The sequence below is a fragment of the Harpegnathos saltator genome, unplaced genomic scaffold (genome assembly GCF_003227715.2).
Source record: "Harpegnathos saltator strain DR-91 unplaced genomic scaffold, Hsal_v8.6 scaffold38, whole genome shotgun sequence".
NCBI lineage: Eukaryota > Metazoa > Arthropoda > Insecta > Hymenoptera > Formicidae > Harpegnathos > Harpegnathos saltator.
In genome coordinates this window covers 1,912,009-1,983,411 of record NW_020230183.1, presented here as the reverse complement: position 1 = coordinate 1,983,411, position 71,403 = coordinate 1,912,009, and the positions used below count along the sequence as shown (strand labels likewise).

The 71,403-nt window shown below is 56.0% G+C and overlaps 1 protein-coding gene across 1 annotated transcript; it reads right to left on the bottom strand.

Annotated features, from left to right (window-relative positions):
• Positions 1–32,494: 32,494 nt before the first annotated feature.
• LOC105190052 (uncharacterized) lies at positions 32,495–60,326 on the bottom strand. Its single transcript, XM_025300724.1, has 2 exons — positions 58,889–60,326; positions 32,495–32,739 (listed from the first exon to the last, which is right to left on the bottom strand). Exons 1-2 carry the CDS (start codon positions 59,717–59,719, stop codon positions 32,497–32,499), a joined length of 1,074 nt encoding a protein of 357 aa, XP_025156509.1. The 5' UTR covers positions 59,720–60,326; the 3' UTR covers positions 32,495–32,496.
• Between the last annotated feature and the right edge of the window lie 11,077 nt (positions 60,327–71,403).

The window sequence follows — 71,403 nt, the reverse complement described above, 5'->3', positions numbered from 1 at the left end:
CGATGTTTTCCTTCTCCCTCTCACCTATGAGGGAGCCGTTTTCTATGACGTTTCTGGCACGAGAGAACAAACTTTCCGACACCTTTTTCTCCTACCTCGCCGAGCGCGCATCTTCCAAATAATCGAAAAGTCATAAAAACGTGCTCGCCCCCCTCCCCCCCCTTCCGCTCGCGTTTTTCATCATTCGTACATATCGGACACTATATTAGTTTTCGATGCTAACGTAGCGAGACGCGAAGGAACGCCACCGATACATCTCAGTCCGACAGGGTTTTGCGTGTCTCTCTCTCTCTCTCTCTCTCTCTCTCGAGGCCGGCGAAGTGGAGGAGAAGGAGGAGGAGGAGGAGGCAGTAGCAGCAGTCTAGGCACTCTCGGGGACCGTGTAAATAAATCGCGCCGCGGTCAGTCCCTCGGGGCTTACCACCGTGGTCGTTGTCGTCCTCCCCCTCTCCTCCTCCTCCTCCTCCTCCTCCTCCTCCTGCTCTCCGCCACCCCCGTCGGCCGCGTACGCGCGTTTTCCAACGCGTTCACGCCGCGTGCACTCGCTCGACGTGCCGGAAAGACAGAAGGCTCTCTGTTGCCGATGCGCGCGAGATTCTACAACGCGCTCTCGCGGTGTAGAATCGCGCGAGTTCCCGCTAGCCGGTAGAAAGTCTCTCGCCTCGCCCGCGGAGGCTGCTCGAATACGCAACAGGGTGGCTCGCTGGCGACGCGACGTCTCACGGCAAGCTCTCGCCGAGACTCGCGGATGCGACACGCGATCGTCGCAGCTCGGAAAAGTCGCAGCCGGGGAAAAGTTGCTGCCGCGAGGCGATCGGCCGGCCGACAATGTCCGTTCACCGCGCTGTGGACGTCTCCGTCGTCCGGGCTGTCTTGCGCGTCTGCGCAAGATCTTCCCCGGGGACCTCGGGACTCGCGCATTCCCATCGAGCGTACAATCGGCCGCTTGTTGTCCGCTCGGCGGGGAGCGAGCGAGAGCGCGCTCCGCGTCGCGAAGAGAGGCGCTCGCGCGGCTGCGGGAAAGCACGGCGAGAGGAATAAGAGGGAGGGAGGGAGAGAGAGAGAGAGAGAGAGAGCCGAGGTAAGACAACGCCCGATAACGCGCGATTTACGATCTTCGCCACGCGCTTGCGGCCACCCGACGACGCGAGCTGGCCGGGAATGAGGACGAGCGCGCGCGATTTTCACCCGTTACGAAACTCTGCGCGACGACGACACGACGACGGTGAGACTATCGCCGTCTCCTCCCCCGACACGTTGAGAATCTCGCGAGGAGACCCGGCTGGTAGACTCGTCGTCTCCGGTAAAAGCGCGCGCACGCAGCTTCGGAAAGGGACAGGGAAAGTACGCGAGCGGCGTCGGATGATCTTTCGTTCGCGAGCACCTTTCTAATTGCGACCCGCTCAGAATCCGTGAGCGCCGCGCGATTAGCGGATTTCGAGGCGTTTTCCTTCGCGCCGCCTCTTGCCGCGGCGAGAGAGGTTCGTTGCACCCGCGACGGAAGGACGCGACGCATGCACGCACAACGCTCTGTCGTGTTCTGTGCGAGTGCTCGACATCGGCCTCTCTCACGTCGTCGTGAATCCTAAAGCCGCGCGCGCGTGCGAGAGAGAGAGAGAGAGAGAGAGAGAGATCAGCAGGGCGGCGATCGGTCGGAAATTGTAGCTGTAATCCTGACGACGAGGAGAATCCTCGGAGTCTCCGCGGGGAACAGCAACGCGGAGGGTTCAAAGATAAAAACGGAACGGAACATCAGGCCCTTGGGCGAGAATGTTGAGGACTGACGATAAACGGGTTGCTTTCAGAGAAAAATCTCTCCCCCCCCCCACCTCACCGTGAACGACGTTTAACGTCGTCGGGAAACCGGGAAGAGCTCGCAGGAGGCAAGCGATGTTAAAACCCTTTGATTTTTGATGAAAAACAATTTACACGGTAAATTGAACAAACGATCCGGCCAGGAGATCGCCAAGACCTTGAGAATTCAGCGAAACAAACATCCCGACGAGGCGGCTCGCGATCTCGCCGCGGCATATACCGGGTGGCATTCGCCGAAGCGCGAGCTTTCTCTCCGAATCGCGCGCGCGCGCGCGCGCGACTTTCGCGCCGCGGATTCCGCGTTTTCGAAGAGGCCGCTGCCGCCGCCGCCGCGGCAACAAGGACGCGAGGTGCCGGGGCAAGGATACACGAGCGACGCGTACGTGTGCGTGCGTGCGTGCGTGCGTGCGTGCGTGTCCGCCGGCGGACGATGACGAGAATAGTTGGCGCGATAGCGCGGCGATCGGGCCACCTGCGCGCTGCTGTGTCTCACGCACACGCACGCACGCACGCACGCACGCACGCACGCACGTCGTGCGTGGCGGCGGCAGAGCGGCCGGAGGAAGGGCGTGAGCACACGCGCTCCGCGAGTGCTCGCGAGCGCGCCGGGGCCGGGAACTCTCGCGCGCGCGGCACACCTGTTGAGCATTCCTTCACGAATGCACGCGCGTGTTGAGCCCACCGCCGCGCGCGATCGCGGCTCTCTACGTGCGTCACATACGCGCGTGCGCGCGCGCGCACGCGGCCCACAGGTGCGCTCATTAATTCCATTACGTCGGCCGGCGAGCACGAGCGCGCGAGCGCTTTAACCCTTGTGTGTGTGTGTGTGTGTGTGTGTGTGTTCTCCTCGGCTCTCCTCGGCGTGAGCCAAAAAGAAATTTTCCTCTACGTAACCTTTTACAGCCAATTGTTAATTGGCGCTCTGCGCTTCACGACTTTGTTTCCGTGTATGCTTCGCAAAGTCCGCGGCAAGCAGGTCATGAGATACAGAGTGTCATCGATTGGATTTGAAAGATATAAAATATGTGGAGTTGAGTATCTTTCTCGAATCATGTCGAGCCGACACTGATGGAGGAATATAGTTGAATTAACTATAATCAGTCTCTCACTATATTTTATAGTACATTTCCGGCGTCAAGCATATTTTTATAGTTGCGTAGTTTATGGTGGAACAAACACAAATATATAGTCGATGATTGTCTGAAATAATTGTTTAGTTACTTTTACCACGTATACGGTAACTTGTCATTCACAAATATAGTGAGATTTAATATTCATATAGTCACATCTGTCATCATTTAGTAAATATTCTGGTAATATTGATTATATAAAAAGAGTTACTTTACCTACCATTTTATATTTGTATCCATACAATAATTTTAGTTTAACTTACTACAATTTTTAGTAAAAATATATGGTTGGTTATGCTATGCCTATCATTATAGTTCCAAATATCATACTTTTCTCTCAGTGGAGGAGGACGTTAGGGTTAATTTTTAGAGAACCGGCATTTTTGCTTTAAAATTTGCAATTTTTTTCGCGGAAAATTTATATACGTAGGCAGTCTGAAAAGTTCTCGACCTGACACGTACATGCCGTTAGAAACTGTCAAACTATAATTGTACTGGAAAGTGGCACCCCTGTGGATATGAACCCATGTAAAATTTTATTCGATCTGCCAAATCATCCGGGTAGTAGCATCAGTTGAAAAAGCTTTATACAAGATGGGTGCCGCATTTGCTAACAATTGATCAAAAACGCATTCGAATGCGTATTTCTCAAGCGTGTTTGGATCGTTTTAAGCTTAAAATAACATGGATTTCAAGCGTCGTTTCAATAACTGTTGATGAAACTTGGATCCATCACTATACACCAGAGCGAAAAGAACCTTCCGGAATCACACTTTAATGATGCTATTGAATTATTGGAAAAACGTTGGAATAAATGTATTGAAGTTTCAGCCGATTATATTGAAAAATAAAACATATTTCACGGCAAAAAAATTTTCTTTCGTTGTTAGGCCGACAACTTTTCAAACTACCCTCGTGCATATATATATATATATATAACCATCATGTCGCGTAGAGTTTTTGAGTTCGTTAGTGGCTCCTGTAGGAGCCACCCCGGTCCTCTAAAGGTTGAAGCGGGAGCGGAAAGGTCGCGCGTTGGAAAATGATAACGAGCGGCCGATGCGACGCGACGCGGCGCGGCGCGGCGCGTACGTTGATCCGAAACACGCGACGCGCGCGGTTATTCGCGTGTCGAGTGATACGACGCGCATTCCTATCCCGTAATTCTTGCAATGAGAACGCGGTTGCACCATGACATGTCGTTACGTGACTGCGCGAGCGGGGAGAATCGCGAGCACGACGATGTAACGATTAACAACGCGGTGTCGCGACGAGGAAAAAGCCTCGCCGGGGAGTCATCATCGGGCCGTCGCGATGAAAAGGAGAGGAGCTCGCTCTCTTCGTGTGCTCTTTCGATCCGCCATGACAGATGTGACTCGTGTCGCTCTCGCGGCATCGAGTGACATTGATGATGAGCGAGAAGAAAAGCGAGAATCGAGAGGAAAAATCTCACGGACATTTGCATTCTTACAGACAGAGACCGCGCGGCGTGAATTGTCAACGAGTGAACCGGGCGATTCTGCAATAAGGGGGCAAGGGAGTGGGAGAAAAGGGACGGAGAAATGGAAAGTAAAAAAGGAGAAAGAAAGATCACCGACGCTTCATGATTTATCAGCGCAAGCGGGCAAAAATGCGATACAGCACGCTTTGCTCTCTCGTGCGCGCGCGCGCTCAATTATAGCGCCGCGAGGGCCGTGCCGCTGATAATTAATTGAGATATCGGCGGCAGATAAAGCCGTCCGTTTGAATTGATAATGCCGTCGCGCGCAACGGTCGTCCGCACGAGAAATATGGTTATTTATTTGACACGCGATCGCCGACGTTCATCGGACACCACGCATTGTGTGCGCTGCGAGAGCGCGAGCGCATTTGATGGCGCGAGTTGTCGGCCGGTCGTCTTTACGATCGCTCGGCTATCATCGGTCTAATCGGCGGCTCCGCCGATTTTACAGAGCGAGTTGTGATGAAAGGAGCGAGGCGATAGTCCCCCCTCACGTTGGCGTCGCTAAGATGAACGAAAACGAAAATGGAAAAAATACGAAAATTGTATTCGAGGTGCAGAGAGAGAAGATGGGATATGATTTGTTGTAACAATTATTCTTTCTCTCTCTCTCTCTCACACACACACACACACACTGGTGTTATTTATGATTCGACTCCATATAAGATGACAATCGCGAAGGAAAGGAAATCGTCTCCGATCTTCTAATTTGTTTCGTGCTGCAGGGGCCAAGCGGAACTTTTTCTCATTTCCTTTTTCTTTTTTTCTTTTTTTTTCGTTTTTTGTTTTTTCCATGGCCGTCATTAGCCGAGAACGCGTGCACGAGTGCGTACGCGTATGTTAATATTCGTGCAATGGCCTTAATGCGCGCTGTATGGCGCACGGCGTCTCCGCTCGGCAACCTTGAATCACTTTTAACAATAAAGTCATGCAGGGACGAGCGTGAATCTCCTGTCTCGTTAGGCTCGAAACAGACTCGGTGTCGATGTGAATTTTAATCGGCGGAAGCACTGCGAGCGGCGCAGGTGCGGCGGCGGCCACCCTGCCGACCTCTACGGCCTCTACCTCGAGTATCTCGCGGCGATGAGCGACATCTTTCACGCCAGAAGAGCTTCTGCGCGCAGAGAGCTGCTCGACGCAGTCGACTTATTTATCCCCCAGTTTCGCCGATGAAAAATCAGACGCGCTCTCGTCGCGGGTACTTCTCTCCGATCGGCGAGAAACGGACGCTCGGTCGAGTCGCGGGCTGCCCGAGTAACGAGTGGATCGTCGACCGCAGCGGTTCCTCAGCGACGCTGAGTTTCGTCAGTCTCGTTAATTAACGAGCGGCTGATCAGCAATAATGAGATATTTAGAAAGTACTCGGTAGACCGACGTAACGCTAATGACGCCGGCGCTCTTGCAATTATCCCTAACGAGCGCCGAGACGCGTACGTCGAGACGGCCGGCGAAGACGTGTTGCGACACGTTTTCCGCTCCGGCCGTTTTCGCCGCCGCGCTTTCCGCGAGCGGACGCAAATCGTGGGAACAATCGCGCACGATCGAGTCGTCCGATTCTCGCCGAACGCCAAACGCCGCGACCTCCCTTCGGCGTCGATCGCGGCCGCGCGCGAAGAATCGCGCTCGTCTCCGGGAGACACCCCCCCCCCCCCGGGTTGCCCTGCGCCCCGCTATCGGAGGGTAACGTCATCGTCGCTAATTACAGACGCGCGCATGGCGCGAAAAGCCGGAGGCGACCGGGAGATAAATTGACTCTGCGCGTCAAGATCTCTCTCTCTCTCTCTCTCTCTCTCGCGAGAGAGAGAGAGAGAGAGCGTGCGTGCGTGCGTGCGTCTCTCCCTCTCTCCCCCTGCCACTTCTCTCTCACTCTGCTCGCGAAAAATCGCGCGTTCGGCTAATGGGTCCGAGAAGCCGACCGGAATTGCTTAGCACTTAATCATCTCGCGCGCGCGCTGAGGTCGACAAAGACCAATAGAGAGAACCGTCCTTATATAATTATCGCGAGCAATTGACGTCATTGATTCCGCCACGGTGCCTGGTGCTGCCTGCTTCTCGCGTGGTGGTGTATAACGAGGCGGGTTCGCCTTTTCTCTCTGCCCCTCCTCCCTTTCTCTCTCTCTCTCTCTCTCTCTCTCTCTCTCTCTCTCTCTCGCGCGCGCGGGAGCGCGCACGCATGTTCACACACACACACACACACATACGCACACTCGTTCACTCGCTCACTCTCTCTTCCTCTTCCCCGACTTGTTACCACGAAAATAATTGGCGGTGGCCTCGATGGGAGACCTCTGCCCCCTCCCCCTCCCACCCTCTGCGATGCCATCGGCTTCGCTTCACAGAGCGTCCGTCATCCGAATTTTTTCTTGCAATCTCTCCATCGGCGACAAGTTTTCTGCGCCGCGCGCGTGTGCGTGTGCGACTTGACCTCTCTCGATCTCTCGCCGCTCGATTGAGCAGACGGAACGCTGGACGGATCGAGCGCGGCGATGACAGAGTGGCGCGCACTGATCGCGTCGGTCGCGAGAGACTGCCGTTGCGCGTGTTCGCACTTGCTCTCGCACCGAAAGGGGCGAGAAAGAAGAGGGGAGGAGGGGCGAAGCGTCGAGACGAGGCTGGGCACGCTATTGTACCGTTTTCGAGGGTTGCGGCGGGTGAAAGTGCGAGGACGCGAGCGAGGGGAAGAGTGATACGACACCGCGCGTCGGGATATAACACAATTGCGGTGAAAAATGCTACAAATGCTATAAATCGCGCGCGCCGGCCGTGTATCGCTCCTCGCTCAAGCCTCGGCGAACTCTTGCGAGTTAATCGCGGCGCTTGATAAAAATACACGTTCGCGACGTCTCGTTCGGAGAAATCCGCGGCGGTAGGTGGCTGCGCACGACACGGCGTACAGTTGTATGTATGTGTGTGGTGGCGCCGCGCGAGGCGATCCGGATTTAAGTACATCCTTCCCCGACTTTCGAATACGTACGCGCGAACAATTTCCCTTCCGGCGAAACCTCCGCGAAACGAACGCGCGCCAAGTCCGTTCGCTCGGCGCTCGCCTTCTTATCTCATTACGTCGCGCGCCGCTCTTATCTAGTTATCGCGTGACACTTTCCCGCAATCTCGCGCGCGCGCGCGCGTGTCGGAAGGAGAGGAGAACGCGATCGCGTTTGCCGTAGCCAGCTGCGGGGACCACCCTGTGCAGCGACGCCGCGACCGCTTCCGGCGACGGAGATCCGAGATTCCCCTTCCCCTCCTCCTCCTCCTCCCTTCTTTNTTGGGAAACAGCAGAGAGAAATTAAATTTATGAGGCGTACGCCTCATACACGATACACACACGCGCGCGCGCGAGGGGCTGCGAGGCCTCCGAAGCAGGCGCGGTCGCGCCGCGATGATTCGCCACCGTTGCTGCACGGTATCGAAGGATTAATAAAGTGCGCTCGGGTTTATTGCGCGGCTGGCTTCGATTCCGCGCTGTTTGACGGGGGCACGCCGGGTGGTGCTAGCTGGTGGTAGTGATGGTGATGGTGGTGGTGTTAGTAGTAGTAGTACGTCGGTGGTGCGGCAGCGGCGGCCGCTCTGCTGCATTTCCCGGCTGCGTGTTCCGTGAGAACGGTCCGCGTCGATCGTTCCATCGGGCCGCGACGATACCAGCGAGCGTTCGCGAAACGTTCGCGTGAGAGAGAGAGAGAGAGAGAGAGAGAGAGAGAGAGAGAGAGAGAGAGAGAGAGAGAGAGAGAGAGAGAGAGAGAGAGAGAGAGACGAGAGAGAGAGAGAGAGGAAGATGGAGAGGCAGGGGGACAAAGAGGGACAGAGAGAAAGCGCTCGGCGGCGCGCACGCACACTCGCTCGCTTGTGCGCGCGCGCTCGAGCGCGAAGTCCCGGCGCGCGGTACAGCGCGCGCAATACGGCCGCGTTGCAGGTAGCCGTCGTGCCGGAGGATCGGTTCTGGTAAGGAACGCATGACGGTCCGATGCCCCGATGCGGTAATTATCCCGGGAGCAGAGAGGAGTCGTGCGAGAGCCTGGCCCTTGCCTGGCCTGGCGTGGCTTGGCTTGGCTTGGCTTGGCTTGGCTTGGCTCTCGGCTCGGCTCGGCTCGGCTCGACTCGACTCGCGACTCCACTTGGGCCAGCAGCGCTCGTCCAGTCAGCACTGGCCGGTCTGCCCAGGTGCTCGAGTGCACCTAATTACGAGCAAGAACACTAAACTGCAATTAACAAGCCTGCTCGGCCGTGCCATTTTGTCTTATTGCCCCTCGCCGCGGCGAGCGTAGCGCAGCTACGTTCGTTCTTTTTAGTAGGTCCCAGCGCGGACGTGCCTGCGCGCAGCCTTCGTGTTCCTTCGCGGTGCGCGCACCGACCCCCGCTGCTGCCTTGGATCAGCGGCAACCGGCAGGAAATCAAGCGGCCGTCGATGCGTCGGAAACTTCGCGCGGCCGGATCCGTACGTGACGGGAATTTATGGCGCTAGTACGCTTCGCGTACACTCGGGCGACTCGCCTTCTCTCATCCCCGCGGATTACCCTGCTGGGAGGAAAGAGAGAGAGGGAGGGAGGGAGACTGTCTTGGCGGGGAATGAAATAGGCGCTCGTTAATTTATAATCGCCGTTGCATTACCGGGTGTACGAGTCGAGAGCAGAAAGTAACACTTCCGGACACGGTTTATACCTTGTTCGTGTGTGTGTGTGTATCGTCCTTCTCGTCTCGCTCTCGCGGGATACTCCACTCGAGGGATAAAAATTGACTAGGGGGCGGGACAACGATGGGTGATGCGAGAGCGCACCCGTTTCGAATACTTTCCTCTTTCCTGGGTCTTTGAGAAAAGGCTTGGCTTTGTCATCTCCCTTCTTTCTTTCTCCGAATACCTCGAAACAGCCGAGAGAGAGAGAGAGAGAGAGAGAGAGAGAGAGAGAGAGAGAGAGAGAGAGAGCGTCGGCAGGAGAGTATCGTTCCCGTTAAATCCGACGAGCTTGATCGAATCTATCGCCACGCTTCCTCAAATGAAAAGAGCTGCGATTCGAAGCGGCTCGTTGAAAGAACCGCGCGCACTCGATCAGAGTTCGTGCGTCAGCCGAGTTCGCGCGAAACCGTAGCTCGCGGTGATCGCGCGGGGGGGGGGGGCGGGGGGCCTTCCAGGAACCGAGGTTCTAATATCCCGGCGGGTGTACTAGACTGCGGGTGTAGCACACACGATCGTTTCCGCTTCCACGGTAAAAGGTAAATCGCGATACGGCCATTGTTCGCGCCGGCCAGCGTCGGCCGAGGAAAGGAGAACAACTCGGATAAGATATGAGCAACGCGCGCGCGCGCGAGATGCAGGTGCGAACGATGCCGGCGCGGCGCGCGCGCTTGCGTTTCCTAAACATCTTACTCTATCGGGCCCCGATCGAGTAGCGCGAAGCCACATTAATTTCCGCCCACGGAGGCGAAAGGTCATCCGAGGTCGGCCACGCAATAAGGTGCTCATTAAAAGCGTTTCTCCGCTCGTTACCCCGACAATCGCATTGTACTCTCGATACTCGCGCTCGCCTCTAATCCTTCCATCACGCCCGAATCATAACTCGATTCGCAAATGACAGCCGCGCGAGATCGTTTCTCCGCGCGAGGCGCAACACCGCGCAGACTTTACGGAGCTACCAGCGGAGGATCGATTGCCAATCCCCGGCGCGAAACAACACTCTCCGTTCGCTTCTCGCTCGCGCATTATTACCGGCCCGAAGAGGCTAATTCTGCCTATAACGCGCGCATTGCGCGCGGCGCTTTCGGCGCGGTCGCGAATTGTCGCTGTTTGGACTCGCCGATGTCGAGGAATGATTAATTCGACAAGCCAACGACGCGACGGATCGAAGTACGATTTTTGTTGCCTGGCTCCTCTTCGAAACAGATCCTCATCCGCGCTCTTTCTCTCCTGCTCTCTCTCTCTCTCTCTCTCTCTCTCTCTCTCTCTCTCTCGCTCCCTCCCTCCCTTTCTCTTTCTTTCGGCCGAACAACGAACGTCACCTTGAATTTTCGACGACGCTTCCGACAAGCGCGCTTGTCACGCGTCGTGAGATGTCCGGCTGATTGATCGATAGTGAAAACAACACGAGCGATGCCTTTTTTTTGCCCTTCCCGCCGCCGAAGACATGGTCTACGCTCGCAGACGGCGAAGACGCGAGGAGGTCGGCGTGGAGGTTACGTTCGTCGCGATGGAGCGTCGGCCGGACTAATTACCGGACGTTGTGCCACTTACTTCATCGAGGACCGAAATCGTAATAGCCCCGAGAACGATCTCTCTGTCTCTCTGTCTCTCTCTCTCTCTCTCTCTTTCTCTCTCTCGCTATCTCTCTCTCTCTCTGTCTCTCGCGGTCGTTATACGATAATCATCACGGTAGCCGGATAGGTACGCGTGTCTTCGCCGCTGGGCCGAATGGCCGGCACTTTCCTGAATGAAGCGTGAAACGATTACGCGACTACCAGCGTCGCGACAATGCACGACCGGCAGCCGGGAATAATGATCTACCGCCGCGAGACGCGTACGATTACGCTCGGGACTACTTTCGGTCGTCCTCAAAGCGCTGGCTAATGCCGCGGCTTTATGACGAAATCACTTACGATCGCCGAGGTGGCGCGGGTCGTTGAGTCGAGTGGACGGGCCTCACGGGAGAACCCGGAACGCGCTTTGTTGCTTCGAGAAGCAACAGTGAAGTTTCCGCCTCCTCCTCCTCCTCCTCCTCCTCCTCCTTCTTGTTTTTCAAGTCAAACAAGAGAGCCAGAGAGAGAGAGAGAGAGAGAGAGAGAGAGAGAGAGAAAATGTGTGCGCGTGTGTGCATGAGTGAGCAGATACCAAGGCCGCATTTCCACGTTCTTCACATCGAGCGCTCGAAGCTTCGTATCCGTTCGATGCGTGTCACCGCGAGGGCAAGAAACGAGAAATTATTATATCGGAGAGGCGCGAGGGAGCACGCTGGCCGAGGACTCGCGGGGATACGCAGTCAGCATGGTCGTGTTCGCGTCGCATCGAGCGACGATCGACGCGCTCGGTCCACGGGCGGCAATTTAGCCGCGCGGCCATTACTCTCGGCGCGCGTCCCTTCGGCGAACGGGACAGAGTCTAATTGCGTCGAGTTGTAGAAAAAAAATTCGGCGTCGCTCGTTAAGCGTCATCCCCGCGGCCCGAGGCCTCTTCTCTCATCCCCCAACCGCGCTCCCCTCTCCCTGTCACCCCCCGCGCGAGTCAGCTCGAGCGGATCGCTCGCGCTGACTTCTTCGTCAGAAAGACGCGTTCCCATCCAGGCATCTCGGCGAAATGTTTTCTCCACCTTCTCTCTCGCGCCATCGACGATCGATCGGCCTAGCGAGGTAGAACTTGAGAAGTCGAGATTCGATTCGCGATCCCTCACGCATCGCGTCACCCTCTCTCGGTTACTTTGCTCGGATCTATCGCGCGGTATAATACACGTCTTTCAGACAATCGCCGCGGGAGCACTTTCCGTTGAACAGTAGCTAATTACGGCCTGCATAACGCGTACGTTCTCTATTAGCATATACGCCCATTCACGCATACGCGCGGTGGACGAATGCTCACGTGAAATCCGCTAGACCGTGCAGCTACGCCACTAATTTATTCTAATACGCAGGCTGCCTCGCGAGAACGTCTGGAGGCTAGGCGCGCGTTGATGAAAAGTTCGCGAGATACTTATCGGCTAGCCGCTCGCAGTGTCGCAAGAACGTTCCGTCGCACGGAACGTAATGCCACCCGTTACCCCGTGGCTTTCCGTTTTGAGCGCCGACTAATTCGCGAGTTGCCGACTCTCCGAGTTGATTTTCACACTGATCCTGCGAATCCCGTCGAACTTGACCGGCCAGCTCCGCGTATTCCGCCGTCCTTCACCGCTGTCCTTTTCTCTTGGAAAGAGAGAGAGAGAGAGAGAGAGAGAGAGAGACTTGTTAAAGAATCGTTCAATATTCGACCGACTCAATTCCGACACGGAATAAACACATTAATTATGTAATTTAACAAACTCCAGAGAGAATATATGCGGTAAGTAAATATTAAATAATTAATATTGCAAATAATGAGAGATCCGTGGGTAAATTGTTCGACAAACGCCTTCTGTTCTCGCGATCAGATTCAACTGCCTGTTGATGATTAAGTTTTTCCCCCTCCCTCCCTCCCTCCCCCACCCTCCTTCTCTCTGCATCTCCGTTTTAACAATCTCTTCGTCCTCGCTGAGAGACCGCGCGAGGGGCCGCTCCGTGGAAAAATAAAATCCGACGCCAATAAAGGGGCCAGAAGAGAAAGATCGTAAAGACGTGGGGAAGGCGTAGGGCGCGAATTCGCCTTCCGCACGAAGACGCCGTTTCGCGTGAACAATCCGCGCGAGGAGTCCTCTCCACGACTTGGGGAACCCGCGCGGATATATCGCCTCGCAGGCGGCCTCGCGTGCCGACCGGATCCCATGAGCGAGGAGGCCGCTCTCGGTGTGCTGCGCGCGTAATAGATATACCGCGAAAGGTCGCGGAGCGTGCGTGCGTGCGTGCGTGCCTTTTCCGACGAATCTGTCCGCGCTAACGAATAGGAGTACCACGCCCTGCGTGGTCGGAGTGTACACGGAGGTACACCTGCGCCGCAGCAGCTCGTTAAAGACAAACGCCGATTCTGGCCCCGCGGGGCCCTCCACCTTCCTACGTAGGCGGCCGCGATGGATATGGATATCGGGTCCGTTGCAACGCTCGCGCGCACGCCCGTACGATCCCCCGATGATCCTGCTGCCTTCGTCCTGCGGGGAAACGCGGACTTCCTCGACTTTGTCGGACGCGTGTCTCTCTGACCCGAACTCAAGCGAGTCTCAAACTCGATCTTGCCTCTCGGAAATCGTCAACATCGACGTTCGACCACCGGCGGGTCCCGCCGGCCAGCTCAGCTTGTCGTCACAGAAGCGACGAGAGCGAGGAAGGATCGTGTTCCGACGCCATTTATCCCGATTAATTTCCTGGACGGCCGCGAAAGATTCCATTCTAAGGTCGGAGGAGAACCTCCGTCCGTGGGTTTTCGCGCTTCCGATGACGCTCCGCTGAACAGGCCGATACGAGCGTCGCCCAAACGCGAAACATTCCCGCTCAGCCGAGTCTAACCTAGATAGGGAGCGAGAGAGAAAGAGAGAGATAGAGAGTGGATCCAGGTGGAAACTAGCCTGGGATAGTTAGTGGAAAGAAAGAAAGAGACGTCCGACTATCCGAGCGCAGGAGTTACGTTACTCTTCGCTCTCCTCCGAGCGTCCGGCCGCTTTTTACCCGGATGGTGATATATTACGACAGGCTGAGCGCGCTGAATGATAATGGGCGTTGAACCTGCATAGAGGTTAACGACAACGAGAGCCGCTATTATTGTTCTCTATAGAGCGCGCGCGCGCGCGCGCTCTCGCGAACGCGAACGCGAACGCGGATGCGGCGCCTTCGTTTGCTCGGGTGAAAACAACGCGGAAAGCCGCGCTGAGTTGCAGCGGAGGGGGATTGTTAGCGAAGTGGACGAAGAAGAAGAAGAAGAAGAAGAAGAAGAAGAAGAAGAAGAAGAAGAGGACGAAAACGAAGAAGAGAAGGAGGAGGAGGGAGAGGAGGAGGAGACGAGACGCTCGCGCGACCGATACATATCTACCGTTAGAATCGGCCGTAAATCGCGCAAGAAGCAGCGCGCATCTCAGCGCTTATCGACCGATAGCAGCAACGTGGCGGGATTCCGACGCGGATTAGGAAATTAATCGTGAGTAAGGAGAAGTCGCGCGGAGTCAATGGGGGAAAGCGTCATTAGTCGGCTATCGTCGACCCCGTTAGACTCGAACACGCCCAGACCTTTCCTCGGCGCGGCCGCCGTCTGGCCGCGCCAGGTGCTTTATTACGCTAAATACCACGTCGATTCGAAGAACGCGAGAGCCGGGCGCACTTGATTAAACTCACCGTACGATTCGCTCTTTCTCTTTCTCTCTCTCTCTCTCTCTCTCTCTCTGCATCGCACGTTGCTTTAACGATACGCGTGCGATATCGCGGCCGCGCGCGCGCCAACCTGGTTGAAGTAGGTTATCGCCGACCTACCTACCTATCTATCTACCTACTTACCTACCTACCTACCTACCTGCCTACCTGCCTACCTACCTACCTACCTACCTACCTGACTACCTGCTTCCCTGCCTGCTTGTCTACTTAGCCATCTACCTACCCCGCGACTGTTTATTTAACCGCATCGCGAGCACCAATCGTCCACATTCGTGTGTTAAATGATCCGCGATTTTTCAGGCGAACCTGCCACGATGCCAGAGATACGCGCGAGGCTTCATTAAGAGGCCTATCGCCAATTAGCGTTGCTCGCGCGAGCGATACTACGCGAGAAGTTTTCGTAGGAAACCGGGCCGGCCGGTAACCGGCGGTCAAATCGACATTCCTTTTATCCGATAATTGATATTTAAGACATTGCATTCGGAAAAGCGCACTGTAAGAGAGAGAGAGAGAGAGAGAGAGAGAGAAAGGGGGGGGAGGGCGGATAGTAAGTTGGAAGGAAGGACGCATAACGAGCGTAACTGTACCTCCCAATGAGCGTAACTTGAAGATTATACGAGAGGCAGTAGAGCGGTTTCTCCAGAGACACTTGCGAACGACGCTTCCGCGTGTCCGAAGAAGGATTAATCGACGACGATCGTCGTCGTCGTCACGCTGCACGAGAAGGCGGAAGCGAAGTATCCACACGGGGGTGAAGAGAATCCGCGTCCACCGCGTTTGTAGTGCCGGCCAATGAGGCTCGAATTCGAGACGTTGAATTATCGTCTCCGACGTACGCGGCAGCGATTATCGTCGATTGAAACTTGCGATAACTCCCGGCCATCGGCGATCCCTCCTCCCCCCCCTTCAGTTTCCTTCGAGGCAATCTCACGGTGTCAAGGGATAGCGGAGGAAGAAGCGGAGACCCTCGTCTGATTTTTGAGCCGTCGCCGCCCTCTTTCTTATGACAGGCAGCGTCAAGTGGCGTGTCTCGAAAGAACGCAAACGTTTCGATAGTCCAATAAAAGTTTACAAACTCCTATCCTTGCTCTCTTTCTCTCCCCCCCCCTCTCTCTCTCTCTCTCTCTCTCTGTCTCTTCTTCTTTCCTCTCCATCTTCCTCTCCTCGAGCACCATCGATAGCCGATGGAATCGAGTCGGAGGGGCCGTCGACGGGGAAAAGTGCCGGGCAATAAAGAGCGACTCAGGACCCTCGTCGTGGCGAAGAGCATACACGCGGCGCAAATATAAATCGAGGCTCGTCCCGGCGACTCGAGATCGAAATCGAGAATCCGCCGCGTCGTCGCGACTGTCGTCGTCGTCGTCGGCTCGATGTCGTTCGCGCCAGCGATTGCCAGCGATTATGTTAATGTGCGGCACAGCGCACTCCGCCGCGAGTACGGTTGCAATTTGCATCGCCGAGTCGGCTTTTTCTGCCGGATGTGCTCGGCCGCGCGCTATACGCGGTATCCCGCGAGTTCTCCGCGCTTCCTCCTTCACGACGTGCGAATTCCACGGTCGATTTTGGAATTCGTCCAACCGCGGAAACTTCGCTCAAAGTCAGCCGAACAATCCAACCTCGGCCGGCAGTCGTTACGGAAGATCGTTCGACGCTCGAAATTCAACACTGACGTGGACGGCGGTTAGATTAGAATTTCGTCGGAGGAAGATTTACCCGCGAATCAATCGTCATAGGAATAAGATTGTCCTTTTCGTCGTCGATTGACGAGATCGCGCGCTTGCGTTTCGCGAGTCGCTGCGGATTCGGCGTCTCTGTCCTTCCGTTGGCAAAAGCTCCGTTCTAGCTTGTCGCTGAAACCAACGACACCCTGTATATGAATTTTATGGCGCAAAAATGAGAAGCCAATTGAATCGCGCACGTGTGCTTTTCCGCTCGCGCTCTTCCGCCCGTGTGTAATTATCATCATCTAGCGGAACGAGGAGGCCCGAGGAACTTTGTTCGAGGAGACACAACACGACACTTCGACTTTGCGGCCTTCGCCGCGTTTTTTGCGCCGGTTACACACAATCACACGGACGGGACGACGGGCGGGGGGGGGGGGGATCCATCTAATCGCGCTGCTGAGAAAAACTGCGATATAGGTGTGGCTTCTCTAAATCGTTACATTATGCATCTGATAATCCTTTTTCCTTCAATATCGAAATATTGTTCTTTCAGACGGATTCTCCCGTTCGTCTTGGAGAGTACCGATTTCACGAAGTCTGCAGCACGACCAAATTGTTTCGCGATTAATGAATCAAGCATTTACGAACTTGAAACAAAGTTACCGCATCACTCGACCGAGCGCAAAAATTACTTTCTCGTAAAAATCGAGTTTAATTCTCTCTGCCGCCGCTCAAAGGCCCGCGTTTACGCTATGTTACGTTACGTTTGCGGAATATTAACCGGAACGTGTGATAAATAAAGTCTCTCGAGCTCAGTCTCGACGTGCCTCTCTCTCTCTCTCTCTCTCTCTCTCTCTCTCTCTCTCTCTTTCTTTCTTTTACTCTCTACTGTTTTCTCTCCCGAGTTTCTTCCCAGCACCACCGACGACGGCGCGATATAAACGTCGGGACGTCAATACCGGCATTACCGTATCCGCCGATTTGTGCACGCAGTTTCTCCCGTAAAAGGACCAAAAGGGACGGGCTGAGGGGTTGGGGGAGGGGGAGCGAGGGCATAAAACAAGCCGTCCACCCCGGCCGCCAGACCGTAGGGCCGACGCGAAACAATGAACTCTGTAATTTTCTCGAGCGACGACGTTCCAACCGAGACCCTTTTCACGCGCCACCATAGCCCTAGGCTTCCAGTTTTCTGCCCAGATGAGAGAGAAAGAGAAAGCGGGAGGGAGGGAGAGAGAGAGAGAGAGAGAGAGAGAGAAAAAATGAGAAGGAGAGAAAGAGGAGAAGGGACAGAGAGATGAGAGAGAGAGAGAGAGAGAGAGAGAGAGAGAGAGAGAGAGAGAGAGAGAGAGAGAGAGAGAGAGAGAGAGAGAGAGAAAGCGAGAGCGAGCGAGCTTCCATGTCGATCGCGACGGGAATTGAGCGATCAAGTCTCGATGCGAACTCGTCGATGCCCAACGCAACGATCGACTTAGACGACGAAACGTGTACGTATCGGAACGATCGTGCGATCGGTCGATGGGTCTCGCTTTGACCGCCGCTTCCCGCTGCCATTTTTCCGATCGCTGAGTTCCGTTTACATCAGCGGGCTCAGATATCGCGCCTCGAGTGTTGCGTCTTCCGCCGAGACGCGTCAAGGACCGTTTTTTTGTCACAAGATGATAATATTTCAGACGTGTATTCGCGTTTTGCGTGACAAAGCGATGCGATGAACCGATCGCAATGTCACGTTGCGTGACGGGAAGCGTGAAGATGTAGCTGCGAGGCGTAGCTAACGCAAAATTGCCCTTCGCGTTAAAGTGGGTGACGGGTTTTTCATTTTCCCCGTTTTTTTTTTTTTCTTTTCCCTTCTCTTTTTTTTATTCCCCATAGGCCGGCGTATTTCAAATATCGTCCTTTCGCTAATCGATACGTCGATCGCCGAGCGAATGTCTGCGCGCCACGTCCTGCGGGAGCTCCGGGCGTCGTATAATGAATTGCGCTCGTCCGCGATGTGTGCCGTTGGTATTACGTCAATAAATCTATTCGGAAAATCCGCCTCTTTTTAATTCGGTGAAATCGTTCGCGAATCGCGCTCGTCGATCGTCCTGGCTCGTCCGTTATCGAATCCCCGTTTCCGCCGACCTTCGTATAATTGATTCTATTCAGAGGCGCGCTCGCGCGAGCGCGCCTCTGCGAATCTCTAGCCGGCTATTTGCGAATAATCATGTATTCAATTTGCACCGACAGAGTGACGTTCTATTGAATAACAGAGCCGAGGCTCCATCGCGTGCGCGCGAGGAAGCCGAATATGTTTTCTTCTAGTAAAAACGCGTCTCTCGCTGAAATGCATACGTAATATTCTCTTTTTCTGTTTTTGTTTCAGGTACGTGATTCACGTCAGTCACGATCGTGATAAAGTCGGATACATTGCGATATATGCTGCGTTAACACGTTGAACGTCGTGACGTTGCCGGTGACCTAACGGACACCTAACGGACTACCGCATCTCTCATCAAGCGAATAAACTATAATAACTCTGATCATGATTTGTATTTAGAGCCAAAGTAATGATTTCCGCGAATCAATATTTTCACAACCGACGAAGTAGGTTTCAAGATGAAGATGAAGAAACCTGGATAAAAGAATCGCGCGAAGTATTTTGATCTATCGCGCCTGCGATGACTCCAGTGTGTTGATCTCGAGCTCTTGGTCAATTAACGGAAATCAACCCGCGGCGACCAACGCCTGTTAACCGGACGTCGACGACGACGGCCATTTCCACGTCGCGCTTCGAGACATCCTCGGCATTTCGGAGGAATTTCTATCGCTCCTCGCGACTCGACGGAAAAAGGACGAAGAGTCGTTCACTGTCAGCCGGAGCCGAGAGGAACGCAGGAGAGTGACGCAGGATTCCTGCCGACCGACTGACACCGAGCGTCTTCGGTCCGCTCGCCGCGACACGCCCTTGTTATGTAACGCGGGCAGTTTCCGCTAAATTAATTTCACGCTGCGGTCATCGGACGTCGCGAGATCACGCGGCGTGCACGCGCTCGCCTCGGAGCCCCGCAATTACTTAACAAATTTATGGAAACCTGGCCGAAGGACGGGGCCGCTCCCCTCGCCCCGCGAGCCCCGCGCGCTCGCGCGGCTTCTCCTTCCCGGCGCGACTCGAGTTTCCGCGAACTCGAGTCGCACGCGCTCCGCAATTACGGCAGTATATATCATAAACATGAATATTTACCATCGTACACAATGTGCGTCACAAATTAATTGCATCCGTCCGCCGCCGCGCGCGTTATCTCCGCCGGCGGATCGATCCTAATTTATGAAAACTGTCCGAGCTTTTCCGCGACGACAATCCCGCTCGTGTCGCGTCTCTTCCTGCACGTTCCCATAACCACCGTCGTCCTTCCCCCGTCGTCGTTTCCTCGGATTTCCGCGAATCGATCGGCGCGCGGCCCGAAGCGATTCCGGACACGAACGATGGCGACGATGACGACGCGACGTTCGCGCGCGCTGTTAATCAGCGGCTAACGACGTCGTGTTATCGCTTTTAAGTATACGCTTGTCGCCGCGGCGCGGCGCGGCGCACCGTTTTATGTAAATGCCGTGTAATCGGGGACACGAACCGGCAATAACTTCATTACCCCGTGGACTAATTACGGGAAATTAGCGCGGGACTAATTACGCCCCGCCGGCCAGTCCGATCGAGATTTAATCGACGAAAGGCGTATACTCTGATGCCGCTTGCTTGTTGCGTGGCGACGACGGAAGAAATAAAAAGGGAGGGAAGAGGATGAGGATGAGGAGGAGAAGGAAGAAGGAGGGAAGAGAAGAGAAGAGGAGGAAGGGAAGAAAGAAAGGTGGTGGCCCGGCGCGAAAGAAGGGCCCGGGACTTTCTCGACGGCGCGTTATTACACGGAGAGCCGGAGCCTCTCTCGCCTGCGCGATGGGACGATTCATCGCGGGCTTAGTTCCAAGAGAGGGATTTCAGGGTGCCCCGGCTCGGTAATTAGCGCACGGAGGAGCACACACCTTGCGTCTCCTCTTTTTCTCTCTCGCGCTCCGTGGCCGAGATCGACGAGATAACGCGCGACGAGTCTCCGTCAATGTGGGCCGCGAGGGAAGCCGCGAGAGCATGCGGCATCGGGATTGACTTATCGCGCGTGGTCGATCGCGAATTAAAACACCGGCTGACAGAGGGGCCCCGCCGTCCCTCGTACAGTCATCCGAATTAATTTGGTCGCTTGTCATGCTTGCGCTACAAATTTCCCGACGGAAGCCGTCGCCGCGCGTTGTGCTTTTTGATAGATTCACCTCGTCGTCCTCGTCGTCCTCGTCGTCCTCGTCGTCCTCGTCGTCGTCGGGGGATTCCACTACCGATCAGATTTTATCTCGTCGTCGCACCTCATCGATCGATCTCGATGCATTGCAATTTCGACGCCACGGAGATGCACGGTCTCGCGAAGTATCTCGCAACGAAAGGCGTCGCGGTAAGAGGCAGGTAGGGAGAGGAAGAAAGAGAGAAGAGAAAGAGGGGGGGGGGCATGAGTTCGATACTTTGTATCTGGATATACACACCGACGGCTCGACGGGGGGAGAGAAATGCAAGTAGCGGTATGCTACGCGGCCGCAACGGGGCTGTGCGCGCATCTCCCGAGTACACACGAGCGAGAGTCGTGCGCACCGACACGAAGTCACGACCTACTAATGAATGATTATGCTACAATTTGCCCCGGGACGGCAGCTATCGCAATTTATTAAATTACAGTGATCCGTGCCCCGGCCGCCGCGCCGGGATCCGGTAGTCGCGCGCGTCGCGGTTCGCGAGGATCATTTCCACCCGTCGATTTTCGATTTCGATTACACGAGACCGCGAGAGCGTGAGCTCTTTCTCTCTCTCCCACCCTCCTTCCCCTCCCCCCCCTCTCTCTCTCTCTCTTCTCTCTCTCACGCGCGCGTTCGCTCGCGGCCGCCACCGCTGCGAAAAGCGTGGAGCGGCGAGAGCGGGAACAATGGCATTCGCGACGAATGCGAAATGCCAGCCGGTGCTCTTCGCAATTTGCGATTATCTCGCTCATTTGGCAAGATGAATCTATTCATTCATTTATCGACGCTTTCTTCCTCCCCTTCGCGCCTTCTCTTTCTCCGTCCGCGCGAACGCTTTTGTTCCCTCGACGTCGGGCAACCGGGAGCTTTTTCTTCTTATTGTCCGATGTGTATAGCGAAACTTTGTTTACATCAAATCATAATCGCACGATCTCTTTTTTTCTCGCGTGGGAATGCTTCTCTATCTTAAAGAATTATCTCATTGTTGCCTGCTTCTCCCATTTCAACTCACGAGCTTCTTAATGCCTACAAATGAAATTCCTGATAATCCTAAATTCCACCTTACCAACCGAAATCGCATCTGAATGCTCCGTTGAAAATTCTCATAATCGCGTAGCTATGAGTAATTTGTACATCTTGTCAAAATAAATAACCAAATGAATAATATATCGATTAGCATGCAAATCAAATCGCGTGCACCAGCGCGCTATTTCACCGTGTAACGCGCCGGTCGGCGGAATAACCGTACTTCTAGATCGCCGACTATTATCTCGAAGCGATCTTCGAGCAACGTCTCAAACGCGAGATTCCGCTCGGATATCCGGTCGCAACGACGAATCGATAATAATTAGTCGACGTGGGACAAACGCGGTCGTAAAAGGTGCAGGAGAAGAGAGAAGACCAAGAGCGAGAGCGAGGAAGAAATGAACAAAATGGAACATAATAGAGATAAAGAGAGAGAGAGAGAGAGAGAGAGAGAGAGAGAGAGAGAGAGAGAGAGAGAGAGAGAGAGAGAGAGAGAGAGAGAGAGAGAGAGAATACGAGGTAGAGATCATCGTCTGATGTCTCTTTCTCAGGCGAGCGAGGGGAAGAAACGGGAGAGGAAGGTGAAGCGGGAAGACGACGATGATGGGACGGACGGCAACGGGGAACGAGAGGCGCGAGACGAGCGACGCGGCGAATCGCATCATCGGGGATATTTACGGGAATTCGCGACGGAATCGTTGCGTGTCCGGTGCCGATGCAGTCATAAACAACGGGGCCATTAATTTAGCCGCGCGAAGGATGCCCAATATCCTCGGTGGGAGCCTCTCGGCGCGGCGATGCGCGCCGATAGGCAGCAGCGGCAGCTAACGCGCGGATAAAATAAGTTTAGGGGCGTGAAATTGGCAGTAATTTTACAAGCCATAACGATCTACTAAATCTGTAAAATAATTAAGGGCGCAGATGTTCCTTCTGCGGACCACTATCGCACCCTACATCCTCTCGCCCTCCGCCCCTCCGCCTCGGCCGATCTCTCTTTCCCCTCGGCCGATTCTCTTTCTGTCCCAGCCGCCGCGGTCTCCGCTGCGGTCGCACCATCTTTCCGCCTTTCGTCGGCCTTTTTCGTCGACACCAGCGATCTTACGTCTCGCGGACGGTGCGGCCGAACGACAGGTAGCTTTCGATCGATGTAGCGAGTGGCGAAATCCGCGAGCATATAACGGCAGAGGAGGGGGGGGGGTGAACCGTAATCGGCGAACGTGCGAATTTCGGAATCGCCTTTTGGCGGCCCCTGTCTGCCTCTCCCTCCCTCTCCCTCTCTCTCTCTCTCTCTCTCTTCCTCTTGCGACGCGTAAAATCCGCGGGAATCCCGTATACTGAAAGCTGCGAGAGCACGGAATTAAAATTGCGAATTACCGTAACACGCGCGCGAGCGCGGGCGCGAGTGAGCGGGCGCCCGGTGCGCACGGGCTATAATAAGATACGAATTTATACACAAGGCGCGCGCGGCTTTTAGTTCGGCAACAATTTCTTACGCTCGCCGCGGCAATTTATGCGCGTATTACGTTTTAAACGGCGGCGCGCACTCACTTGTATTTCAAATTTCGGGGCGAAAGCGGGACATAAGTATAAGGAGAGCGAGCCGTGCTCTCAGCCGAAACGAGCAACAACCATACATTAATTCCGGCTTTATTAAATTTATTGCAACGCCGTAATTCGAGGGGGCCCCCGGACGCCCCCGCCGCCGGCGGACGCCCGCCCGCCTCTTATCAGCGCGCGCGAGGAGACTGCGGCTTCTCTCTTCCTCCCTCCCTCCCTCCCTCCCACTCACTCACCCTTCTCTCTCTCTCTCTCTCTCTCTCTCTCTCTCTCGCTCGCTCGCTCGCTCGCTCGCGAAATCTTTTACCATCGGGCCACGCAATGCCTTGGGTTACTGTCCATGATGAGACGGTGTGTACACCGTTCGGCATACGTGACACCATTAATGATAGTCGGCCGAGGCCGACCGAAAGCGCAAAGTTACGCTCGATCAGCGTGAGCCTGGAAGCCGCCCGAGAGAATCACCTCGACGGCGGGAGGAAAGATCCGCCGGCTTCCAGCGGATATTACACCATACGTCCCCGTTTCTTCATGGCGCGCCTTCGCCCGCGTCTGCGTCTTCGTCTTCGCCCTCGCCGCGGACCCGAGAGATTCGTATGCAAATGCATCCACGTCGCGAACGCTTTCGTCGAGCGCGCGTTACGGGGTCGACCGACGCTTCGAGAGTTATTCGAGTCCGTGGCGGGAAGAGGCATTTTTCTCCGTCGTTTCGTCGTCTCAGTTCTCGACGACCGCGGCAAGCGGGCATAACTGTGTCGTTGTATATTCACGGACGAGACAGTTTCTCGACCGGCCGACTTGCCACTGACTAGAACTACTTGAGCGAAATCTTTTTCCGTTCAAGCAATGCGAGTCGACGACAGGTCGGAAGACGCGGGGAGAGTATCGCGATAGATTGCAGAAGAAAGTGTACAGCGGTATAATCGTCAATTAATTATCGAGACGTGTTGAAGGAAAGGACAAGGAATCGGTTACCCGGCGATTTCAGTCGATTTCCCCGATGAGCGCCGAGTCCGAGAATACATCCCGCTGTTGATAAAATCCGGAGCGCCGCGGCGCCTCGCATCATCGCCGCGATTCGCTTCTCGGAAATAATTAACCGTCCGCGATAAAGTGTCTTGGGGTTAATGAAACATCCTTTTGTGCCGCGCGCGGCATGAAGGGACGCCTTCATGAGCAGGCGGCGACATCCAAAGCGGCACGGCGAATGACTTATTAGCGAAGTGACTTCGCGGCCGAGCCGAGCCGCGTCGAGTCGAGTCGAGTCGCATCGGCTCGTCGCGTCGTGCGCGCCGCAAAAGAGGACAACAAAATCGGCCGGTTATTAACCGCCGGTTCTTCGTCTTCAGGCGAAGACGGCGGCGATGACGACTACTGAACCAGCGTGCTCTGCTCTACCCCGCTCTCGCGTTCTCGTCTGCCGATTCCGTGTCTGGCATCTGGGGTGATCGCCACCGGTGACCGACACTCCGGGAACACACTGTGCACATCCAGGAACGGACGTGCCGCGCCGCACGCAACGCTCGCTTGGAAAACAAATCGGAGGGGAGAGCGCACGGGAGAGGGCACTTGGCGCGAAGCACTTAAATATCAGCTCCGCACGGAAAGCGTCACGCTGAAAAAAACACTCCACTCCGCGATTGCCTCGCGGGAACGTCTCGAGAGGTAGTCGCGCGAACCTGGTAACGATCTGACGTAATAATCATCCGCGGGAACGGAGCACCGCACGTATAATCCTTTCGGTCTACGTCCGCTCCAACGCGAGGAGAGATTTCCAATTCTCGCGCGCTTCGATCTCCATTACGCTCCGCGCGATCGATACCGAGGTAGTCATGAGAGAGGAATGCTCCTCTCGTCCTTCTCGTTCTCGCTCTCCGCGTCCATCTCACCTCCCCGCGGACTCCGTTGAGCCTACGATAGAGAGAGAGAGAGAGAGAGAGAGAGAGAGAGCGCGCAAATTGACGATATTACGAGAAAAATTTGTGATCGAGAACTCGCAGTGAGTTCTTCGGAGGAATGAGAATCGGCCCTGCGATTGAAGCCGGTCGTTCGTTCGGTCGGCCGGTCTGGAGTCCATTGAGATGGTGGATGGCGGTTTACGGTAAGGTCCCCGGGAAGATTGCTTATTAGGGAAGGCGCGGAAGAGCCGAGCAATAGAAAGGCCAGTGACAATTTGATAGATTGAGCTTTTTGTCGCACACGCGCGCGGCTCCTCGTCGTCGTTAGGACCGGCACCGATGAAATTATTGCGTTTTTTGTGCGCGGCCGGTCGAACAGCTAATAACGAGACGCATTGCTGTCTTATTTTGCCACCGGCCGAGCGCGCGTTGACGTCGGGGAGAGGACTCCCCGGGCTTGAGGACTCAATGTGAAATAGAGATCCTGGAGATGACGCGCACAAGACTCGGAGTTCTGCCTCGGAATAAAGAGCATCGGGGCTCGCGTGAAATTTGCAAAACGCATCGTCGTCTCTCACACACGTACCGCCGCGCGTTGCAACGGAACAAAACGGAGAAAAGGAAAAGGATCGCGCGGAAAGAAGCAATAGCGGAAGCGATCCATAAAATATCGTTCCCCGTCCGGAGTGATCGCCGCTCGGACAGGGAGAGCGGGTGGAGCGCGCGGACGGACGTCTTCGCGTTTTACGACAGCCGTTGCACGACACATTCAATAAGCATCTGTCGTAAAGCGCGCCCAACAAATCTCACGGGCGTTTTACTGGCGCGTAAATTAAGGCATCCTAGAAAGAAACTTCGCGGCGGGCTCTAAACGTCGAATCTGCATTTATCCGCTTTCGATATGCGGCGGGATCCGCGGTAGAGAGAGAAAGAGGGAACAGAAAGAGAGAGAGAGAGAGGTAAGGGAGTGTCGCGCTCCTTAATGAATTTACTATCATCATTAGCGCAAAATATCTCCAACATTTACAAATGAACGTTCTCTCATTCTCTCTCTCTCTCTCTCTCTCTCTCTCTCTCTCTCTCTATCTTCCTTTCTCTTCTCTCTCTTTCTCTCCTCCTTCCTTCCTACTCGCCTGCCGATGTATCGTCGCGCGGGAACGATCCAGGCTACATCGACTTTCCTCGCGGGGAAGTAAGAAGAGGTAATCCCTAATTTCCGCGGCAACACGTGCAAACGGGCCTCTAATTTTCGCGCGGGGACTATCGCGCGGATCGCCGCTCGCGCTACGTGGCCATTAAACGAAAAAGCGCGTCCGCTGGTGCGAGAGATCCAAAAGACACCCGAAGGCGGTAATGAAATTGATCCTAGAACGAGGTGCCTAGAGCGAATCCGATAAGAAAAACCAGAGTGGTACGCGATAGGCCACGCGAGCTGCTTTCGTTGCCCTTGTCCTACTCGAAAGAGAGAGAGAGAGAGAGAGAGAGAGAGAGAGAGAGAGAGAGAGAGAGAGAGAGAGAGAGAGAGAGAGAGAGAGAGAGAGAGAGAGTGTGAGAGAGAGAGAGAGAGAGAACGCGGGAATACCCGTGTAAGGTAATTCACGCGGTTATACGTACACGCATGTTGCCGACGCGTGCATGCGTGCGTGCAGTCACCGTGCTCAATTGACGCTCGCGCTAATTTTAGAGCGCGCTGGACGACGCGTCGCGTCGGCCGCGAATCGGGATTAATCCGCGCCGTAGACGCGCCGGCGAATTAAGGCCGATCGGTATCTCGAAGGACAGGCCGACGCTTTCGTACGAAGGGCAAACGTACCGACGCGCTGCAGCAACAACCGCTCGAAGGACGAGGACGGCGATGGAGGCGAGGGGTGCCGACGATCTAATTAAACGATCGCGTAATTAGATTTCGCCCCGCGGACGCGCACCGCTTCCGAACAGCCATGAGGAACGTCGCGCGGGAAATCCGCGAAACTCGCTTCTTCATCCTTCTCCTCTTTCCTCCTCTACTTCGTTGCGTCCCGCGAAAATCTCGCGTCGATCGCGACGGCCGGTCGTCGTCGCCGTCGGCCTCGCGAATTCCGGAGCCGGTTTCCCACGGCTGATCGGCTCGCGAGCCTCGTTTGATTGACACTGCTTATTAAGTTGCTATTTATTAGCCGAGCGGTCGACTGACCGTATGTCGCGACCGCGTGAACGACGCACTCGCTCAGGAAGAAACCGCCTGGTGGTTAGGAGGTGGGAGTGGGGGGAGGAGGGGGAGGAATCTCGGCTTCGACTGGGGCTTTCGGTAGTGTACACTTGTCGTCAGCGAGCTAATCGCTCGCGCGGTGCGAGAAGGCGCATATTCCGCATGCTCCGATCGCGATTAGCCGTCGTTAATCGGTCGTGTCGAGCTCTCGTGGTCGCGAGCGGCACTTAATCGGCGCCGCTCGGTGTTTATTTGCCGCCGATTAATTATTGCCCCGGTTTCCTGAACCGGTCAGCGAGAGGAGCGAGCGCGGCGGAGGAGGGAATCCGCACGCGATGCCGCGACGCGATGAACCAACTTTGGAGATTTTGCTCTTATCGGCTAATTATCCGGTTAGGCTGCGAAGAGAGTGTGCTCTCGCGATAATCGTAACAAGGGGTTCCGAACCGGTTCCTCGCGCCGTGGCCGGTTAATCGCTATTTAATCAACATTCTCGCCATTCATTAACCGACTGACTCTCTCTCTCTCGCCCGTCCCCCGAGAGCGGCCGAGCGGTTTCTCGCCGTAGACGCCGTTCGAGACGACAGCTACGCTGCCGCGTCGAACCACCCCCGAGGATTTTTGCCTCATTAGTTAATCGCCGGGCGACGAAATTTCATCACGGGTCCCGCGCGGTTGTAACGACCGCTCGTAACGCCGATGCACTCTGCGGAGCAACCGAGCTACGATCTCAGAGTGATGTATGAAGGGGAAGCGGTGAATGGTAGCTCCATTCTCGCGATTTAACTGCATCGATATCTCGCTAAAAGTATCGCGCCCGTAACGCTCCGCCGCGATAAATTCGTTACTTTCTCTCTCTCTCTCTCTCTCTCTCTCTCTCTCTCTCTCTCTCTCTCTCTCTCTCTCTCTCTTCCTCCCTCGCCCGCTCTACCCTAGATAAGATACATTTTTATTCCATTTTCGGCCGAACGCGTAGATAAAATGTTTTCGCAACGCGTAATATTTTGCACCGGCCTGCATTTAGACGCTCGATTTAACTGAAATGCGAGCGCGCGTGATAAAGAGTAACTCTCTCGCCGGCCGCCGCCGCCACCCTCTCGTACGCACTCGGTGCGAGAACCTGATGCGCGCCGTGGCTGTATAAAAATCCGGACGGTAAATTTGGTCGTAATAATGATATAAGATCGCGGAAACGACAGCCGCTTCGCTGTCGGAACTTGCGTACGCGCGAACTTGCGCCGTCGAGGAAGGATGCAAAGTGCAAAGAAAGAAAAGAAGAGAAAAAAGGAGAAACGAGCGTGCCTCGTCATTATTCAGTGTTCAGCGGCCGCTCGTCAACAACGCCTCTTCGTCGTCGTCGTCGTAGCTCGATTAACGAGCGCGTAAGAAGCTGAATAATGGAGAATCAAGTTTATGCAGCTACCGCACACAATACGACGTTACTTCTATCGAGATCGCGGGACCGATTCCTTCGCAGCGGCAGTTGTGTTACCGAAATCGAACGCGGTGCTCGCGTGTGCGTGTGCCCGTGTGCGTGCGTGCGTGTGCGTGTGTGTGTGTGTGTGTGTGTGTGTGTATGGAGGGTAAGGTTCGCCGCGTGCTTCGAATTTCGACGAGCAGCCGCGCGCGCGCGCGCGCGGGGAGTATCTCTCTCTCTCTCCCTCTCCCTCTTCTTCCCTGTCTCTTTCTCTCTCGATCCTCCGAAATAAAATCACTGCGCGTTATCGCCGTTAACGATCCGGATAGAATATCGAGGATCGCGTAACCGCGCGGCGGTATCTCCGTTGCGCGGTCGCAATTTGCCGTAACTGTTTCTCGGAACGGCAGTTTTTCCTCCGTTTTTCTCCTTTTCCTCTCGTTCTGTGCGGATGCACATTTATTAGCGCGACCGTGCGCCCGCCCGGGTACACGGAAAAGTGCACGTGGAAAAGGTAACGTCCGCGGGCTTCGTCGTCGTCGGTGCCTTGCGACTTCGTCGACCTGGCCGGCTGCAGCAATGAGAATAAGCGGCTCGGCGGGATGATAACTCATGAGAGAAATGTAAAAGATAAGTCGGCGGCCGTGATCGTTCCGTTTCCGCGCGCGTCGCTCGTAAACCCGCGCGAGCGAATGAAGGGATACAAACTGCCAAACGACACGACCATTGAATTTGCAGCGCGAGGAGGCTCGCGCACGCATCCGTCGTGCAACATTGTTCCCGCGACGCCGTCTTCGAGTCAGCGCTGCTCGAGTGCGCTAATTGATTATACATTTTTCATTCAGCGCAACTCACAAGGAAATCCCGTGCGAACGTATACTCGTGCTACGCAGCGAGGCATTCTTTTCGCACGTCGGCGACGTCAGCGGGTAATTTATATTAGGCGAACAATGTGTGAAACGCGCACACAGGACTTTCCTGTCCTGTCGACGTTCACTCGTCGCGGGCGACATCTCGAGTACGTTCCTAGCCTGATTAATCCCGAGACGAAATTACCTTCGATGAGGTACGCGAGTCCACATCGCGTATGCTCTCCCTCCCTCTCTCTCTCTCTCTCTCTCTCTCTCTCTCTCTCTCTCTCTCACCGTGGGCCGATACAAATGGCCTTCCGACGCCCACTCGGGGTGCCGTCCTTAATCGCGGCAACCAGATCGATCATTCGCTGCGACCGGCCGCGATCCTGCGCGATAATTAATATCCGGACGTCGCGATTTACGCGACGCGTGGATAACAATCGTGGCAGCGCGGTGCGAAGGAGAACGAGGAAACGTGCGAGAGAGAGAGAGAGAGAGAGAGAGAGAGAGAGGGAGAGAGGGGGGGAGAGGGAGAGGATAAAAGAAATAAAGAGAAGCACGAAGAAGGGCCCGCCGGCGCAGCGAGGGCGCATCGGCGCGCGAGTCCCGGACGCGCGTGCCTTTATTAAACATCGCGTTTAAGTGACTCCGGTAACGGAGAGCGAGGCGCATCATCGGCGCTAACGAGCGGCCACGACAGCGCTCTAACGAGGCGCGCGCCGCCCACGCGGTTTTCAGGCTTTCAGGCATCGCCAGGGCGACCGACGACGACGACGACGACGACGACGTCGTCGTCGTGGCGACTCCCACGGTATGTATATGTGTATGTATATGTGTATGTGTGAGTGTGTGCAGCATCGGCCTGGCGCCGCGCCGTACCGTCGCTTTTCCACGAAGTCCAATATATACCAGCACCGTTGTGACAAAACTGTAAATTGAATATCGATCGCGGCGCGCGAGCCTGTAACTTACACGTTCGGTACGTTTCTGTGCCATGTCGCCGGCCGTTATAAGCCTCCCGCCTTGATAATGAGTTCCGGCGACTTCGATGGCTCGGGTAACGCGAGGACGAATCGTCGTCGATAGCGCACGGCTGGGTGTCAATCGAGCGGAATAATGACACATTGCGAGCCGGAGGATACCACGAACGCGGACGTCGTAAACACGATAATGTGACGCGTACAGAGTGACTCTCGCGCGCAAAAAGCCGCGGCGGAAATAATTTATTTTCTCTTCCCGCAGTGGCGGTCGACTGGGGGGGGACATTGCGAGGGTCGGTAACGTCTCGGTGAATTAAGAAACAGAGCGGTTATACTATTTTAATTGAAATCATTGTAATAGAGTATCGCCGGCATTGCGCATAGTTCCTTTAATATCCCTTCGATGAACAGGTAGTAAAAAAGGAGGGGAAAAAGGGAGAGAAGGAGGAAAAGGCACGAAGAGGAGCGCCGTTCGCGTGCGTGTGTCCCATTTTTCCTGCGCCTCGACGATCTCACGACGCCCGTGATTCGCCCGAAACGTCGCGGGGCTGTCTCGATTTTGAAAACGACACGCCAGGTGGAAGGAAAATCGCGGACGACTGCCGACTCGCGCGGCATCGATCCGCGCGAGGACGACGAGGACGGAATCGACGGCGTGTGGGAGAAAAACGGGAACGGAGACGAAAACGAAGAAAGGAAAAACGTGTCGGCGGCAACGTTTCGCGTGCGAGGCGCGTGTTTTAGGCCGGTGCCGTGTCCTTCTTGAATCGCGACAAAGTAGCGCGACTCGCGCGCGCGCGGCGAGTTGCTGCTTGTGATCACGCGATACGCGACGAAGACGGAGACACACGCGCGCTGGGACCGAGTGGCCCACGAGAGACGACGAACGACGTCGATCGACCGATCGATCGATCGATCGATCGACCGTTGAAGGTTACAAAACTCGTCGTCGCGTGAAAGAAAAACTCGACGCGCGCGCTCTCGCGTATAATGCAAACGCGGTCCGCAATTTCATACGAAATTGCCGCTCATTACGTCGCTATTACGACAGTCCGGAGAACAGTCGTACTTTTCAATTAGTTGGCGGTTTTTGTCGCGCGGCAAAAACACGCCAGTCCGCGCGAGCATTCGCTTGCGCTGCACGCAGCGCGAGGGGACGGAGGTGTACGCGAAAAACACGGGCGAAACACACGATCCTTTTACTTCACGAATAACACGCGACATTTTTGCGCGGACGAGCGAGAAGCGCGAGCCTCGTGCAAGCGGTAGTACGCAGTTTGCGGTTTTCTCGGATTCTGCTGCTCTCGGATGGCCTGGTAACAATCATAGCCGAGAATAATCGACGCCATCAATGATACTGTGCATTAATTAAAATCGCCAAAGAGCGCACGAGTAGTGCTCACCGCGCGCGCGCATTATCGGCAGTTCGCTATTATCCGAGTGATTTAATAGTCGATTGTAAGTTTAAAATGATCGTTATCGCTCGCCGAGAGACCCCGTGCCGATATCGGTACGAGAGAACATTGTTGTTTCTTAAAAATATTAATTCCTCAAGAAATCTTTGCTTGTCCGCCTCTTGTCGTATGTATGTATATATGTTTTTTTTTTTTGTAACTTTTGTGCCTTATATTACTCACATATCTGAAATCGAGATTTTATATTCATCAGAGATTACGATCTTATATATCATAAGAGCTCAAAGTAATACCTATTCAAGATATGTATGTACGTAGCGTACAAGTTTCCGCAGGTAAAACTTAAAGCTACAAAAGAGGTGTGATACATCAAAAATATAAAACTTACCTTTTTAAACAAAAAAGGCGCACTTCGTTGCGCCGAACTTGGCGCGAGGCGCTACTACCGTGCTTCTCGATACAAAAAATATCTTTGGCTTTTCGAATTCATGAGGATCATTTGGAGGATTTACGGGGAGGAGGGGGAGGGGGCGGGGGCGGGGGGAATCCCTCAAGAGAAAGGCAGAGTTTCTTCGTGCTTGCGCGGCTGGACAGACTTCGTCTCTGAATTCGTGTCGAGCAGCCGACGTTTTAATCCAACGGTGCGTGGCACTCTCGAAACGTACGTGTCTATAAATACGCGTCAACATGTCCGATTTCGCCCGGGAGTTTCTCGATAGACTAGATTCGCTCGCAAGATCGGTAATCCCCTGGCTGGCGAGACAACGGCTGTGCGCGCGATTATTACGGTCCAGTTGGCAAGATCAAATCGCGAATGATCAAACACGTGTCACTCACCGTGCATATCGTTGGCGTCTGTCCATGGACTTTGTTGCTGTTGGAAGGTGGCTCCGGTCCCTTCGGCACGTCCAGATGCGTTCGAGACGGCAGAGGCGACGACGTAGGAACGTTGCTCGAATTCGGTACGTGACTCGTCGGCAACGGCGCGCCGAGCGGTAGATCCGGCCGGAAAAACCACGTGGGCCACTGCAACAGGCAGAAAAAGAAATCGCATAAGTCCCGTGTCCGCCATACTGCCGCGTTCCACCTAGCGTTTCCATGTCGGGCTAAAATATATAAAAGATAAAAGAAGATGCGACTAGGTATCTCTAAATAAATATTCTCGCACGTGCGATAACACGTAATCTAACAAAAGCAGTTTTACGTACGAGCGCTTGAACAAACGAACAGCTATTTCGACGAAATATTTTCATCGAACGATCCAGTCTCATCCTAAAAGCAGCGCAGATTTCCTCTCGCGACTACGAGAGTACTCTTGACCGAGTTCGAGAGAGGCCAATTTCTCTGTGACGGGAAATCACTCTGACCGGCCCCCGCCGTCCCGCCGAATCGCGCTCCTTTCAACTTCGTTGAAACATCAGATTCCTCGGAAGTCAAATTCGAGCTCGGAAGAGCGCGATAGAGAGCGAGATCGTATTATTAATAAGCGAGCTCATCTTCGCTCGCTGCTGTCCGCTGCTTCGCGATGCGCGCGCGGCGGACCCTATAAGGGCCCTCCGTCGTTTCGGCGGATAAAGGTCTCACTGTGAACGGGGCATTGGAGTGTCGCGCCGCCGCTGAATACGAGCAGCTCTCTCTCTCTCTCTCTCTCTCTCTCTCTAAGATAGATGACATAAGCCCCTGACCGTGTAAGAAGCGCGCACTGGCCGAGCGCGCGTGTGGTCCATTGAAAGTGTTTCTTGCCGAGGGAACCGGCCGGCTGAGAGAAGAGAGCTCGCCATGGGATAGATCGAGAAAGAGAGATCGAGAGAAAGAAAGAAGGGGAGAGAGAGAGAGAGAGAGAGAGAGAGAGAGAGAAAGAGAGCGAGCGAGCGAGCGGCGCTCTTGCCGCGAGAGCGGCACGTCCCGTTCATCGCAGTATGTAAGGACTTTTTGATCGTCCTCTCGTGTCAAGGAGCGGGAACGGGGTGGTGCGGGGTAGGCGAAGACGAAGGGGCCCCCTCGTGAGGGGCCGCGACACAAATTCCACGCGATTAATAGCGGGCCGCGTGCGCGCGATTCGATCCGCCTGTGGCGGATGTAAAAACAGCCGCGCTACCGCGGACTAGTTATCACTCATCGTCGTTGCAGCGCCGTGTCGACGTCGCCGTGTGCTGTTCTTGCCGCCGCTTGGTCGGTTGGAGTCGAAACGGTGGCGATTGTTTCGCGAAGACATCCGCCGCGCGAACATCGCCGAGGCGCGGGGGCGGGCGCGGGCGCGATCACATCGCGCCGTGATATAAATATTTGAAAGGCCGCGCGATTCGCGCGCGATTTACGTCGCCGCGAATGTTACGAGAGAGAACGCGAGCTAGCCGCGCCGATAGCGCGAGTTGATACAGCTCGTCTCGCCCCCCCCCCACCCCACCCCCCGCCCCGTACCACCGAGATCGCATCAAACTTCCGTTTATAACGTGGAAAATCTTACGTCACGTTTGTTGCCGCAACCCGCACGCACACCTGCGCGCGCTCGCGTGCGTGCACGCGCCACACGGACACGCACGTACGCGCGGCGTGTGTGTGTTTTAGTTATTTTCGTGCCCGGAGCATCAGCATCACAGCCAGATATTGGTCACGACGCAGTGTGGAAAGTCAGTAACCGGCGCGGCGGGTGGGAAACACGGGGGGCGGCGGGCCGGAGGGGGAAAGGGTGGAACGATTTCAGGGTGGTCTGGCGAATGTCTCTTGTCGTTGGCTCGCGGGAGTTAACGCCAAAACCGAAATAACAAACTCCTAAAGCCTGTGAGTTAACGCGCTACTTCTCGCCGAGGTTCCGACGCCCGCGATATTTTCTGTTTATCGTAACGGAAGTCCGCGCCGCGGGAAATATAGTTCGACACCGGCGCGGACTACTCGTCGACACCTCGGAGGCGTGGATCCCGCGCCTCGGTCTCAGCGACGCTGCGGGGGGATCTTGTCAGGCTTGCCGAGCTTCGTCAACGTCACGATACACGACGAACAAGATCGCGTCGTCTTTTCGGAGATGATGTCTTGGCTCAAGACGATCATCGAGAATTCTCGATTTGGGGGAACTAGATTGTTCAAGATATTTGGCACGGCGTGAGAAGTGGACAAAAGTCGGAAGCGCGACGGAAGCGCTCGAAACCGCCGTCGTTGACGTCGGCGTCGAAGCCATAACGGCCCATCCGGGAGCTAGCGAATGTTCAAAGTCGCGAGATGTATTTGATCTATCTCGGCTCGGCCGCGGAGATGCCAAGTATTATCACCGGCCGCTTTTTCCCCCGGCGGCGCCAGCATGGGAATTAGCATCGGTATTCGCGCGCGCGCGCGCGCGAGCAAGCCGCGTGTAATATCGGCCCAACTATTTTTATACGAGCCCCACGGAGGGATGCGCGCTCTCGAAAAAACGCGCGCGGCGCGGTATTCTCCAAATTCCACGCTGGCGAATCATCGGTCCTGGCCGGCCGGCTGGCTCCACGAGCGCTGCAATATACACACGCGCGCCCGCCCGAATATTCCGATTTCGGGCGAGAGTATCGGATAAAAAAATCTCGTCGTCTCGTGGGAGTCGCGCGCGCGCGCGCGCGCGCGTGTGTGTGTGTGTGTGTATGAGCGCGGGATAAAATCATCATTTAAGATATTTCTCGCAGAAATTGTCGGCGCGTCGACTGCGCGTCACCGCACTCGTTCCGGCGTCGATTTATATACTTCGAGCTCCAGACGAGTACCTTTCGCAAAAGTCACGGTGATGTGAAAACCGTTTCGATGCCTCGATGCAAAAATAGAGAGAGAAAGGGTAGAAAATCCAGCAGCAGCATTTTCTGCGGTTTCCATATTCCTCCCCCCCGCCCTCCATCGGGTTAATCGAGTCTCAGAAATCCCGAGTATGTGAATATCGCGCTCGCTCCTTTTTTCCCTCGGGCGCGTGTCGGCGCGGTGTTATGGCGAAAAAGACACGTTCCGTGAGCGCGAAGAATTGCCGGGGCTGTCCCATGAAAGTGTCTATGAGACATGCATGCGATCGCGAGGCTCGCGCGCGCGGCTTGATTGCGCAGAGAGCCGTTGCCTGGCGAGGACGGCGCGCGTTTTGTGCGAGCGAACGAAAAAGTCGCGGAGTCACGAAATGTCACACGTTCGATCCGTGACAAGGAGCGTGACTCGGGTCGAGACTCTCTCCTCTAATCGCCAGGGATTCCTCGCGACTCGACGAAGAAACGCGCGTCCCGCGGCAAAAAGCCGGGGCTGCCACGGCGGCGGTTTTCTATCCGCCGGCGTGGATTTTTGCGGAGGAGATTCCGCTACACACCGTGGAAAATCAATTGATGACGCGCGGTAACGATACGAGATCGCGTCGATCCGCGTACACGGCCCGTCGTCGTTTCGCTTTAATGCTCCAAAAGAAGGAGCGCGTCGCGAGGTTGCGTGATAAAATCAGCGACGTGGAATTATAATGTGACTATCAGGACGGTCGCGCGCGCGCGCGGTGTCGCTCGGTCAGGCGGTAGCGAGCGAGCGAGCGAGCGAGCGAGTTTGCGGCTCGACACGACACGGAAATCCAACATCCAATTTCTAATTCAATTCCGCGACGTAAATATACAAACGCGCCGTGTCCGAAGTGACGCGGAAAGTTTTTGCGGTCGCCGTGCGCGCGGGATGAGTGCCTCCGTCGTCGCACTGCTACCGCTAAATCGAGCGAAACAAACGAAACGTCGCCTGCCACGTAAACCCGCGCACGCGTCGCCGGGAATCGCTTAGTAAATCGCGACAAGTCCCGGGATTACTTTAGTATTTTTTTTTTTAGAACGACGCTCTCTATATATTTCTCTTTCTCTCTCTTTGTCGCACGAGCTTGTCGCGCGAGTTGACATAATCTTCGACGAGCATTTTTCGCGGTGAAACATCGTCGACTGTCGTCGTCTACTCTAATCAATTTTGCATTGATTTTTACATTGATTTTTTTTTTATTCCGGTCAGTTGCTTCTGAAGAAATTTGAAAAAAATTGTCAATCTGTCGTGTCATTTTTGACAATCCCCATTTTTAATATTTCCATGTGTCGCACGGAACTCGGTCGGTTTGTGCGTGTAGTTTGGTCGACTCTCTTCGTACGACCGACATTTAAAACCGCCAGCCTCAATTGGCACGTGGCAATTTATCGGGATTTCACGCGAGTCGCGCGAGGCTCGCTTTGCGATTTTCCACGGTTCGCCGGCGTGTGACATTATTCACGTTGCGTTCGAGGTCGCGGACACGCGCGCGGCTCGAAATTTCCGGCGCGCCGGAGGCCGTCGCTTCTCGCGTAACGGCGAAGTGAGGATGGACCGACGGGATATAAACACGTGCCGAATCGCTTCATTAAGCAGTGGGCGGCTCGTAAGAAAGCCGACCGACTGTGTGCGTCCATGTGCGTGTTTCACGCGGGCGTACGTTACGACGTAGCGCGTGTTGCATCATGCGATTGCAAACGCGCGCGCGCGCGCGCGACCTCCCAGTTGACGAGGATGGCGACAATCACGACCACGATTACAACGAAGATTACGACGATATTGATGGTCGTCGCGTGATTGCCACCGTCGCTGGGAACGCGGCGTCGCGAATGACTGAATATCGAATGTACGCTTTCCTGAAATTCTCATGCGGCTCGAGGTCGCTCTGCTGTGCGCGCGCGCGAACAGTATGTCCGTTAATGGAACGTCTACGTTGAGTTACGAGTTACGCGCTTGAGCGTTTCGATCAAATTTTCGCGTCGACGGGGATTCTTCGGGAAATTACCGAGCACCTGATACTTCGCGTATCAGGCCCTGTGAAACGTATTTTGCAGCCATTCCGAAGAAAACAAGTAATTACCGTAAAGTTTCTTCTTCCTCTCTCGTTCCCCTCCCCGCCCCCCTCCCCCCATTCGGCTCCGCCGTTTCACAAATACGCTAAGCTCCGATATATCGAGCAACACCCGCTCGCGCACCCGGATGCGCAGCGTGACGCGGAGCCCGAGGAGATGTTAGCGCCATACTCGATACTTTGAAGCGGTTTGCACGGAGGATAAGTGAAAATTACGGCCGCCCCCCCTCGGGCCACGGGGTGTTATCCGCCGATATACGCGGGCCGTGGCTAGTGGGCGAATGACGTGCCGTTCTATCGTTTCGGACGCACCCCGCGGACGGGGCCCTAATCACGCGTTTCACCGAACATTACACTTACGTCAGCTCGCAATCTCGCGGGGGGGCGGGTATCAATTTCGCGGGGCGACACGCTACCGCGAGCGCGCCGCGGGATAACCCGTGCCGTAAAAGCGCCGGGGAGTTCAGGCTCGTGTTCGACCTATGCAAATCCCACGGCCGTATGTATTTATGCGCGCTCATCCTCGACCTCCGGCGCGCGAGGCTCGCGAGCCTCGCGCAGCCGAGAGGAGAGGAGTCCTCTCTCTCTCTCTCTCTCGTTGTTCGACCGTCGCCGATAATGTCATCGGCGGCATTCCGGCTGCCGCTTGCGAGTCCTCGTCGGTTTTAATTGCCAAGCGCGACTCGAAAATTCTTGCTCGCAATTATTCCACACGCGCGGGGAATTCCGAAAGTTCGCGTCGAATTTCCGATCCGCTCTCTGATCCGTTTCTCGGGGCGAGATTCGTCACGCGCGGAACGAGCGAAAATCCACTCGCAGCGCCAACGAAAATACCTCCACCCCCGCGGCGTTGTAAAAGTGAATATTTCATTGGAGCTTAGAGCGGATTCCGAGGCCGCACGAGGTCGAACGTTTCGATCGATTAGAGTGGATTTGTACCTGCGCGACGCTGGAGCGCGTCGGACTCGCCCTTCGATTTCGGATGAAGAAATATCCACTCGTTGTACTCTTTCATACACTACCGGTCGCGAAGTTTCATCGCGAGGAATTCCAAGGGAAGCATTCACGCTCGGGATTACACGGAGGGTGTTCTGGAAACAAGCGCCTTTGAATCGCGCCTCGATCGCATTCGCCGGGACAAGAGGACGAGCAGAGTCCTCCTCCTCCTCCTCCTCCTCCTCCTCCTCCTCCTCCTCCTCCTCCTCCTCCGAAAGTCCGCAATTAGACCGCGCACCGTCACGCTCATCTAACGCGGCACGCGCATCTAACGAGCTCGGCTTCAACTTGACAATCCGCGCTGACGTGCGCTCATTTAATTAGAGCGACGATTGTCGTTTAAACGTGCAGTTCCCGCGCGGCGGCGGCGGCGGCGGGAAAGCTTGCGGCGCGGCGCGCTAAACGGCCGGCTAACTGCTCTAATCTGATGTTGCTCTGCTCAGACGGTGTGACATCGGCGTGTCATGTCACAGTCTCGTGACTTCGCCGGGCGACATCCGCCACGACGACAACGACCGGGTCCGGGGAATCGGCCTGCTCGCGCAATCCGCGCATCAAAGCCCCGGGCGCGTGCGACACGCTATGTGCCGCCCACTTCGTGTCCCGTAATTGCCAGCGACAAAACGATCGGCGCGGTGCGCGCGCCATAACGTGACGACAAAACGCGTTCCGTCATGCCACCGGCGGAGATAAATAGAGAGACGAGAAAAAGAGGAGGAAGAAAGAGAGGAGAGAGAGGGAGGGAGGGAGGGAGAGAGAGAGAGAGAAAAAGAGGGCTTCGCCGGGTCACGCTCTCGCGTCACACTGACGAATTAAAGCCCGCCGGGCGACGACGGTCGCGAAATTCCGCGCGTCACGTTTCATTACGCTCACCGAGGCCGAGGACAATTTACGGCCGGCAAGCGTCGTCACATCCCGCGGTCCCTCTCCCTGTCGAGACGTCACAGAGAAGCGTCCTCGTCCGCCGACGTAACGCCGCTTAGCCGCGTTTTCCTCTTATCCATTATCGTTCCGTTGCATTTATCGGCCGATAATCGTCACGCAATTATCGGTGCGACTTCTCGCGTCTCTTCTTTTACATCTCGAGATCCGCCGGTTTGGCGCGATCAACGAGACGCGTGGCGACGCTCGACGTTTCACGTTGCCCGCGATTAATTTCCGACGAATCTAATTGAGAAGTATCCACCTATGGTCGTGCGCGCGCGCGTGTCGAACGCGGACACTCGTCAGCTCTCGCGTAATTGACTTGATTAAACGCGCGCGTCCGTGGATACGCGCGACTACCTAATGACACCCTAAATAATACAGTCGGTTGCATTTAGCGCACGTGCGTACGCACGTCGTTGACGCTCGACGTGTGACAGAGAATAGCGATTAGCGCGCCCGACGACGGATTTCACCCGATAAATGCCGCGACACACGACAACACGTCGCTTCATCTCACGCGCCTAAGTGGAATCGACGCGCTGGTTACGCCACAACATCTCCGTAGATTCATGTTCGCGCGAACGCGCTGTCCCGGAGAAAAACGCTGGGAAAATAGACAGGTTGACGTTCGTCCCGACGCGAAACATTGTAATTACTTATCTCTCGGCTTTTCTCTCTCTCTCTCTCTCTCTCTCCCTCTCTCTCTCTCTCTCTCTCTCTCTCTCTCTCTCTCGGTCTTCCTTTCTCTCGGAGAAGCGCGCGAGAAAATTCCTGGCGCGCGGAGTAACTCGCGTAGTTTCTCTCTCTCTCTCTTTTTCTCTCCCGCTCCATCTCTTTCTCTGTTCTTGTCTCTCTGGCTGCACGCGCAGTGAGTCACGTCCGCGACGTGGAAAAATACATTCGCGCGCTTTCGCGAAAAGGACTCGATCGATCGATGACGAGCGGTCGCTCGCTCGCTCGCTCGGTTGATCGATCTCGCGGTGTGTACGCGAGTAATAAGAATGAAAACGTGTTAACGGCATTTCTGCAACCGCGATTACGTCCTACGCCGGTTATTAATCGCGATCGAGACGCGCCGGGAGAATTTCTGCGCATTTTCCTCAGCAATTGATCGCGTATTTACGCGCATGCGCGCGCGCGAAGTACATAAATTATCCACTTCTGTGAAGCTAGCGGGACCAAATTGGCAAAATCAAACTGCTGACTTCGCCTGAAGCTAACAGGATCCCAACGAAAAAGAAAGGAAGAGAAAGAAATACAAAACCGAGGGCGGAACTACAAAGAACAGAATTTGCACCAATTTGTGGCATGAAATAAAACTTAATATTTGCATTCAACTCCGGAGATTCCGGAATGCAAACTGACCATTTCCCTCGTCCTTCTTCCCTACCAAAGAACAGCGAGTACATCCAACCCCCCTCTCTCCTTCTCTCTAGCTGAAACCGACCCTAAATCTATCGTCGGAGCTCGCCGATAAATTATTCTCGATGACGATTACACACATTCAGTGCGTGTGCATTAAAGCGAGAAAACGCGCCGCGCCGTCCGCGCCGCCCGATGCGACCGCACCATACGCGTAATTGCAGCTCGCCATTTTTCCGATGAAAAGGAGGGGCTGTGACGAGGACTGACTTCTGTCGACGACCTATCGACTCAAAGTTGTACCGCGCCGTGCATCGTCTCCCCCGGCGGCCGTCACGTGGGGACGCCGCTTTAAATAAGAAATACGTTAATGTCGTGGCGGGACGAGGAAGCGTCTTTGACTTGCAGCGGCGACTCGCGACGGGGAAAAATCGCCAGCGTCGCTCTGTCTCTCTCTCTCTCTCTCTCTCTCTCTCTCTTTCTCTCTCTCTCTCGCCGCCGCGACTTTATTTGCTATTTCAGGATACGCTCGCGGTGCAGTACGCATGTCGCACGAGGCCGCTCTAAACGGCGCTGAAGGAAACCGTAGGTACTCATTTGCAGAGACGCGCGACGCAGGGGAAAACGAGCGCCATGGCGCCGCAGAAGCGCGTTGCGCCGTTTCGCTCTTGTGAATTTAACATTCGCGGCGTCGCCGCGGATGTACTATGAAAAAAAAAATCGCCTTAAAGGTACTGGAGGGTTCAGATTACTGAAAAATCGTGTTTGTTTTTGGTAATGATTTTGTGACGAACTGAATAAATGTGCAAGAATGAAAATTTTACATATATTTATATAGCATATGAAGAGTAGAAAAATTTTGTTTTTAAACAAATACTCATATAAATATACGTGCACTTGAATTTTAAACGCGTTTTTCTCGAAAATTTACCGTTCAACTTTTTGCAGTGATTTCTCCGAAACTGAACTTCGTATCGATTTGAAATTTTGAAGCAATAATATCGGTTCGTGTGGCTTTCAGGTGAACCATGAACAACTCCGTCAAAATATTTCATTTCGAGATATTAATTTTTTTATTGTAAAAGAACTTAAAAATTCGAATTTTTTTCTAATAATAGCTGCCATTTTGTTAATCTTGTTCGATTTTTCTTGTAGTGGTTCACCGGATAATGACAAGTCTCCTCAAGATTTCCTAGCTAAAGTTCGCTCTGATCGGACCACCGAGAGCCGAGATATTACTGCAAAAACGATAACTTGAAAAAAAAAAGGAGAACATTTCAGCTATATATATCGTATATTTATACGAGTATTTGTTAATAAACAAAAAATTTCTCTGCTCTTCATATGTTACATAACTATACCTAAAATTTTCATTCTTGCACATTTATATAGTTCGTCACAGAATATTATCAAAAACAAGCACGATTTTTCAACAATCTGACCCTCCAGTTCCCTTAATGACGCCGGTAACGTGCGCCCCTACGATAATTTATTGGCGGAGCCGCGATTGCTGAGACGACAACCGAAGAATCGTATCCTGCGAGCAACGAAAATCGGAAGCGACCGGAGGCGTTTTTCACAATCTGCCCTCCGACAGAAGCGACCTCGTCTCACGACGTCACCGTCGACGCGCGAGAGTCCTTCCTGTCGAGGATCCTGGGATCGGAAGGAAGTGCAGCGGATTGAAAGGCCGCGAGCGCGCGGGATAAATTCGCGAGAGGAGCGGCGACCGTGAGTGCTCAAGGGCGCCAAGAATACGAGATTAACGCGGGCTATCAGGTATTTACGTTTCTCTCGGGCGCATACTTCCTAACTAATTGCATGCGTATACCGGGTAGGCGTGTTCGGCCGACCGGCCGGCGCTGCATCCCGCGTACGACGAACCGCGAGAGAGGACGATCCTGCGCGACGTCGCTCCCGTCGTTTTTAAAGATGTCAGCCGCCGGTTCTCCGGTCTCAATTAATTGCGCACGCGAATTATGCGCGCGCGGACAATGCTATCGAGAATCTCGCGAAACCCCTGTGGGGCACGACGCGACCACACGCAGCACGCATTAATTCCCCTATTACGGACATTGTGGCCCGCGTATGCCTACCTATCTGCTTACCTGCCTGGCTGACTACCTGCCTGCCTGCCTGCCTGCCTGCCTGCCTGCCTGCCTGTTTACCCGCCTGCCCGCCTGCCCGCCCGCCTGCCTACCTACTCGACGTACGCATCGTTATTGCGTTACACCGTGTATACGCCTATGGATATGTGCGTTATCGAGTCGCCGAAGTCGCCGTTCTCGTCATCGCGACGTCACGGGTCACGCGACACGAACGGATCGTCTCCGTCTTCCTCATCATCGTCGTCGTCGTCGTCGTCGTCGTCGTCATCGCGACGAAGTGGAGAAACTCGAGAGAGAGAGAGAGAGAGAGAGAGAGGGGGGGGGGAGAAAACAGAAAGTTTGCCCGCCTGGTTAGAAACTTTCAAAAGGGGGGATCGCTTTTCTCTCGGATACTGATTTCTATTGTCGCTCGTTTCTCCGAAAGAGAAGAATCGTCGGGGAGGCGGGGGCGTGAGGGGTGAAAAGGTGGCGGAAAAGGAGAAGGGCGGGTGGGTGTAGGGAGGAGACAATGAGCCGGCAGCGGTAACAACGCGCGGCACACACGTTACACCGGCGCGGCACGCGGCGCGCGATTCGGCGGCTTGTTATTATTGCGGGAGTGATTTCACGAGACAATGGTTGAAAATCCGTCTCCCGTCTAGCTCGCGCCAGTAGCGATATCACGGACGCCCATGGACCATCATGAACAACACCGCGCGAACGAACGATGTTGTCGAGTATCGAGCCGGCACGACGTCATTGTAGCCCCACCGCTAACGAGCCGGCCTCATTGTTATCTCATCGAGTTTCCCGATAACCACGTGATCTCAATAGGCACACGAGCTACCCTGAAAACTCCGTTTCGTCGGTTCCGCGCGGGGCGCAGCTGATCGCCCGGCGCGTATTTAACGAACGTCGGCGCGCCAGACGGATGCAGAATGTGCGCATCGAGAACAAAACTACCTTTGTACTCTTTTCAACGAACGCGCTTGCGGTCGCGTTCGTCATCGGCGATCGAATGATCCTCTGATCGACAGGGGGGAGGAGAAGAGAGGAGCCATCCGAGATTCCACGTTTGCGACATGCGCTTGCACGATCGATCTTCCTTCATCCGCGCCGTGCAATGGCGACGCGAGAGACCTCAAGCGACACGCAAGACCTCTCGCGAGAGGACTCGCGACTGCGTTGACTACCTGTTGAGAGACGACGACTCGGTGAAGAAAGCGAGCGCACGGGCGAGCGGGGAAAGAGAGACAGAACACAGGAGAGAAAGGAGTCAATTAAAGCGCCGAACGTGTCCTAATTAACTCCTCGATTACGCGGTTCCCCTCTTCGGTATTTCGGGCAAACAAAGAAAACGGGTCGGTTACGGGGAGCAAGCAGCGGGGTCATCCGTTCTTCGTAACCCCCTCTCGGCCCCCTCCTGCCCCTCGAGGGCTCTAGGTACACATTATAATTGCGCATATTAAAATGGCGTCACGACTCCGCCAGCCAGCCATCCATCTAGCCAGCCAGCCAGCCAGCCAGCCGGCAGGCAAGCCAGCCATCTTTAATCAATAATGGAGCATCAGGGACCATGACAACAGATACCCTTTCCCGGGCTTTCCGTCTCGTGGACCCTGCCTCCCTCCCTTCGCCCGCTCACCTCTACCTCAGCTTCTACCCCTAGGCAAGGGTTGGCTCAGACTTCCTCCTCGGGATACAAGCGCGTCGTGTTACCATCTCCCGGCCACCCCGGCCTCGTCGCCCCTGCCTTTGTCCCTCTTTCTCCTCCACCTCGTCTATCGATCCCAAGAGTCCGTGTAACCCGACGAAATGATCTCGTCTTGAATGTCCTCGCGGGGAGGGGGGAGGACGAGTGCTGGCGCTGGCGTTGCTAAAACTCACGGAGCCTATTTCGTCGCGGTACGCTAAGGCGCGCGAGATGCCTCTCGGCCGATGGATCGTTTCGCATGCTATATCTCTCTCTCTCTCTCTCTCTCTCTCTCTCTCTCTCTCTCTCGCCGCTCGGCCTCCCCTACCCACGGGAAGGCCGCGCCGTGGGCCTGACAACTGAATTACTCAGCCGTCTCTGAGGATCTGCGGACTTTCCCACAAGGAGAGTTCGTGTACGCGCGCTCGATTATTCAGCAGTCGAGAAGGCAACGGCCAAATTGACTTTGCGGAAAGTCATCGCGCGCGGAGGGGGCACGGCGCGGACGTTTCGTCAGGTCTCGCGTGCGCGAGAAAAAGAAAAAACAAAGGAGAGAGAGAGAGAGAGAGAGAGAGAGGAGTATCGGAGAAGGAGACACGAACAGTCGACGCTTTCCCCGCCGCGGGGAGTCTCCATGAAATATTGAGAGCCCCCGGTAACGGTTGATTCCGTCGCGTATTACCGTAATAGAGCAATGTAAATACATCGCGCAGGAGGGACACACACGCGCGCATACTCCACCGAGTGAGGAGCGAAGAACCCCGATGAGCGCGCGCGCGCGCGCGCGGCCACGACGAGGAGGAAGGAGCTTCCCGAGCGGAACGATGCGCGGCGAGCACGTGCGAAATGTACACGCGTTTCCTCGCGAGCGAATGCACGCACGCACGCACGCACGCACGCATCGCGGTATGTATAGCCGGTATGTACTCCGTACATATGCACACACCCGCTCGCACGCACGCACGCACGCACGCACACGCGTCGCGTGCTATAGCTCTCGCGAGCGCGCTCTCTCGCGTGTACGTTCACGGCCATCGATCGGCCGTCAAGCCGTACGCACCTGTCAACGTGTCATTATACGTCCGGTACTTCTGTTTTGTGCGCCGTGACACTCGTGAAAATGACGGCCTCGGCTGACGCACGAGAGAAAGAGAGGGGAGTAGGGGCGGGGGAAGGATGTATTACGCAGGTCTATTCACGCGACTGCGATAATGGCCGGCTGGGACTGCGGTAATGGAGAGTCCGTGGATTTCGCCGCGGACCGAATTCAATCTGTCGTTGCGCCATTTAAGGGGCCTACTTTCGTCCCGACGTTGTGTACCCGACGCGAGTCATTATGGCGACGAGGACGGCGGAGAGGGAGCCGAAATCTCGAGCGCGATTTCGTTGCGTTAGGGTCACCGGTGCGGAGAGACCCCGTTGGCGGCTTGCCGGGAATAACGCGGCGAGAGTATCCAGCGGCGATGCGCTCGAACGAGTCAATCGGGCCGAATCCAGCGGCGCAGCGCTCTCGCGAGCGAGCGCACGCCAGACCACGCGGGGGATGCGAAATTAATAGTGTCTATGCGCGGCAACAAGACGGGAGAGAGAGCGCGCGTGCATTATCGTCTCTCGTTTGGGCCATTGGGAACCTGTACCGGCGTGCATGCAGAGCCGGAGAAAGAGGGAGAAAGAGAGACGGAAAGAGAGAGAGAGGGAGAGCGCGGCCGCGCGGTCCAGCTCAAAGCGACGATCCACCATTGCCGGACACGCCAGGGGCGCAACAGCTTGATACATCGTTACACGCTGTTCCTTCCATGTGCCCTTCTGCAATGTCTCGTCCCCCCTCCCTCTTGGTCTCGTCTACCTTTCTCCGTCTACCTTGACCAGCGTGGACAGAGAGAGGGAGAGAGAGCCTCCGTCGTCTCTCGTTGTCTCGCTGTTTCCCCTTGTTGTGTATCGGTGCCCGGCGTTGTGTGTTCCCCTCTCGCCACCCTCTGCTCGAGCTAAACCCAAAGCCGACGCCGACGCGGCACGGCGCAGCGCGGCGCGGCGCGGCGCGGCGCGGCGGTGCTCTAATACGATCTCACGATCGACGGCACCGTGCGAGCCGTAAAGCTTGGTCTCTACACCGCGCGAGAAGGCAGCCGCCTACGCGAAGACCGAGCCGGTCTTTAAATCGCGCCCCGGTGCATCGCCGCGGTGCGGCGCGTAATAGCGTTGCGCCCGCGTTATGCGCTTTGCGCCGACGTCGAGTGGAGCGAGAACGGCGGATTTATTTCACGGCTTTTCACGCTGCGCGCGCGACTCGAGCGCGGAAATTATGCGCTCTGTCGTCTTGCCGCCTTTGTTTCTTCTCTTTTCCTCCTTCTCCCGCGCGAGGTGTCGGCGCGTGGAACAACGCACGCACGTGGGATTGATATCCGTGCGATTGGCGGGCCGTTTGATTATTTCGTTTCCGTCGCGTGCTGCCGGCAAAGAGGGTTATCGAAAAGAAGCACACACACACACAGAGAGAGAGAGAGAGAGAGAGAGAGAGAGAGAGAGAAAGAAATCATGGTCGAGCGCCCCGTCATGCACGATCGCTTTGTTCTTGTCTCTCTGTCCCCCTGCGGCTCGTACGACGGATTATGAGCGCGCAATATCGAGATGTACGAGCGACCGTACAAGCGGAGGAGTCTTTTGGTAGCGAAGAATGCCGCGCACGTAGAACCGGTTGCCGAAGAACGCGAACCCCCATCGGACGGTAGTCGCGAGGCGCGAGAAATTACGAGAGAACGAAGGAGACGCAGAGGGAGGCAGAGAGAGAGAGAGAGAGAGAGAGAGAGAGAGAGAGATAGAGAGAGAGAGAGAAGGAGAAAACGCGTGAGCGGAACGGTGACACGAGCACGTATCCAGAAAATATACGAGACAGGGAGCGACTGCCGTGAAGTTAAAGGCGATCGCACAAGGAACCATCCGCGCGTTTCTCCCGTGTCTGCTTCTCGACGTATTCGCAGGACACGAAGCTCCCAGCAGGTTGCGGAAGACGGTTACCGAAGAAGAATACTTTCGTTATTGAATCGCCCGCTGCGCAGTCCCGGCCACCGCGACATTCTTAATCGCTCGATCGTCAGGGAAGGTTGACTCTCGTCGTGCGTAGTCGCGCGAACTAGAATCGCTCGCGGTTTTTACTTCCCAAACGCGCCATTCTCAAGCGACCGCGGCTTCGAGTTTCGACGAAAGTTGCTGGAAATTCCGACGAGGTCGCGACCCTGTTGAACGATCGCGTCCTTCCCTCGACAACAATGTCCAGTCATCGGAAAATCGCTGCGCGCGCAGCGATCGCGGATAAATCCGTCCGCGAGCCGTTTTCCCTTAAGCGCAACGGCCTAGGTTAGGCGTCATCCGCACACACGCGGCCGAAAATGCGCTCGGTGGGGCGTACTTTTATTCGCTTCGAGCACCGGACACGGACGTGTCGACGGCGACACCGAGGCGGTGATTGCGGATCGCCGGGCGCCGAGAGCAACAGAGTTGTAGCCGATAGGATATATTCGCCAGGTTTGAGGTCAAGCGCGGTGCACGCGCGCGCGGAGTTATGTGAACACGACTTAAAGCCCCTGGCCAGGGTCGCAGGGACACCGAAGACGTGCCGCTGTTCGCTGCTTTATGGAGGCATCAATTACTTTAATATTCGCGGCCGTAACACCCCGAGAGCGAGAGCGAGAGCGAGCGCACACGCGCCGCATAGCCGGCGCGCTATTGCGCGGGTCGCGGTAGGTGTCAGCGGTCGTAAAGTCAGCGCGCCCTTCGTAGTTGCCTTCGCAGTGTAATCGGCGTGTAGCGGCGCGCGCGCGCGCGGCACAGTCGAGCACTGGTCGGATTATAATAATGTTTACCCCGTGAGAGCGGGAGCGGGAGAGACGGAGAAAGATGAGAGAGCAGGAGAGAGCAGGAGAGAGCGAGCGAACGGCGCGGCGAGCGTTTTAATGGCGCCGTAAAGAATCGAGCGCTCGTGTTTGAGCAAGCACTATTGTGTCCGTCGCGCTCGTTACGGACGTCGCGGAAGGCCGCCGCCGCGCGTGATATCGCGCTCTCGGATTCACCGAGAGTCGCACCGAGTCGGCGCGTCTGAAACATAAAGACGGACGGGAAGACGCGCGGCGGAAACGATCCGAGCAAATTCGCTCGATTTCCTCCCAGGGACCTGCCGACGCGCACGCGCCTGATCCTTGAGAATCCCTGAAAACCCTCCGACACGAAGCAATGGTGGCAAAGTCGGTCTTCGTCGTGGGTAAAAGCGATTATCGTTGCGCGGCGATCGTTGCGCTGTAATTGCAACGTTCGAGACTCCAGCTGGGGCGGAACGATGATGAATGGGTGTCGTTGAATGGCGGAAGAGAAAAGGGATCGCGCGCGCGCGCGCTCTCTCGCGGAATTGCGAAAGCCGGGGAACGGCGCTCTAATGCAAATTGCGACTCGCCGCGGTGGCGGCGGCAGCGGCGGCGTTTAATCGATCGATCGAGCGTGCTCCGGGGTCGAGACTGGACACCCATTGAAGCGACGTCGAGTGGTGTCGTCGGGGTCGGTCAATAAGAAGCGTATCTATCTCCTCTGAGGCAGCGTCAATTACTTTAATGGCCGCGATCATAATGCCGGCCGATAGTTGAGCTCTCTCTCTCTCTCTCTCTCACGCGCGCGCGCGGCCGCGCGCACGCTCGTAAAGCGTAGTGGCGGCCAATAAGCGGTCGTTCCCGTGTCTCTTTGTAACGTAATCGCGGGGTCGTGTAACGTAGCGCGGCGATTACGAGAAAACTGCCGAGCGTCGCTCTCGCGCGCGGTGGCTACATTTAAATGGAACCCGTAAACACTACGTGCGCGCACGAGAGAGAGAGAGAGAGAGAGAGAGAGAGAACTCGCGGAGATAATATTCGGAAGATAAAAATATTTGCCGAAGTTGTATCGTCGCGATGAGCGCGCGAGTCTTTACGACTCGGAGAATTCCGTCTAATTTACTGATCCTTTGTTTTATCTTTAAAAACGACTCGTTTGGGCGGACCGGGCAAGATGGCGGGTGCGCGACGACGAGGCGAGCCGTGAAAGCGGCACCGTATTCGACGACGCTGAGACGAGCGCGCGAATAAAATATCGGTCCTCCCAATCGGCTCGGCGGCGCAATTTAATAATTTCATTACACTCGCGCGATAATGTTACTACGAGCTGCCACGGCCCCACGCCAGACGGCCGCGCGATTATCGATTTTTCCACATTCCTGCGTCAGATGATATTTACGAATCAGAATCCGCGCTCGCGCCCGCCGATACACTCTGTACAGGCACCACCGCCGCCAGCGGCGTGCAACAACGATTTCGCGGAATGTAACGGCGTGTATCCACTACATACATCCCCGCATCGCCGCGAGCAATTGCTAATGATAAGTAATGCTAATCAAAGCCAATCAAAGCGTCGGGCATGTCACAGAGATAGACGGCCGCGGGGTAATAAGCACGCGACAGTAAATGTCAACTAAAGACGTTCGTTTCGCAACAGACGAATATCCCCACTCACACAAGTGTAACGCCGCTTATTTTGCAACGTTACTACCGTGGCGTAGACGAACCTTTGACTACTCGTAGTCGCTGCCGGCTGCGCTCGGACTCGCGCGCATCCGACGTCCCATTAGCCGGCGATGAGAAAGGACGGAGTGTTTTAGCGCGTAGCATTTTAGCGCCAGAGAGGCGAACATTACCATCCCCGATTGATTCATGACGACAATTAATCTATTACCTCTGTCCATCGTACGATCTATTAATTAATTAACGAAGCGAACAATTAATCAGTAAAAGAGCGCTCGCTCGCTCGCTCGCTGCACGGTCATTTGACGCGACGACGCTCTGGGAGACACTTCGCTACACGCGTTTCTCGCATCCAATTAATTCCCGGGAACAATTAGTCCATTGTCTCATTTCGCCTCAGTGGTGACTAATTAGTAGAACAACAATCGGTCGTTTCACGTTGCGACGCTCAGATCGGTAGATTCACCTCGCGCCCACGTCGTCGCGAAGAAAGTCGATTCGCAGCACGAGAGCGACACTTGGCCCGCTCGACCGATTGACGGAATCGGCGACGAACGCGAACCTGGTCGGAGCGCCATCCCCGCCATCCCGCGGAGGGAAAGTCCCTCCGTTACACGTATGACTCTGCACGAAGAGAATTAACGAGATAATACAATCGCGTGCGCGAACGCAGTCCTCTCTAGCCGCGCGGCCTGGAAACGAACGCGCGGCTAGTTCGGGCGCGCCGCGATATCAATGCACTGCATTTAATCGCGGCGGAAAAATCGCGCGCGCGGTATATTCATCGGCCGATTCCACGCGGCGGCTGTGACATTTACGAGGCCTCGCAGCGGCGATCGACAGCGCGCGCGCGCGCGCTGTTGCGCCGCGAGAAAACGGTATTACGTAAGCGGGAAAAGATTTCTGCCGCTGCGCGAATATAGAGAAAGAATTCGCGCGTATCGTTCTCTCTGTTGGTTTACCTCGGCACGGCGGGCTCGCTCGTGGAAATACGCGCGCGGTTCTCTCAGTCGGTCGCGAGTCGGCACGCGAACAGAACTTAATTAAGCCGCGGCTTTTAGGCCGCGCGCGCGCGCGAGCGCGCGCGAGAGAGAGAGAGAGAGAGAGAGAGAGAGAGAAGGAAGAAGAGAGAAAGAGAAAGAGAGATAGAGAAGCCGGCAGATTAGAAGCGCGATTAACGAATGAGAAACGCGATATCGCGTTACGGTCGACCGGTTAAAAATTATCGGCCTTTTGCCACGTAAATATTTTTTTCACGACGCGGGGAAAGAAACTTTCGAAGAGGCGATCGCGCCTTCGCTTTTCAGCCGAGAGGAGCGTGTGAACGCAATGATATTGAGATGAAATAACGCGCGACACTCTCGTGTGAGGACATTCCCGGATTATTGGTCGTCAGCGACGAGCGAACGAAATCGTGGAATCGCGCGGGAACGGCAGCTGAAGATTTTCTTTGTTGCGGAATTCCATCGATACAGCTGGTATCGCTGATATTGTTACCGGCCGATATCAAAAATAGAGGAAGATTCGGAAGGGGTCGGGAGATTGGAATCCACCTTTCGACACAATAGCGGGGCTATCCTTATTAAAGAACGGAACGCGCCAGCCGTCGACAGCCGCGCGGCGGGACGCGTGCGCCTCGAAACCGCAGGTCCGCAGCCGCACACTAATTATTTATTCTTCGTTATGGCCTCCTTCTGACATCCGCGGTGACGATCCGCTCTCTCGTCTCGCTATGCGATTCGCTCGCTCGCCACGACGAGCTCGTTTACGCTTGTCGTTTCAGCCGTCCACGCGGCTTCCCTTTCCACGCGGTACGTCGGCGAGATACGTCGATCGTCGTCCTCGTTACATTCTCATAAACGTAACGCTCGTTACGGAACTATTAAATTTCCCGACGTTTTTCTTCTTTCCATCGCACCGGCCTTACTTTCGCGTGCGCGGTCGCGCGTGTCGAAAGCCCGGAGAAAGGAAGACAGACGTAGGTCGATTTATCACACGCTTCTCCTCAGAGAAAGATTCTCCTCCAGGAGTACACAAGGAAATAAGATATCAAGAACCGACATATAAAAAAAGACTACACGATGGCGAGCGAGGGACACTCATGCAAAACGTAAATCCGGTCGCTCGACGACGACCGCGCGGCCTCACCCGCGCGAGGTCGTCGGGGTCGGCTGGCGTGTCATCGGGAGGGGCCGCGTGTTTCGCGATAAGCGGTAACTCCGCGTTTTTTATCGAGCGCCCATTAAGTGGCCGAACAAGTCCACAAACATGAGCTCGCACGAACGAACGCTCGCCTGCGCTCAGCTCCGCCGCGGCGGCGCATACGCACAACACGCGTCTCGAACGCGCGCATACAGCGAGGTCAGCGCGCGCGTTTGGCGCGCAGGCGGCGCTTAAGCCGCTTTATGATCCGGAAAACTCGAGCGCCCGGCGGCGCATTCCGAGAGGTGACTCCCCGGGCTCTCCGTCGTTACGGAACGCGCGGGCCCGTGACGACTCGCTCGCGAGAGGAAGATACGCCCGGCGGTGGCGAGAGCGACCGAACGAACGCCGCCGTGTTGTCTCTAGCGTGCTTCATCGGCGGCCGGTGGCAAGCGATTCGCCGCGATTGTCGGGACGACGCGAGACACGGTGACGGCTGTCTCTCGACGTGTGTCTTTGGCGACGGCGGTCTCTCTCGTTTTTCGCCGAGACGCTACGAGAACGAATCGGCGCGGCGGTGGCGTGCGGTACCCGAGCGAGGAGACGGGGCCGCCGCAGAGCGCCATGTGTTGCGCTCAATTGGACGCCCTTCAGGTAGAAAAACGCATCGGCGTGTCCGGCTCGCGCACGCATCTGGCGAGCGGAACCGCGCTCCAGGGCGACGTGGGCCCCTCCGACATGGAGGCGTGCAAACGTATTCCTTTCTCTTCCTCATGGGCCCTCGCCCTTTTCCCCCCACTCCTCCCCTCGTCCTCTTTGGGCCCTTTGGCCGCGCGCTGCACCCTGGCTGCATCTACCTACCTTCCTCTCTCTCTCGCGCTCTCTCTCTCTCTCTCTCTCTCTCTCTCTCGCTCTCTCTCTCGCTCTCTCTCTCTCTCTCGCTCTCTCTCTCTCTCGCCCTTTTCATTTCCATTTTGCGCCCGTCCGCAACGCGGCGGTTTCGCCGTGGCGACGTTACTCGTTAAATCGACGCGGTTTCGCGTTTAACGTTTCGAGACAAACACACACACGCACACACACACACACACACACACAAGCTGGATGCCTCGCCGCCAGGGGTTACGCTCGAGCGACGAGCGGCGAACCCGCAAAAAGTGAACGGCCGATCTGCATACGCGCCACGCGCGCGCGACACGGACGAGTTTCGCTCGCGCGAACGCGGACGCGGACGTTGCGTCGAGATCATCGCGGCTTCTTTTTGCGCACCGGGCCTTTTTGCACGAGCGTGATCGGAATTCTCTCTCGCTCGTGGCGCTGATATTTTATACTTTACATGTTTATCCATTTTCTCTTCTCCCTATTCCCTCTCGTGAGAGACAAATGTCCCGGCGTGGACGTCCGGCCGTCTGAATCAGATGTTGCACGATTCCGACGAGAGAGACGGAGAGACAGACTGGCGAAGCTCGTCGCTTATACGCGCGTCAAAGATGTAACGCAGCGCGCAGTTATTAAACTGGTTTTTGCTCACTCGCGGATACGATCTTGAGACGACGCGCGATCGCGTTTTAACGCGGAGAATGCAATTATCCGCGGTACGTTATCAAGATACAACCAACAATTAACATTAAATGTCGCTCTCTGTATGCGACATTAAAACCGCTCTCGCAAGCGTCGTCTGAGATACGGCGCGGCGCGGCGCGACGGGACGAGATGCAATGTCAATGATTGCGGTTGCAAAAAGCAAAGGAAGAAAGAGCAGATAAAAGGCGGCCTGGATTTCCCTCATGGAGGAGACTCCTCCCACTCTGCTCTCCCTCGCCCGCGCGATAATAGCGCGATAATTTTACGGTATTATCGGGGACAGCGCGCTTGAACGCTCCTCTCGCTCGCTCGCTCGCTCGCTCGCTCGCTCGCTCGCCCGTTTAACAGCGCGGAACTGGAGCCTCCTCTCCCGCGAGCGCGGGCCGCCTCGCGCGTCGCAACTCTCGCGACAAACGAGCCACGTCGTCGTACGCGCCGAGCAAATGAGAAATGTTGCGCGCTATCGCGACACCGATCACCTCTCTCGCGAGTAGCAGTACGCGGCGCGGCTGCCTGCGCCGCGCCGCAGGTGCGCGCGCGCGCGCGCGCGCGCTCGCGCGACTTCCCGTACGCGAAATTTATAGACTGATTCGCGCCTTCGGCTGCGCGAGCGACTCGCTCGCGAGCGCGCTCCGCCGCGGTGCGAAATGGAGCCGAAGGGATCGGCTTCGATTCAATGCCCTTATTCGTTGCGAGCATACGTTACGGCGCGTTATCTCGATACAGGTGCGTGGCTGCGGAAGATGAACGCGGTCGTTAGGCGGGACGAAACGGTATGCAGATGAGAGCCGCAGCACGCTTTCGGCCCGGATGCTGCGCCGTGCCGTGCTGCGCCGTGCCGCGCTGCGCCGCGCCGCGCTTCGACGCGACGCGACGCGACGCGACGCCACGCGCGATAGCTCAGTCGCCCCTAGCCGGCCGCCCTTTTGGAGCGGTCGTCGATGACGCCGATTGCGGGATGCCGGCGCGCGCACGCGTTTCTGGAGCACACCGACACCGAGCGCGCGGGTCCTCCCGTTACGGTATTCGGATGCATCCACGTAGAATTGAACGTGCGAAAGCGGATAGTTGCGGAGGAACGTGCTCTCGGCGAGATCCAGTTCTTTGGAAATTTTAATTGGCGCTCGAGTCTCTCTCTCTCTCTCCCTCTCTCTCTCCCCCTCTCTCTCTCTCTCTCTCCCTCTCTCTCTCTCTCTCTCTCTCTCTCGAGTGGAATTTATCATGGATCTTTCGGAGCCGGATTTCAAATACAAGTCCGTTTCCTCGCAAATCGCGTTCACGCTTAAACGCTGCTACGTCGAGTGTTTTGTCAAGACGCTGAGAAACTGAGGCTGAGAAGAGCACGAGATCGATCGCGAGGAAAGCCCGAGACAATCCGGATCCGGCAAGAGACTCGACGAAAGGTAACTTCAAAGTACTCGCAACGATACCGGTATAGATTACGAGCGAGTCAAGAGAGCGGGTCAACCAACCTTCCCCTCTCCGGCCCGGAACGTTCCCCGCCGGCGCGTTATAAGCAAAGCCGATGCATTTCTCATACTTTCCGCGCGGGCGCGGGCGCGCGAGAAACGGCGATAGATCTCTCCCGCGGAAGTGAGTCACGCCTAAGCAGCGATCGACGCGACTCGTACGATCGCGTCGTGATAAGGTCGCTCTCGCGCGAAACGCTCTTGAAGCGCCGCTGAGTGTCCACAAGCGCGAGCGGAGCGCTCCGAGGCCGGCGAATCGGCCGCTATTATTATTACAAGCGCGTTACGGCAGGCCTCGTATCGCGAGTTTGCCCACCAGTTGAATCTCGCGTTCTCATAAATTTGGAAACGCGGCGCGGCAGCGCCATAAAGCGAAAGAACCGGCACGCGCGCGCATTAGCCGCTAGCTAGGCTGTAGGCCGGCCTGCTGCTACTAATCCCGGCCCTCTCGGTCGAGAACTGCGAGGCGGAATCGGTTCGCGAGTTCGACGCGCTAATCGTCGTCCCGTAAATTAATGCGGCCGCTTAACTGAAATTTCGAACGATATTTATTCCCGACTCTCTCGCTCTCTCTCTCTCTCTCTCGGCCGCCCGTTCGCGCCCGCTCGCTCTCCTGCTCTCCGGCCGGCGATAAATTATAAGAAGCGGCGGATTACGTCATAATGGACGCGGAGCACGCGCATCTGTTTTACGAGCGCGGCGTTACGGTAATCGTCGAGAGCGAGAACCGACCCGCTTCGCGTCGCCGCCCGCTCGCCCCCGCTTATAAATCGGCCCAACTCTCAATGAGGCCTGTGTGTATATCACTGTGGCTTGCGAGCCCCAGGGGTTCCCTCGTCCTCGGGGGGGGGGGGGGGGGCGAGAGAGTGAGAGGGTGCGCGCCGAGTGTCCCTCCCCCCGAGGGGCAGAATCGCGGCCGTGGCGCGTGTAATCACTATAATTTCGGCAGGGGCCGAAATTTTTGCTCGGCCGATCGCGACTCGTCTCGTCCCGATTTCATTAACCCTTCATTCCGCGCGCGGCCCGGCAATTTCGACTCGAGTCGCATACAATGTCTCGCGGAAGCGACGTCGTGGGAAAAAAACGAGACGGAGAGGGTGGCGAAGAGAAGAACGCGCGTGAGCGAGATGTCGTCTTTAATTTTTTTTCTTCTTCAACCCCTCTATCCCGCGGCTCTCCGTTGCTCTTTAACCCCGACCCGATCATTTTTTCTCGCGTATACGCAGGGTTTACCCCTCGCGCGCGCGCGCGCTCACGGCGCGATCACGGATATTATCCGCTCGACGCTGAAACACAGTTGGAATATCTCTCCGTGGCGACGTAATTGCCGACGTCGCGATGACGAACGAGGCAGCTGTTGACCGCCGAAACGTTCACGATAAATCGGGCCTGCGGCGTTCGATCTTTCGATTAGCGCCCTACAGCTGAAAAGGGTTCATGCCGGCGCACCCCCGACGGTGCTCTTCGCGGGTCGCACGACGATAACACGACGGTGACGAGCTAATTGCGTCCGATCCCGCGTTACGTAGCACTTTCTCGCCCCCGACGTGCGCTTTTTCTGCTTACGAACGCACCCCGCCTCGACGTATCGCGCGCGTCACGACTTTCTCAGCCGCTCGATTTTTCACCGGCAACCACGATACCACATCGCTCGCGCTCGCGGAACGTTCGGACTGAATATTCACGGGACTCGAGATTCGGGACGGAAGATTAGCAAACGCACGGCGAAAAAAAATTGCATTTCGGACTGGAACGTTATTGTGCGCTTTGATGTATGAGCCGCTCGTGTTAACCTTTAGAGGACCTGGTGGCTCTATAGAAGCCACTAACAAACTCGAAAACTCTACGCGACATGATGGTTACACACACACACACACACATATATATATATATATAAATTTTCCGCGAAAAAAATTGCAAATTTTAAAGGAAAAATGCCGGTCCTCCTCCGAAAGGTTAATTAAAGGTTAAGGGTCCTCGTTCTCTTATCCTTCTTTCTCCTCACGTTAATTTGCGAGCGAGCAAATTATCAAAATTCTGCCGAGATGTTAATTCGAGGCGGTCGTCGGGCAGGAGGAGGGAGAGGGGAAGGCGATATTGCTTCCCACACCTTGATGTATGAGCGGCTCGCGTCAGGGGCGATGTAAAGGTCCTCGTTCTCTTATCCTTCTTTCTTCTCACGTTAGTTTGCGAGCAACGAAATTACCGAGGAATTTTGCCGAGATGTTAATTCGCGGGCAGGAGGAAGAAGGGGGAAGGGGCGATATCGTTTCCCACTCCCTTCGTCGCACACGAGGGCTCGATCCGATCTGTGACGCGTGTGCGCGGTCGATGAAGAAATTTCGATTATACACAGCAGGGCGCGCGCGCGGTAACGCGTCGCCCGCACGAAATCGAAGACACCGTTCGCGTGCTCGAGAGCTCCGCGGCTCCTCTCTTTCTTTCTGCTCTCTCTCGGCGATGATTCGCACACGTGGCCGCGAGGCGAAAAATGAAATTTCCACTGCGCCGCCTACGTCGCCCAATACGCCCGATACTATCTCTCTCTCTCTCTCTCTCTATTCTCCGATTACCGATCTTATCGAGCCTCAATAAAACCGCGCGATCACGGCGGACGCGATATTCTCGCTTTCGTCACAGAGGCATTGTTCCTTCCACGAGTCCCATGCTGTTCTCCGAATAGCCGCGCAATTCCACGCGAGATACGGCACGATTAACGTACCGGTCGCAGCGATTTCTCTTTTTGGTATCTAGAGAGAGAGAGAGAGAGAGAGAGAAATATGCGATTCGTGTAAACGACTTTCGTCTTATACTTCCCTCTACTGGCCTAGAAAACGAATAGACTGGGAGCGATTACGAGTCGTCACACGCGAAAGTAGCTCGATAATCTCAACCAGCGATAATCCCCAGCTTCTAAGCCAACCGGTATCTTTACGTGCGCGCTGAAACCTACAGGCAGAAGAGACGAAGGAACACGCGAAGCATGAGACTCAGTCCGGATCCGAAGCCGCAACCTACGTCAAAACACTTCCGGCTGCGACGGTGAATGTGACAAAAAGCATGACGGCTTCCGTGCAAACCCGGAGCACGTTTATCAAAAATCATCCTTCCTCGGCTTGTTATTCTCCTGCTTCCGCTTATATTTCGGAAACTAAAGTCTACTGTGAAAAAACGCACTACGTGCGGCGTCCTTAGCGAGACAGACTCGCCGCCGGTCGCCGGAGTGCGCGATAAAATTGCGAAGAATCTGTACGAAGAGAACTCGCGCTTACGACACGCGAATATTATCGTCGCGACGAGTGAGTCCCGTCAACGGGACCGGGATTCCGGGACGTGAGCGCAAGCATCAACGCGAGGCAGGCATCGCGAGCACGACGGGGTCCGGACGCGGGTCCGGTACGTGGAAGCGGAAGTTGAAGACTGGATCTCTCTCGACGGCGCGCGAGAATGAAAAGGGATCTTTCGAGACGACGCGTAACGAGCGGAACGAGCGAGCCACCACCAAGCGCAGCACGAGGAGACGAAAGGCATATGCTAACACTCACGGGCATCGGCGGGTGCAGTCCGCGAAACGCAGCGCCGCTCCACTTGCGCTGCCTGGCCGGGTGGTAGTGGCCGCTGCCACTTCCGCCGGCGCTTCGGCCGTAGGCGCTGTTGTTCTGGTGATTGCCGTACGGCGAGCGCGACATTGTGGGCCGGAAGCCGGGGTACGGCATCGCGGCGGGGTTGGCGTGCTGAAAGTCGCCGGCGTCGTAGCGATGATGGTGCTCCTGCAGGAAGCCGTCGCTGGGGATCGGCGGCGGCATCCTGCCGTAGGCAGCCACGTGTCGGTCGACGTGAGAAGCCGCCGCCGCCGCTGCCGCCGCCGCCACCGCCGCCACCGTCTGTTCGTGAGCGTCGCCGGCGATTTTCAGCCGGTCGCCGATCGAGCCGTCCGGCGACGGGCGTCCTCCTCCGCCGGGGAAGGAGCCCGGCATCATGGCGGGATGATGATGATGGTGGCCGTAGAAGGGCGGGAAGCCGAACGAGTTGGGCGGCAGTGGCACCGGACGGTATCCTTGATGCGGCTGTTGACACTGTCCAGGAGCACTGTCCGGCATGTATCCCGGTTTCTTGTCGTTGCGCTCGTAGTGATAGCCGTCGTTGCTGTTGAGCTGCCGCTGCTGGTAGTCCTCCCGCGGCTCGCCTTTGACCTCGACCGCCGAGCCGGCGGCCTCCGTTGGCTCGGGCATCTCGACCTTAACCCTCACCCCGCCGTCGTTCTTGTCCGCGACGGGCTCGCTCTTGATCGCGAAACTAGCCGGCGATCTCGTCGCCGGCGGACTCGCCGCGCCGGAGTCCTCGTCGCAGCCGCCGCCTACGCTGGCCTGCTGCATCCTCGGGGATTCACGCGTCGACGCCGCGCTGTTGCACCTCAGGCGACCGCGATGGCGTCATCGGTGGAACGAGCAGCGTCGGTGGTTGCGATGCGGCTCTGCGATGTCAAGTGGAAGAAAATCCCGGCCGCGGCCGCGGCCAAACTCGATCGTCGCTGTCGCTCGACTAAACTCCGAGTTTACGCGAACGACTTTCAAATGGCGGACGACGTTGTCCGCGTGTATGAACAGTCGCGGATACGCATCTTATCTCAAAACATCGCTCATGTGGCGCTCAGCGATTTTTTCGGGGATTTCGGGGCGCGAGTCGAGCGAGAAATCGTCGAGTCGACGGGAGGCAGAACGAGCACGCACTTGCGATCCCGCTGCGCGACTACGGCGTCGCATAGTCCGCGAGCGCGCAGGATTTCCAGGATTTTCCTGTCAAGCGGATCGCGGCACACTGTATCGCCGAGGTGCGTGCCGCTGCTACGTTCATGTAATCGAAGTCACACAGTGTCCTCGTCAAGCATTGGAGAGTTGTTTCTCGAATCAATCTCGCGCGTGAAAGGAGGAGTTGCTTCCTAATGCGGAATGTGCGATGTGCACGCATACATACATACACACACACACACACACACACACACGTGTATGAGAGTCTTTCTCTCTCTCTCTCTCTCTCTCTCCCCCCTCTCTCTTCCTCGTTGATCGCGGGCGTCGTCCGTGGACACGTTCACTGTGTGCAGTATGAGAGAGAGAGAGAGCGTGGGTCGCTTTGGATTTCGGGCAGTTGGTGGGAGGGGGCAGGGGGCGAGGGGAGGGCAAGGGCGGCGTGACAGTTTCCGTGTCACGTGTCCACCGACCTTAGGCTCCGCCTCCGATTTTCCCTCGAGCCGGATCGTTACCTGGCTCTGCTGCCGGCGGTGGCCCTTTCGACTCCGTCATTCGTCGACGTCCTCACCGTACCGGAACCTCCGGCGACCACGGCGAAGGCGCGGAAGGGGCGCGAGAGTGTCTCTACCCTTCCTCGATCGCGAGGCACCGGATCGAGATAGGAAGAAAAACAAGTGTGTCACCACTATAATGCCGAGCGAACCGCACCAATTTCACGGAGCGGTGACCCTCCGCGCTGTCTGCCCCCCTCTCTCTCTCTCTCTCTCTCTCCCTCTCTCACTCTCTCTTTCTCTGTCCCACTACTACCACCCTCGCACGCCACCACTTCCTCCTCCTCCTCCTCCACGTCCTCCGCCTCCTCCTCCTCCTCCTCCTCCTCCTCCTTCTCCTCTTCCTCCGCCTCCCTCTCCTCTTCTGCGACAAACCGCCGAGCGTAAAGCACCACGCGAACACCGGACGCGCGATTGGCGCGTTTTCTTGCCGCTACCGTCGTCGCCGGCGCCGCCGCTGCCGCCGCAGCCGCGAGAACTCTTTACGGTACACTGCGTCGCGAACGCATCGCGAATCTCCCGCGCGGAACCGCGTTAAGTACCGGACTGGGACGCTTTCGCACCTTGGCGCGGCTACCGACGGCCAGGTGTGTGGATGTGTGCGTGTGTATGCGCGTGTGTTTGTGTGCGCTGTCCGCCGGCTCACACGAAGACACGTATAACGCCGCACCACCACCGCTGCCGCCGCTGTCGCTTCCGCCGCCGCTGCCGCTGCCGTCACCACCACCACCACCACCACCACTGTCTCCGCCGCCGCCTCCGCCGCCGCCGCCGCCGCCGCCGCCGCCGCCGCTACCGCCGTCGTTGTTGTCGTGGTCGTCGTCGTGAAGCGCGTTCTCGTCGCGTTCGAGTCGCGAATTATTATCACCGAGAGAGCGACGATAGCAAGCTGTCAACCGGCGCGAAACACGCAGCGGGGCCCGATACGCAAAGGAAGGCCAGGCGGCCTCGGTCGACCTGATCGCGTACGTACGAGTTTCGTTCCACGCAGCGTGAAACTCTTGGCGGAGGTGCGCGGAGCGCGGCGGCCACCACCAGCCAGCGGAAACGCACGAAATCTCCCGAACACAACCGAGCTCTCCGATATATCTCTCTACCTACCTACCTACCTACCTACGGACTACTCCTCCAGCCGCCTCCAACCGCCTCCCGCCATCCGCGAGCGTACACCGCCGCCACCGCCGCCGCCACCGCTAGCCGACAGACTCACGAAGTGGGTTCACCTTTTGTGAGACCGTCAGCTCCCTCGCGCTCGCTCTCTCGCCGATCCCCGTCGCGATCGCCGGGTGGAATCGTACTTTCGTACGTCGCATATCGCGTCCCGAGCATAAGCCCGACGGCCGCCTCTATCCAGGATGGTTAGTCGTCGGTCAGAGGGATCCCGAAGAATCGGAACGTTGGCGGAGAAAGTAAAAATGGCTCGCGCGACCGGACGGACTCTTAGAATCGTGAGCTCGCGCATACCAAATTCAATTCAGACGGGCTGCATGAAGGAGGGGGGAAGAAGGAGAGAGAGGGGGCTGGAAGGAAATGAGAGTTGTACCGATGGTCTGATTGAAACTTCGTCTCACGGACGATGCCGATTTAAAAAAGCGCGTCTCACGGACGCACTCGATATCGTCAAACGATACACGTCTGCACGATCGTATAAAAAAAGAAGGAAATCGCAAACGCGAGAATCACGCGGATTACTCCGCGGCGTCGTTATCATAGCGTGTTGCGAGCTGATGAAAATAAATATTGGCGATGTAACGACACAAGCGGGCGGTTAAAAAATAAATAAATAAACGGGAGCGATCTCGCGAATATCTCGCTGCATTCAATTGAACGCCACTTCGCTGATTCGCTGCAGAGTCTGTTCGCCCGCGAGAGTCAGTCCGGGGAATACGGGGGTTGATCATCATCAGGCTCAGGACGAATCGATGCGAAATTGCGCCGCGAACCCGATTATTCGCGAGTCTCATGTTTCGGAGCGCGTTCGCTCGCTCGCTCGCTCGCCTTATCCGTGCTCACGCGCATCCAGTCCGATACGTGCCGATGAATTTATTGTCCGCGAGGTTGTAGGTCTAGCTACGACGGCGCTACGCGTCGCCCCTCCACACCCTCGGCCGCGGCGCGGCGCGGCGCGGCGCGGCGCGGCGCGACGCGGCGGCGGATCCGAGGCTTTTTTCGTGTCGCTACTTTATGTTGCTCGCGCCGGTAGTTACGATGAGAACCGTCGGACGTGGGTCTGCCTGCACCGCCGCCACACGATATATCAGGTTACATATCCGTTGCGTCATGTAAATTGATACCTGTACACGCTCGAACACCGATCGGGCATTTATTTAAGCCATAAATTATCGTAATGTCGATCGGACATGCTCCTAGGTACGATTTTGCTAACCAGCCGTGTCGGCTGGGCTTACCCGCGTCCGCGGAGACAAGGAAGCGACGCGCGCTCGTTATGATGCGCCACCTTTAAACCTTGAACCCCGTCGTTGCACCACCACAACCCCCCCCCTCCCCTCCACTCCCCACCCCCGCACGATTCGCCGGTCCGTCTCGCGAGCCAAAACATCAAGCGTGTATTTTTCAGACGCCGCGCGCGGATCGATCGGAGGACGCGACGCGACTCGCGAGTCCGAAAGCGTGCGAAAATCTCTCGCGGCGTGCGGCGGCCATTAAGGTGGCACCCTCGAGAGGGTAATTCTATTCTCTTCCACAATCTGGAATTCAATATTTATCACGAACTGAACGTAAACAACCTAGTTTGCAGGTCCGAGCTAAAGAGACGCTATCACGATAGCAGCCTCGCTGTTATGAATCGGTAACGAAGCGCTCGTGAACGTGATCCACCTTTAACCCTTCCTCACGACGAGAGACGCAGACGTTCCTCTCACATCGATCCCTCTGCTGCGCTCTCTCTCTCTCTCTCTCTCTCCCTCCCTCCCCTCCCTTTCTCTCCCTCACGTAACCAACAGGCGCGCAAGCGAGTCCTTCGTCGCGCTGAGCGGAGCTTTTTACGAGCGCCTTCGTGTTTTGTCCTGCGTGGCAGGCCGAAAGGCCGACGATGCCGCACAGGTACGCGTACATACCTACGTGCGTACGTAGGTATATCTACCTACCTACCTACCTACCTACCTACCTACCTACCAACCTACCTACCAACCTACCTACCTACGTAGAACGGCCGTTGCGGGCTTCGCCTTTCGAGGTAGCCTACGTGCACCCATCTGTACCGCGCCGCCGAGACAAAAGGAGCAGGAAGGACGGGACCGTGCGTTCCCCCTCCCCCCCCTCTCTCTCTCTCTCTAGCTCTTGCTCATTCACTCGCTCACTCTCCTTCCCTTTCCCCCTGCCCCACCCTTGGCCCTTTCTCGCTGCCTCTCCCTTTCCATCTCTTTCTCGACGCGCAGCCCGTCGATACCCGGCTATACGACTCGCGGGGCGAATCGATGCGTGTGTGCATGCACTCTCTCGCAGCGGGATGACTGGTGAGAGAATTCAATTTCCGTCGTCGTTATCGTGCCTCCATCTTCAGCTCGAGCCGCGCTCAGATCATCCTCGCTGACTCCACCGTTCTCACCGGTGCGGCGCGGCGCAGCGCGGCGCGGCTCGCCGAGCGAATCCCGCCGCGCTCTGCCGGCTCGGCCTGCTGGCGTAACGAGACAAAGCCGTCGTTGCCTTCGCTTTGCTGGCGCTCGTCCCGCGACCTTTTCGCTGGATGGACTATCGGGAAAGAGGGAGCGAACGAGCGAGCGAGCGAGCGAGCGAGCGAGAAAGAGAGAGAAAGCGCGAGCGCGTTATCGAGGCAACACGCTCGATAAGGATCGGCCTGAGCGACTAGTAGAGCGCATGTTTAATTATAACGAGTGAATCGAAATGAGCTACGCGTCCCACTGCTCGCTATCGCGTTGGCCATCGATGCGGACTATTCGATCTGAAGTCGTAATAACGCGAGAGACGATCGAGGAACGATTCGCCTACATTGGGACGCGGATAGGAACACGGCTGGATGGGATAGCGGCAACGATAGCGATTGGGGCTTTGGAACACTAGTGCTGAAAAAAGCGCACGAGAGAGAAGCGCGTGACGCACGAGCGTCCGGTGCACGGAGAATCCCACACGGAGAAACGGCAACTTTCTTCGGACCTGAGAAATCCAGTCCTCTCTTCACCGCGAGAGGCCTTCGATTATAATTGACAGCAACATCAACAGCGATAATGGGATCGTCCGGATGGCCGGCGGCGCGCGATCGATGCCGCTAAACGTGTGTGATAGATTAAAGCCAGGGGCTCGATAAGATTCTACACGCGAGCGCAGATACGCGGTTTGTTTTAACGTTTCCCGTGCAGGAAGCACGATCATCACGCTCGCGAGTCCAACATGGACGCCGCGTCCCGTCGGACTCCCTCCCGTCTCCCGATCCTCGATGGACGTGTCGGGATCTAAAAATTAGCCGCGACACATCCGCGCATTGTATCAATTATTGGCCGAGATAATGCGCTCCTCGTAGGTAGCCAAAGCGTGCGGCGGAGGCGATTACATTTTATGACCCGAGCGAATATAGTCTCTCCATTACGTAATCAGGCCGTGCGCTTCCCAGCTGTCCGATCAGCGGTTTAGGCAGAGACGAGCTGTTCTTGCCAGGGCAGTGAGGAGAAAAACAACAGCCGACCGCGTGTGCGTATCGATCGTGGCGATCGTTACTCCTCTTACGCGTGTGCTCTCGCCGTTGGGTTTCACGTGGACACGCCTGGACGTAGACGAGAACATTAATTGTAGGACCAGAGCAATTCGGGTTAAGAGTTTTTAACATCGCGCGCTAACGCACGCCAGATGAGATCTACTTCTGAAGGAAATGTGCATTGTCCGCATCGGGATGGTGCCCACCCCAATCAATTTCGCCCCCGAGCAGGAATGTGGAATCGTCGAAACGGGCCAAATACCTTTGGCGTCCCCTTACCGACTCGATCCCTCCGGACGTTTTCGTTACCCTTCAATCATCGAATCCACCTGTAAACGTATCTCGACGCGAGCGATCCTCCGCTTTCGCGGTATCTATGGGTATTGAGCATATCCTAAGTAACATATGTGAGCAAGAGAGCTGGGCTCATTCATAGGATCAGCGCATACATACACAGGATCCCGCAAAAGTGTACCAATATATTGGAGGAGCAACGATGATTACAGATCACGCAAGGGATGTTGATCGTTGTTTCTCCCGAGTTAAAGGCGCAGCATCTCTGATGTATCTTCAAAGCAAGAGTAACGTAGTTGTGTTAAAGACTATATAGAGATAGCCGGACGTTACAACAGAATCAACACTCGGCAGATCCCGAGGCTGTCAAGCACCGACAAAATATCCAGTAATGGGTTATTCTATTGAAAAAAAATTGCACTCGTGCCAAATTTTTCAGATATTTGTGATAACAGGCATCTATCTGGTCATGATCCACTCACTCCTAGAAATATATCGCACAGTCGACATTAAAAATGTTCGGGTCAAAGTAACATTCAGTTGTAATCCAACATTAAACCTAATACTAGCTGCCGATATTAGGCCGATATCGAAATGCTATCATTGGATAAAGACCCAAAAGTGCATTGTTGGGTGACTTATGAATGCAAACACTTAGTCTGAGATTGGTCCTTGTTTGGTTCAAGTTAACGTTCAATCATGACCCAACGCTAGACCAGGACTAGCAATTAGGATCAGACCAATCGAAAATCTGGCGTCGAGTAATGGTCGAGCATCAAACCAATAGTAAAACCCAATATGGGAATACGGAATCGAGATGTTGGTTCGTAGCGCGAGATAGATCAGTATTTCCGTTGAGCGTTCGCTCTGGTATTACAACGATAGCAATGTACACGCCCAAGCAACCGACCAATCGACCGGCCGACCGACCGACCGACCGACCGGGCCAACCTGCCAACCCAGGCAGCCGCGACCGATCAATCCTTCGGTCGGACATTGCTCCTAAGGACATCCGCGTCGAATCGCTCGCCGTTTCTCGGTGCAAGAGCGGCGCGGCCGGCGATCTTCGGCGCACGCTGGCTGATTCCTGGAAAACGACGGAGAGAGGCGTGTGTCACCAGGAACTCTGGGGACAGATCGGGCCAATGGGAAAGGTGGAAGGCGTGGATCCGCGGCTGCCTGTAGAGGACAGTACGCGGCGGACGACACGGCAAAGTAGGGGACTCTCGAGGCGACACGAGAACGGTCTCACCGTCCGTGCCCCCCCCCCGTCGCCACCGCACCCGTCCGTGTGGGATCTCACGGTCACAGAGTCGCCGGAGCCGGTCGAGTGGGGAAAGCGACGGAGGGGTCGTAGGAGAAAATACCGCGCTGGTGGGGTCGCCGATGCACGCCCATTCGCTCGTTGTGAGAGCTGGAAAAGGGGGGGCGACGGCGCGACCCCCTCTCATCTTGCTCTCTCCCCGACCCCGCCGGCGGCGCATGTGGCATCTGCTGGTACAGATACGACATCGCACGGCTGACGCACAGAGATTGCCGGCGACCCACACCAACGCGCACGAGCGCGTCTCGCGCTGGGAAACTGCTCACACCCGATTTCGATTCGACCCGACGTCCTGAAGAGAGCGAGAGAGAGAGAGAGGGGCGGGGAGAGAGACAGAGGGGCGGGGAGAGAGACAGACAGAAAGAGAAAGAGAGACGCGTGTGCGTAGGAGGATATTCGCGGCGTCCGAAATAAGGGACTGTAGAATTATGTACCGTTGTACCTTGGAGCGAGCGATACGGGATTGGTGGTTTCTTCAGGTGGATCTGATAAGAGAATAAAGGGAAATCTGATAGTCCGTTATTCGCGGAACAGTCAATACCGGATTATCGGAAACTAACTGTTAAATAAACTTTCCATCGGATCCTCTCCGGCCCACTTCTACCACGACGATGTCCTTAAGCCCAAACAGATTGGAGAGTTGGCGTTACTTGTGCTCCTAAAGCCTTAAACGCCTCCTATGTCGATCATTCATACGTTAATGACTTATCGCACGGGAAACGCCGACGCCTCGTCGTTTCTGTCAGTCTCCTCGACTCGGCCTCGGGTATCTCCCATTAAGAGGAGATCCCGAGACACCCCGTATACGTCACACATAACGAAGATCGCAGAGAGAGCGGTGGAGCGTGTGTCACGTGAGGGCGATTGACGCCTCTTAATTGTGGATTTTCTCTTATCTACTGTCACCCTCCTCTTCTCCGAGGAAACGCTAAAACTGGCGGATTAGTCCCTCTCTCTTCTTCCCCCCTCTTCTCTCTCTCTCTCTCTCTCTCTCTCTCTCTGTCTGTCTCTCTCTCTCTCTCTATCGCCGGCGACCCGCGTTCGACGCCTAATCTTTCGCCTCCCTCCGATAGCCCACTCTCTTCGAAGGCTTTATTGCATCCGCCAGCACGCGCGCGCGCGCGCGCTGTGCCTCTCTCGGTACATTCCAGCGCCGGGAATTCGACGCGGTCGACAAATATCGCATCGGGCGATATAACTCAGAATATTCCGCAAGCCCGATCGCCGAAATATCTGTCATTCTACAAGTATTAATTATTCCTCGCAGAGCGAGATTTCGTCTCGGGCGCGCGTGGCTATCGGATTTTGCGGCAAGTGAACGTTCCAATTAACGATCGTGACGGTGCGTTTATACGTATACGTCGGGAATATCTGTAAATTCGGTCCACTTCAACGGGAGACGTGATGCCGTAACACAGCGGTCATGTAACCATAATAACGCGCACGCGAGATGAGTACGAAATGGTTTACGTACGGATCGGTCTACACCTATGCGCTTCCCAGTATATTAAGTGCACTCGTCGGGGAAGTGATCGTAGCTTTACGGCTGATTACGAGAAGACGCTGGCAGAGCCCGCACACGTTCGTCGGACGACGAGAGCGAACAGTGGACTTAAATTCGACAGCATAGTATAGTCACGTTAACAGTACGTCACGTTAAGTTTACTCGCTACCGAGCAGTCACAAGTTCGTGACAATTAATAGTGACATGCCGAATGCGTGGATTTTCGACGAGCACAGAACCGCTCCCAGGGTGGGAGTCTCTAATCCGTGATAAACGCGGACTGAATGAACATACGTATAGCGGTGATTACGAACTAATCAAGCGCTCGTCCGATTCGTCAAGCTAAAGAGCCAGGTACTCGTGTGAGACGCGACGACGACGACCGTCCGTGCGTGCTGCCGTGCGTGTCGTCGTCGAGAGACTATTCGCGATTAATCTAACGAGAAACATGCGCGCGCTCGTTTCCGATGTAGACGCGGAACAGCCCCAGCAGCGGTCTGCTGCTGGCTGGGTGAAGAATTCGATCGAGCCGCGACGCGGCGTCGGCCGTGGCGCGCGGCGCTAGAGAAAGAGAGACGCGACGCGCGCGGCTCTCTCGTGTCGTGTCGTGGCGGCGACGGCGACGGCGTTCGACTCCACGGAAATCCACTCGAGCGCGAGAAGCGCGACGTATATATTCGCGCCGGTCCAGCCTTGTATAGCGCACTCGCGCGATATATAACCGGCTTTTCTTTCGACACTTGACATTAAAAGTCACGGTATTCGTGCAGCCACGTCCCCCCGTCACGTCAGGTTGACGGATCGGCGCGCGCACTCAGGAAATTAGGCAATTTCCGGGCCGCGCTCGCTCGTGTCTGCATTTAATAGCACCAGCAGTAGTTACCAGTTCGGCGGAGTCGAGCCGGGACACGACGAGAGCCAGAGCGGGTATCGTTATACGACGGCCGAACAGCACGGGACTACCCGGGCCCCCACGTGCTGTACAACACGTACGTGTACGTAGTACAGCAGTCTTCTTCGGCCGCGCCAGACGGACGTCCCGTCGCGGATCGATCGCGCCCTCGAGTCCTCCTCTGGCCGCGGTGTCGGAAAACACCGCGAGAGAGCTCGCAATTCGCGGCGTGTCCCCCCCCGGCGGAAACGACCCGCCGCCTGTGTGCCTGCTGGACGAGAGAGACCGCGGTCTTCATTTCCATCGTTGCTCGCGATCGCGTCTTCGCGTGTTCCTCGAGTTGCACACGCTGATACACCGTGATCGCTTTGGTCATCGTCACCCCCGGCTGGGAATTCTCGGAAGAGCGATTCAATTTTTTCCTGCGCGCTAACGAAGCAGCCGTGCTCTCACTTGTGCACACAAGTGCACGCGTCCTCGTGCACGGAAATGAGAGTCTCTCTCTCTCTCTCTCTCTCTCTCTCTCTCTCTCTCTCTCTCTCTCTCTCTCTCTCTCTCTCTCTCTCTCTCGCGCGCGCGTTCGTTATCGAAGTAAGTGGGAGGAGATCATTAACAGTGGAACTACCGAAGCGATCAAAACGACCGCTTTGGAATTCCTTAGAAAGGCTACCGCGCGATTCGCGTAACGCGCGATGCGCGCGTTTTACATTTTCAATTTGCCCGCCGGATCAATCCCAGAAAGAAAGGAGGATTTTCCGTAACGTGTGTCCTCCAAAATCTCTATCATTTCGCGTATCATGTGTGCCCTCCCTCATAGATTCACCAGTGGTCTTAAACCCTGACTCTTCAGCTATACGTGTCGCCTCGAGAATCGGGCGAAACATTCTCTCGCTCGACATTTCAGCTGCGCGAGTATTCGACGACGGCGCTGAGGGTCACTCGGGGTGCGCCTGAGAAAACCGGTATCTCGAGACGATTCCCCGAGACGCGGCTCACGTCGGCCAGGTAGAAGCGCGTCGAATCACCGCAATACCCCGCGAAGCGAACAACACAACGCGACGGCCGCGCGGCGTGCGACAATGTCTCGCGCGCGCGCACGCGGGGCGGATATCGTTAGGAGCGCAATAATGGAGCTGCCCCCCCTCTCTCTCTCTCTCTCTCTCTCTCTCTCTCTCTCTCTCTCTCTCTCTCTCTCTCTGTCTCTGGCTCTCTCTCTCTCTCTCTCTCTCTCTGTCTCTGGCTCTCTCTCTCTCTCTCTCCCCCTCTTTCTCTCGGTGGTGCGCGGTGGTCGGTGTTGATAGCCCGGTACGGTGAGAGCGAATCCCGGGGTCACCCCCGGGGTCACTAATGACATACGCAGACTCGCGTACGTGCGCGCGCGTATACACGTCGCGCGGCGATCACCCGCCGCTGAGGCGCACGCACGAGAGCTAACGCACGCATACACGCGTGCACGCATAGAGACAGAGACACACACACACACACACACACGTGTCGCATATATACACGGATGAGAAACATTCGAAACGCGCGTACATATACGCGACGCGCGCGCGCGCGCGTGCGCGCGAGAGAGGTGCATCCCACACGAAACGCGAACGCAAAAGCGAAACGCGAATTGGCCTCATCAAAGCGAGCAAACAATGCCGGATGCCGCCGATGGCTCAACAAACGTGTGGTTAGCCAAATCACCGTACGGCACGTAGCGCACACCGACGCGATGCCGCATCGAGAAATGCCGAACAATGCATCGCCGCGCACCGGCGATGCACCGCCGGCTCGGCTCGGCTCGGCTCAGCGGCGGCGGCGGCGGCGGCTGCACCGGCTCTGAAATGCGCAACCATCGGCGTACGTTGCGCCGCAACGATACTTACCGGGCTCGCGGATGATGCGCCCTACGTGCCGCGATAGCCCTTGTTTGTTTTGTTGCGCGAGACGCTCGCGAAATAACCACGCCGCGGTCTCTCTCTCGTTCTTTGTCTCTTCCTCCCTCCCTACTCTCTCTCTCTCTCTCTCTCTCTCTCTCGCTCTCTCTCGCTCTCTCTCTCTCTCTCTCTCTCTCTCTCTCTCTCGCTCGC

What these genes read in the sequence shown, in the direction of transcription:
- LOC105190052 (XM_025300724.1), bottom strand. Translation starts at nt 59,719, where the DNA reads ATGCAGCAGGCCAGCGTAGGCGGCGGCTGCGACGAGGACTCCGGCGCG. An exon ending in GACTGCACCCGCCGATGCCC is followed by an intron (nt 32,740 to 58,888) that starts GTGAGTGTTAGC and finishes TGCCTGTTGCAG; the next exon opens with TGGCCCACGTGGTTTTTCCG.